The 64,118-nt window shown below is 39.8% G+C and overlaps 3 protein-coding genes across 5 annotated transcripts in view; 1 reads left to right on the forward strand and 2 right to left on the reverse strand.

Moving 5' to 3' along the window:
- vgf (VGF nerve growth factor inducible) overlaps window positions 1-6,728 on the forward strand; it is a 6,937-nt gene extending 209 nt beyond the window's left edge. The window contains exons 1-2 of the mRNA XM_017724911.2: window positions 1-22; window positions 2,552-6,728. The exon at window positions 1-22 is cut by the window's left edge and continues 209 nt beyond it. Of these exons, the coding sequence (XP_017580400.1) occupies window positions 2,592-4,550 (1,959 nt within the window). The 5' untranslated portion in view covers window positions 1-22; window positions 2,552-2,591 and the 3' untranslated portion in view covers window positions 4,551-6,728. The remainder of the gene's footprint in view (window positions 23-2,551) is intronic.
- Window positions 6,729-19,127: 12,399 nt separating this feature from the next.
- ap1s1 (adaptor related protein complex 1 subunit sigma 1) lies at window positions 19,128-36,157 on the reverse strand. Of its 2 annotated transcripts, XM_017724910.2 has the most exons (6): window positions 35,831-36,157; window positions 33,691-33,722; window positions 30,333-30,511; window positions 24,537-24,645; window positions 22,022-22,159; window positions 19,128-21,463 (listed from the first exon to the last, which is right to left on the reverse strand). In XM_017724910.2, exons 3-6 carry the CDS (start codon window positions 30,509-30,511, stop codon window positions 21,416-21,418), a joined length of 474 nt encoding a protein of 157 aa, XP_017580399.1. In that variant the 5' UTR covers window positions 33,691-33,722; window positions 35,831-36,157; the 3' UTR covers window positions 19,128-21,415. The 2 variants fall into 2 exon arrangements, with proteins under 2 accessions (XP_017580399.1, XP_017580398.1); XM_017724909.2 differs by lacking the exon at window positions 33,691-33,722 and having other exon boundaries at window positions 35,831-36,139.
- Window positions 36,158-39,338: 3,181 nt separating this feature from the next.
- serpine1 (serpin peptidase inhibitor, clade E (nexin, plasminogen activator inhibitor type 1), member 1) lies at window positions 39,339-43,623 on the reverse strand. Of its 2 annotated transcripts, none has more exons than XM_017724907.2 (9): window positions 43,511-43,623; window positions 42,459-42,705; window positions 42,131-42,355; window positions 41,548-41,742; window positions 40,966-41,164; window positions 40,750-40,850; window positions 40,291-40,377; window positions 39,977-40,060; window positions 39,339-39,885 (listed from the first exon to the last, which is right to left on the reverse strand). In XM_017724907.2, exons 2-9 carry the CDS (start codon window positions 42,697-42,699, stop codon window positions 39,839-39,841), a joined length of 1,179 nt encoding a protein of 392 aa, XP_017580396.1. In that variant the 5' UTR covers window positions 42,700-42,705; window positions 43,511-43,623; the 3' UTR covers window positions 39,339-39,838. The 2 variants fall into 2 exon arrangements, with proteins under 2 accessions (XP_017580396.1, XP_017580397.1); XM_017724908.2 differs by having other exon boundaries at window positions 42,459-42,700; window positions 43,511-43,586.
- Window positions 43,624-64,118: the final 20,495 nt, after the last annotated feature.

Genomic DNA, 64,118 nt, shown 5'->3' on the forward strand with positions numbered 1-64,118 from the left:
CCGCGTCGCGCTTGGGATTCCGGTAAGCCCTCACTTTCACACAATAACACAGCAGCAAAGTGTCGAAAACTACTTTACAGATCTCTGTGGACAGTGTCAGCGATTAATAATGCACGGTAGTGTAACTTTATTAAGCTGATGAAGGTGTCAAAACAAGTTGAGTAACAGCCGCTGTGTTTACCAGCATCAACCACAGCATGTATTCAGCTTAAAGTAACCTGACTAAAGGCTCATCGCGTCCACCAAATAAAAGAAAAAGGAAAAACTGTTGAAGAGAAGCAGATTTAATGAGGAACATCACTGGGTGGAGTCGGAACTGATGCATCACCATCATCACCATCATCACCATCATCATCACCATTATCATCATCACCATCATCATCATCATCATCATGTTCGTTTGAGTGAAATGGAGCTCAGACGTGCCTGTAAATGACGGCAGTGCTTGTAATGGTTCCAGATCATGAAGGCACTTGTGGGAATGATGACGGTCGATAACTGTTTACAGTTTTCAGAAACAGTAATAGTGCCGCTCCCCCACCGCCTCTGTCGTCAGCTTTCCCATCACCATAGCATCATCAGCCCAAAATAATAACAGGGACTCCCTTTAGAGAGCACTGACAAAGACGGGCGGTGAGCGGGAAGTTTCAGGTGCCGTTTCGCTTCTTACTTGGCTTTGGTTCGGTGTGTTTCTTCTTACCAAAGTCTTTGTTTCCAACTCTATCTATGCGGAGCTGCATAAAAAGACACCGTGCTGTTGCGTTTGACGGCGCTTTTGCGCATTCCCAATGTGGGCTAGCTCGCTCTGGTGTCCAAACTTCTGCCGGTGCGCCGCGGCTTTCCCAGTTCTTTAAAAGAGCCCGGCTTAATGCAGAAGATTACGTGCAGACACGGCGTCTTAGAGGCGGATTACTAATGTGCTTTGGCGCTGTTACTTCCCAAGAGTGTCTTACTGGAAGTGATGGCTTAGAAAAGGACAAAAGAGGAGAGGCAGTCGCTCCTCGGTAGTGGGGATTTCCTCAGGTTCAAATACTTCACTTATCGAAAACGTCATTTTGCCTTATTCAGTGAGCCAGACAGTGAAATATAAAGCTATATATATCAGGACAGTCAGAGACTGCTACTTTTTTATCCATTGGTCGTCTTCAGATTAAGCGCACATCTGCAATATATTGATCACGCACACAAAATGCCTTTTATAGTGAAGTCCCAAATGCACTTGCGTGTTAATTCAACGCTGTAGGATTTCGACACTGGATTCTGCTTTGCGCAGTCAAGTTGAATGTATATGTAAAAATAGAAACGCGTTTCATGTTTCGTTGCATCGTCTCGAAGGACGATATTATGAAATATTCTATTGATTAAATACTTTATTTCTTTATTGAAGACATTATGGAAGGCTGAAGTCAAAGGTTTGGACGCACCTCCTTTTCCTGCTCCGCGTCTCCAGAGCGCTCGCACTTCGCCGTCTATTAGAAACCAAGACAAACAGCAGACATCAATTATGGCAGGACTAGAGCATGTGCTGCTCTACTGCTTCCTGATTAATGTCTTTCTGCGAGGTTTGCTGTTTCGTTTCCATTTGGATTTGGTGGTGACGCACCAAGTGATGATCAAGGTCCATCGTCTCTTCTATAAATAAGCTTAAGTAATAAATGATGCACACTCACAGTACATTTATTGTGAACATAAAGCCAGTTCATAAAAGCAAACAAAGTTTAGTGGCAAAGCAAATTTGTAGTGCTGAAACATCTGCTCTTTTTTATATCCTCATTGCTGGTCAATAAAACTAATTTTAATAAATACTGCTGATACATCATAAAAGCCTGGGTTCCAATCCCCTGCCGGGTGACCGGGGTCCTCTCTGTGTGGAGTTTGCATGTTCTCCCCGTGTCTGCGTGGGTTTCCTCCGGGTTCTCCGGTTTCCTCCCACAGTCCAAAGACATGCAGTCAGGCCAATTGGACATGCTAAATTGCCCCTAGGTGTGAGTGTGTGAGTGACTGTCTGTGTCTGTCTGTCTGCCCTGCGATGGGCTGGCGACCTGTCCAGGGTGTATCCTGCCTTCCACCCGATGACTGCTGGGATAGGCTCCAGCACCCCCCCCCCCCCCCACGACCCTGAGGAAGAAGTGGCTTAGAAAATGGATGGATGGATGGACATCATAAAAGCACTGTAACTGTTCTATGCACAGCATGCCTGTGCAGTCCGTTGTGTGCGCCATGTTATCAGAGAAAAGGCTCTTGAGCCTCTGAGCTTGTGAAACAGCACTGTTTCTGATCATGCTGCTTATGAGCATTTGTAACTTCATTTCTGGCAGCAATGTAAACTGTATACATATTTGTCTTCTTTGACCTTTTCTAAATCTTCATTTTCTTTCTTCCTCTCTCTCTGAAGGTGTTTCACCTTCCTCACCCTCTTATGAGCCTTTGAAATGTAATATCTGACAGAAGTAAGGCATTCATAAGGCGACCATTTTATAGTGGAGGTGTATTTGTTGTCTTCTCTGACATTTTCTGAATATATTCTATTCCTTTTTTCTTTTCTCTGAAGGCACATCACCTTCACACCTCAGCTCCTGATCTGCACGGTCATGCTCCGCAGCCAACAAGTTTCAAGTGCCCCGATAGTGCTTCTGTTCATCCTCTTTAGCTTTACATTTGAGCCCACAAACGCCAACCCTGTGACTGAAGACAAAGAAACCCTCAGCAGTCGATATGGACCACCCTCTTCTGAACTTCCACAGATTCAGTCCACCCAAGCAGGAGACGGTCAGCAAGTGGCACAAGGTGAAGAAGAAGAGGAGGATGAACTTTTCAAAGATGTTGATCCCAAAACCCTAGCAGCAGTGCTCCTAGAGGCACTCAACAAGCCTCAGGGGAAGACAACAAATGAGGAAAACAAGAATGAGGGAGAAGAAAAGGCAGAGGAGGTTAGGGAGATCCAGGGGGCTGAAAGAGACAGAGATGGACATCAGGAGCTGGAGCTGGTAATGGCAGCTGCTGCAGCACAAGGCAGAGAAGAGCGAGAGAGAGAGGAGGATGAAGAGAGGAAGAGAATAGAGGAAGAAGAAGAAAGACTTACAGAAAAGGTGACAAGTCACACTACTAGTCAAACAGTGCCTGTAAAAGAACCAGAGGCAGCAACAAAGGAGGTGGTGAGCAAGGAGGGGCAGCAGGAGTCAGAGCGAGGCACAGATGAGGAGAAGGATGAGCAGCTGAGCCCAGAGGAACTGAAGAATCTGGAGACCATGCTCAAGGAGTTTCAGAGCTACAGCACAGCTACAAAAAGGGAGCGTGATTCCTCAACTGGCCAGAGGGAGAGCCGCGGTGATTACCTTGACTATCTGGACCGAAATGGCCTCATGAATAATGAGATCAAGCCCAAAGCCAAGGGCTATGACTTGGCCTTGTCTAAGAAGAAGCTCAAGTGGCAGCAAGAACAGGAGAAAAACAAGAATAGGCCATTGTACAAGGGAGGGAACTTTATGGATGATTTTAATGACAATATGGAAGACCAAGTAGATGAAAACGGAGAGGATGAAGAAGATGAGGAATTGCTGAGTCCTGAAGAAGAAGAGGCTAGGGCTAAAGCTGAACAGGAGGAGGTACGTAGACAGGCAGCCGAGGCCCAGAGAGCTAAAGCAGAAGAAGAGAAACTTGCAGATATTGCATCCGACATGCTTCTGCAGTACATGGTCAAGCAAGATGGGAAGAAGTACCAAGACAACAATGCAGCAGAAGACAAACGCTCAGAAGAGGATACCAATGATGATGATGATGACATTGACCCACAAACTATTGACAAATTGATTGAGATCTCCAGTAAGTTGCACCTCCCTGCAGATGATGTGGTTGATATAATCAGTGATGTGGAGAAGAAAAAGAAAAAAGATGCCCCTGAAAATTTGCAATGGCAACGGCCTCTTGTACCTCTTCCAGCTCCTGTCGCCCCATCTACGGTCTTAAGAACAACACCCCCATCAAAACCACCTAAACCTAATTCAAATCCATTCAAAGCATGGTTCAAAGACAGGGCTTCCATTAAGCCCAGTAAGCAAGACTTTTGGATCAAGCAACAGTGGCCCTTTCGGACCTACCCCTCCTACCGGTTCTACCAAAAGCCCTACAGTAGCTACTATCCCATCTACATCCCTCCTCCCAAGCCCAAATCACGCTACTATGCCAAGCCCTCTTACTCCCTTAATGACATCCTGGGGAATTCATTGGACTATGACTTTGATTATTCCCTCAAACAAAGGTACCGTCCCTGGACGCAGCCTCGCCCATGGGCTCCTCCGGCGTTCCGGCGGAACCTCTACTTCCCAAACTACATTGTCCCTCATCCCCGGACTTTCCAAGCAGTACCCATGCCCAAACCTCGGTCGCCACTGCGTCGCCGGCCTGCCTTCTATTATCCATCCCCAGGTTCTGTAGTCACCAGACAAGATGACTATTATAGCCAGTTGGGACAGCCACAGCGGGACAGCGATGAGGAGCTAGAAAACTTCATCAAGAAGGTTTTCTTGAAAAGCCCCCAGATGTTTCAGTGAAGATACAGATAGAGTAATTAGAGGTGAGGAGTAAAAGTAGGACAGTAAGAAAGGGAATAACTGAAAGACTGTTTTTGCCATCCTACCATATTTTGGTTTCATTTGCAGAAATTTGTCTTTTGAGTCAAATTTTTATCTTTCCCTTTTGAGTTCATTTGAATAATTTGCTTGGAGACTGTTGACTGTTGCCGTTTTTCACTGCTGTTCTTCGCTCCAGTTGAATAGCGCAGTTTCTGTCTTGATCAGAATGTAACAAGAGATAATGTTGAGATCCCTCGTCACATTCATTTCACCTCATCTATGACCCTCCTCCCCTGATAAGACTGAGAATCACTGAGAACGATGTGAGGAAAGGTGCTTTTGTCTATTATGTTGGTTGCACACAGGGCTCAAAAACCCAATTTAAATTCTTATCTTTCCATACTCCGAGAAGGCCTTTCAAAAGTACAGAGATCAATGGGACATCCCTTTGTAAGCCTTACCTTTATGTTTTGATTGTTTGTAAAGTTCTGAAACTTTTTTTAAAAACATATTTTCATGTCATTATGAACTAGAACAACAGCAAAAAAATATTTAAATTGCACCTTTAAAGAATGCATGCACAAAGAGCATGTTTACTCAACTCCATGAAACTCAAGTCAGTCATGCTGAAGTCTTAGAATCAAAAATCAGTGCCATACTGTTTGGAAGTGTTCGGCTTTGGTTCATCCTACCGAACAAACGTACTGAGTCTTAACTGTATCTAGAAGTATTCTGCTTAAGCATTTAACATGTGTGTTCTCATGTGTAATAAGAACACACTCAGTCCTGTACATAGAATTAGTTACTGTCTGTTGTCTGACTTTTTTTGCCCTTTCAACGTGTTTTTTAAATAGTTTTTCTACGCAAAAGACTGAAAGATGGTGCAAAGAACGCTCATACATTCCAAGTATTTCTAAGAAAAAAAGAAGCTATTTCATAGGAGCTCTTGTGTACACAGTTATTTATTGCCTTATTAAGACACTCTCCCTTTTGTGACAGCATTTTTGCATTGTTGGGTTGGCAGGTTCAATCCTGGTCACCAGGATTTTCATATAAAAATGGAGCAACCAAACTTTGGTCAGACTTTAGCAGTTAAATTGTAAAACAGATGAATGAGGCATGAATATAAAGTACCTCGATACTTTCCCAATGACCTATCTCTGTTCCTAATTCCATTCAGCAACTAATGTCAATAGAATATACGAATGAAGTATTGTCTGTTGGACATTTTGTCTATGAAACAACTGAACAATGATCTGCACAAAAGAGATTTCTAAGTCAATGAAAGTTCTTTCAAAGCAGCACTGACAATCTTCTAATTGAAATTGATCCCAACTCACACATCCCTTGAAGCTTTTGATCGATATTTACCCTCACACAACAGTTTGGAGTCCAGCTGGGGCCGAAATCACAATGCTCATCTGGGGAGGTCAGATTTAATGCTACAGGACAAAGTGTATAAGAACACATGACCGCATGAGACCATTGATGATTCATTCTTCTCACTGAACTCCTGGAACTGGGCATACTCAGAGCAAACAGTCACTCAAAGAACCTGTCAGAAAGCTTCTTAGAGGTCACATTTTCAACTAGTTTTAATAACAGTTATTCGACAAACCATATCTTTTTTGAATTTCAAAAAAAGAGCTCAACAGAACAATGTTGAGCAGATTCAGCATCAAAATGCTGAGTCATGCATCCAAATTTTGTGATACCTTATCCAATAGGACAGTGAGGGGAGATGAAAAAGGTATAAGAAGAAACAGGGGGAGGTGCTTGGCATTCTAATTATTTTAAGCAATTTTTTAAATCTGGGAAGAGAAGAAAAGCTGAGGATAGAAAAACTGACAAAAGAAATCTGAAACAGTGGAGGAGAAAAGTGTCTGCACGTTTATGTGAACTTGCATCTAAAATGTGTTTCTTCTTTGAAGACATTATGAGCATTTTAAAAAAAGTATAAAAAAATGACAAAAGATAAATGACTAGCGTACCATAGGAAAAAATGTCTTGTATAAGGAAAATCAGCTGTTTGTCATTTCTAGATGTACCTTGTACGTACCGTAATAAACATGCGTTTGCTGGATGTAAATAACCGCATGTTGATGGCTAGTTTTGCTACACAGAGAGAATTAAATAAAATCAACTATTTTTTATTAACATTTGGTTTCTAATTGCGTCTTGGGGACGATATGACTCTGAGGTCTACTCTTTATTGTCTTCACCATCCACAATTTGCAGTCTATAACAGTGATCACCAACCGTGGTCGTGGAGATCTACCTTCCTGTAGAGTCTTGTTCCAACCATGATCTGCCACAGCTGCTCCAGCTAAGTAACGTCTTCAGAAGTTCTTGATTGCCTGGATCAGATACATTAGTGTTAGGTTATCAGGACATCATGTTAGGTGCAGGTTGCAACTGAACTCTGCTGGGAAGTAGATCTCAAGGAAAAGGGTTCATGACTACTGGTCTATACTATCCACATAATTCATTTCTACATGCACCACACTACTTACACACCAGGGTTCTTCAGTTCCAGGCCTGTAGGGCTTTTGTCCAGCACAGTTGATCATTTCTCTGTCCAAACGCACCTGGTTCAAACCCAGCAGTTAATTTCCAGGTGTAGTATATGTTTGAGTAGGGAAATGAACACCAGCCCTCCGGACTTAAAGAATCTTTTTTTACACTAATATAAAAAACATCAGGCTAATAACTATACGAATGTATGACTTGACCATTAGAATAAAATATACACCACCAATGCAGCACAGACCAAGCACTCTTACAATAAAACACAAATTCTAATAACAATTATTCCCTAAGGAGAGTTGAACGGGTGTGTTCTGAATCCCTTTTCTAGTCTTCAAAGTGAATGCTGCTAATGGGCTCTGGAACGATCATGTTATAGCGCTGCAGGGATTTTCTTATAATAAAGCAATTATCCCAGCAAACTGTTTGAGCCTCAGAGCACATCACTGCCATGTTTTGTCTTTGTAATTAGATGCAGGAGCAAGTTTAGGCTTAGCTTTGATATGCACTATGCATGCACCCATACTACATCACAAGAGCACTGGGAAAGACGGTTAGATGAGAGTGGGTAGTCTGATTTGCTGACAGGGGTCTCAAGGGAAGATGGGGAAAGGAGGAGGTCACGTGAAAGAGAAGACTTAATGAGACACAGTCTACGCTGTACAATACACTATTACCCACAGTAGGTCTGCTGGGCCAAATCAAAGACTCTCAATGGGAGATGCACTGAGTAGAAGCTACAGACTCCTGACACCTTGCATAAGACAGCGGGTACAGGAAACATACACATTAGCACTTTGTATACCAATGGCATACTGTCACTTTTAGAGCTAGGCCCTCTGTTTGAGCCATACATGTCAAAACTTCATCAAAATGAGGAAAAAAATTAAAACTAATGCTATTTCTCCAAGAACCCTTATGGGATTCTCACAGCATGTCAACACCATATTCTATGTTTTAACTGAAGCTTGTAACGAACATAGTCACATTTTTCCCTTGTATGCTATTCTTGCATTTTGCATGACATCACACTGTATAGTCGCCACCATTTTGAGGACTGAATCGGGGAGTGACTGCGCTAGCCCAATGCCTTCAATTTGCTGTGCTTTGTGAATGACTCACCTGCAAAACACAGCAGAAGCCGAAAATGAAGAAAGACTACACAGACCTTTAATTTAGTGTTTTCAAACTCCAGGCTTGGAGCACCCCTTGGACTGTAAAGTTTAGTGTTTTTTTCTGCTGTACATACCTCCTTCAGCTCAAGAAGAGATTAATTAGTTAATAATGTAAAGTATTTTAACCAAGCAAACCACAATTATGCAGTACAGGGGTTGCAGGACTGGAGCTGGGGAACTTCACACTAACTGCACTAGCAAACTTATAAAATGATGTTTGTTGAAACACAACGTTTGCTAGGTCCATTTGGGAGACAACTGTATATCTGTCAGCTTTTAACATGATCAAAAATTATCTAAAGACTAGCATTTTTCACATCTGTATTAATTAGCTGACGTCACCTTACCCTTCCTATAATGATCTTTTTCTCTTTATGCAACACCATGAGATCCTTCATCCTCCCTGATGTGAAAAGTCAGTAGTCTTCTGTGCTTTTTAAATGCTTTTAGAGACTCTCCAGAATAGGGAGAGAGGTTGGGTATGAGATTAATAAATATGTCAGGAAAACACAAATTTGGTAGCTTTCCACCAGGTTAAGTGGGACCAGAAAACTGTATAAGGATCACAGCCTATTGTATCAACTTTGCTTTTTTCTCTTCCACAGTAAGGTGATTAATTTTAGCCATCTTTCTCCTCTAGTTAGCAGAAAAATCACATGACTGAAACCTAGGATATGATAACTCCTTTAGTGAGGAGCCCTCATAGCTGCCAGTTTTCTATTTCTGACAGCTGAAGCAAAACCAATGGTCTGACTACCACTCCTACTGGAAGTCAGTGACATATTTAACACTTGCAGAAGGCCTAGAGCAACTCTTTTTGCTCAAATGTTTAGATCAATCCAGGAAATCTAACACAATTTGGTCATTTGGTTGATTACCTCGCCCATTCCTAATTACGTTTGTGTTTAATCTGATGCTTTAGGTATTCAGTTCAGCTCCTGAAGTCCTACCCAATGATAGAGGTTACTTGGCTGTATCTACCAAAGGAGACTTAACAAGAGTTAACTAGACATATTAATGACATGAGTAGTTCTCCAGTACTTGGAGTTTTAATACAACAAGCACAATGATCATCTTAATTAAAAATAAATTTCACATTACAGATTTTTTTGTTCACTGCTTTCTGCACAGTACTGCATCATGAAGATCTTTATATTCGATCTTTACATTATATTGGGGTGCACAACTGGTTATCACAATTGGTGATTTACCTGCTCAAAACACTTGATATGTTAACTGATAAGTTTAGTGGGTGTGTTTGAGTAAAGCAGAGGACTTCAAACTATTTCTCAGGGACCCCAAATAGTCTAATTCTTGCTACAACCAAACAGCATCCTGTGCATAGGGGTGAAGCAAAAACATGAACTGTCCGGGGCCCAAAGACTGGTTATAAAGCCAATGGAGTAGAGGAACAACCAAACTGTGGTAGACAAAACTGACCCTTCAAGACCAGAGTTGTGCTCCCTTTCTTTAGATCTTTTGGTTCTCTAAAGAACTTCTTTAAAAGCTTGATGGAACTAAAAGGTGATGTAGCTGGTGGTTCTTCAATAGCATCACTCCAAAGAACTTTTATGGAACCTTTGGTACCTTTATTGCTAATATACATGAAGAGCTAAGGTAAAGGTTTGCATTACATACCAAGGTGTAGTAATATAGATATTGACTTATCCATCCATCCATCCGTCCATTTTCTAAGCCGCTTCTCCGTCAGGGTCGCGGGGGGGTGCTGGAGCCTATCCCAGCAGTCATCGGGCGGAAGGCAGGATACACCCTGGACAGGTCGCCAGTCCATTGCAGGATATTGACTTATGTAAAACTTTATTAGCAGGGATTGTATACTAGCTTTCACACTCTATTGTACATTCTTTGGAGCAATGCCACAGAAGAATTATTTTTGGTTCCCTAAAGAGCTGTTTAAAGTATGCACCTTTAAGAACTTTTTTTTTAAGTTTAAAGAGTTCATATAGAATAAAGGGTCTTGAAAGCATTCGGTTATTCAGGTTGCTCCAAAAGTGGTTCTTTTTTGGTATCACTCAAACAACATTTTGTCACTCTTTAAAGAATGTAGTTCAAGTTCAAGTTCAAGTTCAAAGTGTTTACTTACTCAAACAAGTTTCCTTATATACAATGAAAAGCTTTGCTCCTCGCTTAAGAATGCCAGATATAACATTAAAAAAAAATACAAGAGAGTATATATACAACCATATATATTAATCAAGAAATAACGCAGTGTATAAATTACAGTGGTATGGATAGTGCTGTGCCTTGCCAGGAACATGATTGTCTGCAGCAGAAATGAGTAGTAAAGTGCAATAGTGCAATTGTAAACATGTAGTGTAGTGTAGTTATCTAGTGCATTACTCATTGCAAAGTATTTGCAAACACTGAAAACAAAAAAATGAAGATGTTAAATGCATATGCCTTTTGATGATGTATAGAGTTACTACTACTTTTACAGATGTAAATCTGTATTTTAAAAATGTAATGTAAAATCTGTAAATGTCGAAATGGCAATAAATGTATAGCAAATGTCCTCTTTCAGTAAGAAATAAAGCAAGTCCAAGACCAATAGGAGTGAAAGATAGAGTTTATTTGACAAAAGTGTGGTGATGGCTAGTGACCGAGAGAAGGAATGCAGAGAACAGATGTATAAAAAAAGCAGAAAGAAGAGAAGAAGGCAGGGGAAATGAAGGAGAAATGACAGAGCTGAGAGACAGAGAAATTACAATCAACGCAAACACAAAAGGTTGCAGAAAGGATACTAAATGAAGAAGCGAAAGGTAGATAATAATAATGATAATGAAGAAAGAAGGCGAGTAAGAGACAGAGAGAGAGAAAGGGGGGTGGCGAGGTTGATGAGAAGAGCACAGCCCACACGGAGGTGCAGTGATTCATGAGTCACATGGTTGAGGTGTGAGTCATACTCCCTCTACTGCAGAACCCCCGTCCTCCAACACACACACTTTTCTTATATCCACTAACACAGGCACAGCCTCTGGCTAGAGTCCTCATGAAATTCAGTAAAAAGAATATATGATCCTTCCTGTTTCAATAAATATTCACAAACAGAAACATCTCTCGATGGCTGCTACATCTGAACGTGCATTCCATTAAAAACTGATGCTCATCAATGCCTGAAGGCATTCTTCTTGTTTGAAACACACCTCATAAACACTCCTCATATTCAGACAACTTTCCCCAAGAACATGTTCTTAATTTTGATTACTGTACATTAAAGCTCCACAATGTAAGTTTTATTTGGTTAAAATTGAAAGCACCAACATTACTGAATCAGGAAGAAAATAAACTTGCTGAAATATTCTGCATGCATGCTCTCTTTACACTTTCAACTCACTTACAGTCATCAGATTCATCCACTCAAGGCACTCAGGGAAGGGTTCTGGTACATTGCATGCGATTACACATTTCCACCAGAGAGGACTACAAATCCCCAAATCTTACATTGTGCGGCTTTAATATAACAGTTTATTTTCAATAAAATTTGGTCTAACTCTATTGATTAATTCATCATGAAATGTTCACACGTGAAGCAGTTTAAAGGAAGAGAGATCCATTTTGAAGGGCTGTTCAGTTTCAAAAATGTAATTTATGATTAATGAATGAATGAATAATGAGATACCTTGACATATTGACTTGTGCGACCACCTCAGTTGCTTTTCAGGGACATAAAATGTCAGTTTATTGATATGATCAATGTGAATTTAGCAAGGAAGTCTGGAAGGCTTGGGCACCCCTGGTTTATTAGATAATATGTATAAATATTCTGAGGCTCCAAGTTCAGTATAACCCTTATTACAACCACAATGCCAAGGTTAGTTGAACTACTGACCAGCTGTTTGTTGTCCTCTAGACCTTGCAGTAATAGATTACATCACAAGGAAGGAGGATTATTATCTAGAAATATGAAACATCTCAAGACATTAGGCAGAAAGTTAAACTTGGTAGCAACTGGATCTTCCAGCAGGAAAATGATCCCCTTTTAAATTAAAGGTGACAAAATGGCTTAAAGACAACAAAGTGAAAGTATTGGAGTGGCCATCACAAACCTCTAAATCCCATAGAAAATCTGAGGACTGAACTGTGTATAGTAGTCTGATAAATAAATACAATATGGAAAATTTAAAAATAGATGTTTCTCAGCTATTATTTTAAATAACCACAGTGTTAAAAAAACCTGCGATGATGCTAGCTAAACCAAAAAACACAGAAGCACTGGTGTGTTAAATTCAAAAGGAGTTAAGATATTTTGATATGCTGGCAACAAAATACAATGCTATTACAGAATCTGAAAGAAACAAGCAACAAAAATCAAAGCCCACTTTGTTGTTCTATCAAATATTGATCTCTTCCCACATTCCGCATGACTCAAAACCCATTGATCCTGAACTGAAAAAAAAGTGAAAATAACATAATGGATAAACCCACAGAAAGCCCATGTGTGCAGCTTCCAATAAGCTTTCACCAAGCCCATCAACTCTTGGCCTGAGGCAGGTTGTTCATTCTTTGTGATGGTTGTGAGCAGTTACAGCTTTGCCACTGAATTGATAACTGGCTATTCCATGTCTGGTTTTTACTAGATATCTTACATGTCCTGCATGGGAAGCATTTTGAGAAAGTCCTGAGAGAAAATGGCAGAACCATAGCTTGTATTGATAACCTTTTAAAGGGTAAGCTAAGGTTGATGATGTAGTGTGTGAGAGTGTGTGTGTATGTGCGAAAGTGTTGGGATGACATTCAACAGCAGATGCTGTAGCCAAGCGACGGTTCATACAGATAATATGGTAGGCTGTAAAAACAAGGCATTAAAAATTCATAGTGATGACTGTGAAGTAGCTAGTCCACGTGAGGTAAGGAAGCAGCAGCAGAGGGCACGAGCACTTGGCAGAGTCTCGGCTACCAGCGGAGCTGAAACCATGCCAGATCAGTGCAGATGTGCCTCATACAGTGAAGAATCAAAGGCAGGTTGCAAGAAAATGCCCTTTCTGGAAGGACATTTGCTTTGCCTGACACTAAAGTGAACTTCTTAATAATGTCTACATGATGTTTTCTTATGGAAACATAAGATGTTTAAGTGAAAACACAAACTCCTAAAAATAAAGGTGCCAAGAGGGTTTTTTTTGGGGTGACGCCATAGAAGAACCTTCTAATAGATCTTTCAAAAATTCAATTAAGTCACTCACTTGAAAAGTTTCTTTGGGAACCAAAAGTGTCTCTTCTATGGCATCACTCTAAAGAACCCTTCAGAGAGTAAAGATGGGTTCAGAATTACTGGTAGCCTTGAAGAAGATAAAAAAAAAAAAACAACAAACGCCACATAACTAAAGCATACCGTAATCTGGTAAATGTGAAGACTTAATGCAGTCTTTGTCTTGACAGAACTTTGTGTCTTACCATGGCAACAGCTGAAAAGGGCTTTTTAAATGTCTTTGAAATCCTGTTTCATACCTAGTAAAACAGGAAGGTCATGAGACTGAGATGGACTCACACTACTCTCCAAGAGCAGGTTCGTCTCTGATGTAGGACTTAAACTGTCAGCCGGTATATATATTGAATGAAGGCTCATTAAATCACAGAGAAATCAAACTTTAGCTTTTATACTTCTTGGATTAGTCAAAGTAAATGGCTAGTATTTCTTTGCACTATATATATATATATATATACACACACACACACACACACACATGCACACAAACACACACACAGCATATTCAGCACTTTCAATTTGGTAGGTGAAATTAGATGAAATTGTATGATACCACATTTACTTCTCTGATATCAGTGCTAAAACCTTGAGTTTCTGACAATACTGACAGTGTTTTTAATTAAGCATTAAAATTTATATTTTTCAAAATTAAGCTATTTTTATTGAAGCACTTCACTTAAGACAACCATCTAAAATCATGCTGAAATTATTCACAACACTCCACTATACCACAGGAAGAAATATACATCAAATATATTTCATTAACAGTATGTTGAATATGTCATTAATAGTGAATATAATCATTCATTAACAGTCATTTACAATAATTTGTGCTGTACCCTTGGTACGAACATTTTCACTCAAAAAGATCAGTAACTTCTTACTTGAATTTCAATATTGTAAGACAACATTGATTTGCCTCAGAGCACACATAAGCAAAAATCTCCTCTCTTAGAAAGGTTATATGGTTATATGGTGTTTATGTATTTTTAATACTACCAAAAGCATCTTTAACCTATATGTTGGCTCAGTCAGTGGCAGGCTGGCCAACCGTTCTACCTGCATATGAGCCTTACTATCTGTCAAACAAGCCTCATCAGGATGCCATCATTATTTCAGTTCTACTCAGTACAGGTTCTATAGACAGGATCCTTGTAAACAGGGGTTAAATTTGGATTCAGCAGTAACAAGTTCAAACATTATAAGACAATGGGATTGAATATCAGATATTGATATCAGATCTAGCATGTGGTGCTGATATGAGTCTGTTTGCAATGACTGTCAAGACTCATGTGGCATGTCTAAAACAAACATTTTATATGCATGCTTAAAGATAAATGAAAAGACTTATTTACATTGGGCTTATATAAACCATGATTAATAGTGATCAACTTTACACTTGCATCACTAATTTAAATTTAATTAAAAATGTACAGTATTACCAGTATTACAAATATCATATGGTAGTATTGTTATTGTTTTTAAGGATATTTGCACAATGCAAAACATTTACGGTGATTTTGACGCAGCAAAAAAAATCTAATTTACCCAGTTTCCCCCCAACCTAAATGTAATCAATCATCCAAGAGATATTTGGTGTCTGATCTTCACTCATTTAGTTTTGCACTAGAGCTACAAGACTAATGTAACAAGTAATAAAAGTTTATAGCCACTAAATAGGATCATGCAAACTGCATCACTTAATCCTCCTGCCTCAAACCACATCAACTCGCTAAGTTATCTCATATAAACTTGTTGAAGTTGTTTTTGACACTGTATGATTTTCTATTATCTATGAAACAAAACCATCAGTTAATTTGTATATGCATTTTGTATATAAAACAATCTTTTGTTTTCTGCACATTTATCCCATGGTCCACATTTCTACACTATCTCTAAGCATTGTGAGTTAGGCTAGAGCCAAAATGAAGACTGTCTGAGGGGCCCTGGGGACTGTTTTGAGAGCCACTGGGCTAGAGAGGTATAAGGGCTATGGAACAATGGGACTGCATTCTCAAGAGTAATGGAGCACCACAATTGGGAGGAACTGATCATCCAACACCAGTATCTGACATCGCTAATGTTCTTGTGGCTGAATGTAATCAAATCTTCACAGCAAAGTTCCAACATCTATTGTTTTCAAAAAGAGCAGAAAATGGTTCTATACAGAACCATGAACACTCAAAGAACTCTTTGTATGATTTAAGGGTTCTTCACATTATTATTTGGAACAAGAATATGTTATATATGGTTCTATACTGAACATTTTGAAAAGGGTCTTCTATTGTAACAACAGCAGAACCCCCTGAAGTACCATCTTTTTTTTAAGAGTGTATACAGCACAAAAGGTTCTTCTATTATTGTGATGTCTAGCCTGTAACAAAGGAAGAACTCCATCCATCCATCCATCCATCCATCCATCCATTTTCTAAGCCGCTTCTCCCTGAGGGTCGCTGGGGGGCTGGAGCCTATCCCAGCAGTCATCCGGCGGAAGGCAGGATACACTCTGGACTGGTTGCCAATCCATTGCAGGGCAGACAGACAGACATACACAGTCACTCACACCTAGGGGCAATTCCAATGTCCAATTGACCTGACTGCATGTCTTTGGACTGTGGGAGGAAACCGGAGAACCTGGAGGAAACCCACGCAGACACGGGTAGAACATGCAAACTCCACACAGAGAGGACCCCGGTCACCCGGCCCTCCTCGCTGTGAGGCAACAGCGCTACCCACCGCGCCGTCCAAGGAAGAACTCTTTATGGTGTTATATAGAACTATATAGAACCACCTACAGCACATCCTCCATCAGTCTGAAGAACCCCTTCATGATGCAGAGGGTTCTTTCAGTGTTCATGGTTCTATATAAAATTTTTTTACTACAGAACCATTGAAGAACCATATTTTTTAAGCATGTAGTCTTCCACCACACAGCATCTCTGAATGGAGATTCTCCATTAAAAGGAAAACATGGTTCAGGACTAGGACTATTCCCTGACCAAGAAATCAACCCTTAGTGTGTAGTACAGATGTTGAAGATACAAAACATTGTGTTAAAATATATAAAATATAAAAAAAATATATAAAATGATGATGGTTCTAGATCTAAACAAAACTAAAGATCTTCTATGCCTAACCTGGACAATAAAAAAGCAAAAACGAGTGACTTACACACATTTGTAGTGACCTACAAGCGTTGCACTAAGTGCCCACTGACTAAAAGTCAATGCCACTCTCCTCTTAGTGGATGTCATCTTCAAAATGAATACTGCGCTCTATCTGATATCCTTGGAAGAGGGGATTGCAAAAATGTATGTGACTCAGCTGTGCCAAATAAGATGGCATCTATCTGTACGCCCACAGATTATTAACGAGAACCCTCTGTGAGTGCATTACCACCAAGGGTTTAGTACATTTTGTGGAGCAGTGACAGGAGAGAGCATTTACATTACTATTTAGAGGTTACATGTAACTTTTTCTTTCAGATGAATGTCAACAAGGCACCTTTCTTTAATTGGTGACATTACTACTGACCAGCCAAAAAGGCAATCGACTAAAAGAACAAAGATGCCTTTGTATGATGAATCACCAAATGCATTATCACCCATATGAAGGAGCTCCTCAGAAAGCACAGAAATGCAGGACAACATAAAAGAGCTACTGATGTGGCAGCCCCCAGGTTTACTGAGTGTAGCCTTATTCTTCTGAGATTAGCTATACTGGTTGAAGTATTATGATGAAATTGCACACACTGCGTTTTTATTAACTTTTTATTTACATAAAAGAGCCAAGAACAACTTTCTTACTCCAAAAAATAATGCATTGAAGCTTTCTAATTCTAAATTACAAAGGCTGAGATTATAAAAAAAAAGGCAATTAAAGCTTCAAAGGCAGGCAATTTTATTTATAGAGCACTTTTCAAAATATGCAACTTCAGATTACTGACTAATTTTGCATTTCAAGCCTTGTTAAAGAAGTGATGGAAACGGTCACACTTTACTGTCCTAAAACCTCAGGGTTTAACAAAAGTCGTACGAATCAGGATTTGCAGGTTAATGATCATACTTCAGGGGAGCGCTCTCGCAGCTACCTGATCAAACCCCATTACTTGATTCAAAAAATGTCATTACTATTTAGATGAATCTGCAGTAATTAGTTAGTTGTCATGATGATCATGCATATTTTACATTTTCTCAGAGGTATCTTACAGTGAGAAAAACAACCTGAAGAATCTTTTATCATGCCACAGATTTCTAAAGGTTTCCTTATTTATCCTTGCTTCCAGGTGAAGAAAGGACAGATGATGGATGGAAAGGACAAATAATGGAGTGCACTCAGACATCCAGCTGAGATTAATTTTAGATGGATGGAGGTCAGGATCATGCCACAGGTCAGTCCTTTCAGAATCTGAGCGTAGATAACAGGAAAGGATGAAGAAAGGTAAAGGACTTAACCCAAATATTAACTTGTGTGGGTGTGTATATTTTTTTTCTTTTCTTCCTAATTTGTCAAGATAATATTGGGACCAAGAATATGCTTGGGTTTAGACTTGGAAAAACTCTCATTACACACAGGTAGTTACATTGTACATACTAAGTTGTTGTGTGTTATTAAGCATGATTGTTTTACTGATGATTTTCTATTTCTCAGGTATTTCTCAGGGGACTAGATATAAAAAAAATGAGGGAAAAAAAACAAGTTACCAAAAAATGAAGATTAAAAGTTAGAGAACATGGGACCTGGTAGCTGACCAAAACGGTCACCATCAGATAAACAGTGTTTAAAGCTCTTATCTTTGAGAGATAGAAAGTCAAGGAGAAAATTCTTGCTTCAGATCTGAAAAAATCCACAGGTGTGTCTGTCCATCCTTCCAGTGTGGGAAGACAACACAGAGTCTGAAAGGAGGTGTAGCTGACAAGAAGCCTTTACTGAGAAAAGGAACCAAGCAAAAAAGAAGAAATGCAAATCACAGAAGCTGCTGGTGTGTTCTTAACAATGAACTGACCACCCCAGAGTCCAGACCTCAACATCGCTGAATGTGTCAAAGTGTGGACAGACTTAATAATACATGAGACACACTTAAATAACTGACACACCTAAGAGTATGTGTGACAGAGAGACACAGACATAAAGATAAAAGAAATGGCATAGGAAAAAAAAGCAAAAGAACAGCAGAGGTTAATGGACACAATAAAACAATAACGTACCTACAGTTTACACTTATCAAAAGATATACAACACAGTGTGTTGAGGATCATGTAAATTTGCCTTTCCCTTCCACTCTCCTTCACTCCCTCATTCTTTGTCTTTCTTGTCGTGGTGATGCAGTCAGTTTCACTGCACCACTGTGACAAAAGACCGGTGACTCATCCACTTACATGCTCCATCTCTCTCTCTCTCTCTCTCCATCCCATTTTCTCCAACGCTAGCTCTCGCTCTGTGTGTGCGCGTCCATCTCTGCTCCACACATGCAAACAACAAAAGCATTTTCCTATCTGTCACCATTCTCTATGAAGATGCAAATAATATTTTAACAGCCCAAACTGTTATAAGAAGTGTCAGTTAATTCAACAATGACAATAATAATAAAAAAAACGCAGAGGAAAAAAATGCTCCATACAGATCCAAATGTACAATGAAACTGGGTTTTTATTTCATTATAAAATTACATTCACACACAATCTGATTCAATTACCTGACAGCTATTTGACAGGTAGACATGCCCTCATGCTGAGTTACTTAATTGAGCCATTCCACGTCAAATCACCTGAACAAACATGGAATGAAGTGTGTCATTCCAAAATGCTGTAGGCCTATTTGTAACAATTGTGGATATAATGAGTTGTTGAAAAGACAGTATATTAAAGCAATATAATGTAATTCATGTAAAAACAAAAATAATAATAAAAAAATAATGTGAAAGTGGTCTACCATGCGTTTTGCAATGAAACCTTTCCAAAAGACAACAGTATACCATTTTCAAACTTCTTGAAATATTAAAAGGAAAACATCTAAAATAGATTATGGTGCATTTATAATCTTTTAATTCACAACATATAATATTAAACGTACAAAATAAAAATTTGTTAAGGGATTCCAAGCTTCTAAATGGTAAGAAGCTATGCTTGCTCCAGAGTTTTGCTTAATACACTACAAGACACTTCACTGAAATTAACAGGAAGGCAAAATAATTACTATCTGACTCTGTTTTGCTTTCCTCAACACTAGCATAAGTAAGATATGTTCCCATCATCTGCAAGCACGACATAAAAAGTTGAATGAAACTTCTGAATGTCTGTGCATTTTGTTTAACACCAAATTAACCTTTTTGGTATCAGGGTTCAAAGAGCACCTTCAACATCATGTACAAAACGTGGGACAGGTGGTGCAGAGTGATTTGACATGGAAAGACTCAACATTTTAGTATTACAGGGAAAAAAATATACACAACTCTTCTCAAAACATTCATTTATTTCACACGACACGTTAAAAAGCATTTTTAAAACTTTTTTTAATCCAAACTACGTCACACTTGATGCCAAAGCCCTCTTTCTTTGTTTTTCAAGGAGTTATTCAAATATTATTCCCTTTATATTCCTCAACTACACATTTACAGTCGGAAACATCTCTTTGGAAAGCAGGAAGTAGACAGACAAAACAGGAAAAGGGTTCAGCGCCATTTTGTGGGTTGGATTTTTTTTTTGCCTTATTTTTATATTAAGATAAACATTCAGAGACTACGCAGATGTGGTCCATAGAACTGAAATAGAATGAATAGACCATATGCAACAGCCGATCCAATATGTTATTGACTCATAAAAGCCTATTCAATATTCCGCGTCTATTTCCCCATCTCAGGAACGCACATCATGATTTATTTTTAAATCTGGCTCATCTGGAAAACTGCTTTAATGGTAAACTGCGCAAGCAAACAGCTGAGAGCACAGGTAGTCCTCCCACTCAACATAAACAAACACACACGCACACAGAAATGAACAGATTTAGTGTGTGGTCCCATCTAGGGCTGCACAATACATCACTGATTAACTGTTAGCGCAATGTTGGCCTTTGTAATACAGATGTTAGAGCAGGCCACAATAATTAAATGAGTCATTTTACTGGATGGTGTGAGGGTCCTGAACAATCGCATATCTTCCAAGACAACAGTTCGCATTTTGAACAATCAAGGCATTCACGTGATCCAACAAATATAAATACTTTGATTTAAAGTAATGTAGGCCAACTAACTGTATCACATGAAAGGCTCACGGATACGTTTTGTGTGGTATATCACAACTGCAATATGTATTGATATAATTTCAATTCAGGATTCTGTCCCAAATATATTGTGCAGCCCAAGTCTCTACACTGCAAAAGCAAGTAGTTAAAGCCCAACATTTCATCCATTTAAAGGTTTGCATCACATCTAAAAACAGACATGCATGAATGGTCATCGTCATTCTTTCCTGAGCAGCAAAAAAGATAGTCCACGTTTTTATGAATATATTAATTTAATGATTGCAGGAATAGAGAACTTCCTCACAGATAACAAGCTGAGATTGTGCAAACATCTCATTTTGTTAACCTGGTAAGGCTTGATGGGACTTGTTAAAATGGCTCTGTGCCAAGGTCAAGTGTCTAACCTGCAAAATTATTTGAATAGAAAGAAGGATTTCGGGCTAGACACATCTATCTGAAAAGTATGAAGACGCTCCGGGGACTCAAAAGAAGTACAATCACATGCTGAACTCAGTAGTATCAAAGTTGTCTACACACTTTCAATTCGTTCCTCTGTTTCCATGTATCTTTCCATCTCCCATTTTATACCCCCCCTCCCCAAACTCCCTTTAGTAAAGCTCGTCCTTTCACCATGTGTAGCAGTAGTACCTAAAGATGTCCTCTCTAAGGTGGAATGGGTTCTATGCCAGGCCCATCTCCTCCAATACACTCCTTGGAGATTCATCCTCCTGAGGTGGGCAAAAAGGAAGGCTTTAGAACATAATTATGACTGTACCTATGGCTACATCTAGTCTCAGTGTAAGGCCCAATGTCTTGCATGCTGTTATTTTATTTCACTTCTTTTTTTCCCTTATAAATAAAAAAACTGTTTTTGTTACTCTTACAAAAGGTGTGCAAGATATGTAAATGACCTCTGTTCTGATTGGCTGCCCTGTACTGCACCTCATTCAAACAAACAAACAAAACTTAGTATAACCATCCCAAATGAACAGGCTAAATTCCTGTAGGACTAATAGAGGATGTCAATATGCTGGGTTTTGTGACATCACAAAAAACATTTCCTTCAAAATTGTCTGTTTTTGCAGCTTAATTTATATGTATGAGCTGTACATGTAGGAGGGGGAGTGAATGTCACATACAACACCAAACACATTATTTACTAAACAAAAAACAATTCTGCTTTCTATGCTTGAGACATTTAAACAAAGCATTTAGGATTCTGAATAAAGATGTGATCATTTTTAAGAACTGAGGCAAAACAACACAACGTTCACAAAAACGCCCACCTCTTGCAGCAGATCAGCCTGTTCAATAGCCTTGAGTACGCCCTTTTTGGAAGTGTCCTGGATTTCTCCCCCCATCAGAAATTCATCCAAAATAAAGTAAGCCTTCTCAAAATTAAAAATGATGTCAAGCTCACACACCTAGAAAGATCACACAATGGGACAGGCAAAAGAAACATTAGAAATCTATCACAGGAAAATATATTCTCAGAACTATGTTATATATCTCAAAATAGCTTTACATCTAATACCAGACTCTTCATGCCTGGGTCATTGGCAAATACAGAGCAAATGCCATTTTAAATAGGAACACAAAGAAGAAGAAAAAAAATTCACAGGCTGCATGACAAGAATGTCAGAAATCAAATATGAAGGAGGTAAAAGGTATGAATTATCTCCTGTAAACAAACTGACATCATTTAATATAGCACATATTTCTACACCTAGTTTTTCTGTCTCTACGAGGACTGTTGAATGCTTGTGTGGCCTTTTTCTCTAAATAGACATCATGGCATCAGGCCAGATAAAGACTTGCTAATACAAATATCCAAACCGTCCAACCAAACATGGCAACGCAGCCCCTGGTAACAGAACCTTCATCAGTGGAACTGGGTGAAAGGTGATTTTAAAAGAGATTATTTAAGAACCTTTAATGCTTTGAGCCTGACTGTGAGTGACGGCAATGGACCAACATGGGCATCATCTTTGTTGACTGTTATACAATGACAGTCTTTTGTTACATTTGTGTACAAAATCCAAGGCTCCATTAAAAAACTTTTACTATGTAATCACGAGTCTGTCTAATCTATGTATCATAAAACGATAACGATAATTATCATGATAACTTTCCTCGAAGGAGCGATAAGACATGTTTGATAAATTTTCGATATAGGCACGAGTAAGATGAGTCTTTAGCAACAGCTGAAATGCGGAGTTATACACCCCCTGTTTGAGTGGAGCAACTGGTGATCTGTTCTCTGTGACCAAGTGTGAGTGATGAGATCACCTCTTTCTGTACATCCTAATAAGCTTTAGCAGCGTTAAATCACAATCCTCACAACTACAGCGCTTTTACAGTGCTAAAAAAGTTATATTTTAGTATAAGTGCGTTCCCAAGCAACGAAAGTGAAAGAAAGAAGCGGGTTCATGTCAGTTACAGCCCTGATATAAATGAAAGTAAACTGAGGACTCTGTGAGGCATTGGAGAGCGAGAAAATGCTATCTATCCAGGCTAGCTGGCTAACTTGAAGCAGTGCTCCATTTCTCGCATAACATGGGCAAATTGATGATTCTGTAGATCAAACATGACAAAAGCACTTCTTTCTGTTTAAACATACCTAAATGGAGGACTCTGTCTGGTGTTAGATACATTGCGGTTCACCCGTCAAACTACTATGACAGCATAGAGAAATCCAGTCATCTGGTAGCTGGTGTTTGAACACAGTGATATGCTCTGACGTGGATATGCTCTGACTGATGGCACTAAGATGGTGTGATCCATCACTGACGTACCAAGACAGCTAATGTTTGCTGTTTGTAATAAGTTGACGTTGTTGAGAAGCTCAACAGTTTAGCACTGTTTTTGGCCACTTGTTTAGCTTTTGTAATGGGATAGCCAAGCATTCAACACCAGACAGCTAAAATTAATCTGTTTTCTTTCTTAAATTATGACTGCTACAAAAACTGCAGCCGTGCTTCTCCAGCTGATAAAAACAGCTCACCAGACACTTTCTCCCACTGTCCCATGGCAGATTTGTAAAATGTTCCACTGTTTGGTGGGTGATTGTCATGTGTCCACCATAAAGGATAGTTGAAAACAGCGATTAACCAGCCAGGAGCAAAAATCAGCTTTCAAACTCGAAAGAAATAAGGATGACATTTATCACAATATGTATTGATATCCAACGATATGATAACATTTTGCCATATCGCCCAGCTCTACCTGAGGGTGCTCAGGTGAAGTTTTAGTCTACTGATTTTTTTTCGTTCTATTTTTAGTTGTTTCGTCTTAGTTAAGCCTTTACATGTGATGTTATGAGTATTTTTGCAAACATACTGACATAAGATTATTTTTTTAACCTTTCATCTAGACCTTTTCTCAATTTTCTTGATATTTCCTGCTCATGTCCTGTAATTCTGAAAAGCACTTTGGTGTACATCACATCTCAGAAGTTGTAAAAAAAAAATTTACATTTTTCTTCAATACATTCTTAAATGTTTTAATCTAAGTCTTGCTGAGGTAAATTTCTGAACAGAGATCATAAAGTATCTGTGGCATATACTCATAGTGTAAGGGAAAAAAATAAGGAATGGACATATAACAGCGCAGAAGAAATGGTGGATAGAGCACGAGAACAAGAAATGTCAAGAACATGAGTATGAAGGACCGAGAGAGTAAGTGGAGGTGAGAAAAATGAATACAGTAAAAAAAAAAAAAAAGCGAGCGAGCAAGCAAGTGCAAGATAGAGCGTGAGAGGGGAAAAACAGACGAAAGAGGTAAAATTGAGGAATGACTCACACTGCCGAAGTACTTATCCAGCAGCTCCACAAAGCGATGGATGACCTCTAGGGTAATCAGCTCATTGTCTTGCTCTTCAACTGCGCAGCAGAAATACAGACTGGCATACCTGCGCACGCACACATATATGTGGGAACAAACAACAGACAACCAATATGTTAGTGTGTAGTAAGTGCACAATTATTTTTTACTGCACAAACACACTCTTGTACATACTGTACATGTATAAATATAGAAGCAAATGCAGTAACGCTAAGGTGTTATGTAAGTAAATAGCAACCACAGAGAACGACGACAAGGGTACGTATGAAGAGACTGAATCAATGTGTTCAAACTAAAACTGCCCATAATCTCTCTGCATTAGTCTAAGCACTAGCCTGTAATATATAATAAAACCTAAGTTTGCATTACTTTAGAAGTTCATGTTAGAAACAGCTGTTATTGTGTTCAATTTAATTGAGTACAATTAGTTTGAATCACCGTACATAAAGCCGTGTGACTGTCTATGTACAATGGGAAGCCTTTTCTGTGAGAGCCCCCTGTTGGTCAGAACATAAATATACACAAATGAACAAACCCTACACATTATTACCATCAAGCAGAACATGATGCGTCCTCTGAGCAGTGAAAAATGCCAGAGCTAAAATATGAGAGCAGGAGAGAGAGAATGTGCTTAAACATTCTAAAATTGATTTCAGAGCAGTCATAATAAATACCTAACTCTTAGAAGCCACAGTATTTAATATTGATATAAGGGATGCACAAACCAAACCAGCCAAGATCATTGGAACAGATTTATTCTTGCTCCAAACAAATGATCAGCAACTGGCCAATTTATTATTAGAATTATTTTTATTCTTTGGAGCTCTACGTTGCAATCTTATGATGTAAACAAGATGATACAGTTAAATGCACTTGAGCTGTATCTGAATGCTGCTGCTACACCTAAACTAAAATGTCCTAATGGAATCACACAACTCATGCAAAAACTGCCAGTTGTCTCTTACTTTCAATGTAGCGTATCAGTTATGTTATTGAAATATGCAAATAATTTGGCAGTTCATCCTCTAAAATGGCAACATTATTTATTTTGTTAATTCACAAAAAACAGTATAAGCATCAGGTTTAAAAGAAAAAAGCTAAAGAAAATCTGCCAAAATAAAAATATGCGGGGGGGGTTGATATCAGCACATTCCTTTTAATTTCTTACTAGTAGCTCTTAAAAACAAGCAAAGTCTAACAAATTCTGTCTAAACTTCATCAATACCACATCTGCAATTTTATATAGAATATATATTTTATATATTTTAATATATATTTGAATTTGACAAATCCCTCTCCATGGATCACCACCTTATCGTGGTGGAGGGGTTTGCGTGCTTGAATGATCCTAGGAGCTATGTTGTCTGGAGCAAAAGCTCCTGGTAGGGTCTCCCATGGCAAACTGGTCCTAGGTGACAGGTCAGACAAAGTGTGATCCATAATAACCCCTATGAAGACACAAAAACGGGACTTGTGTACCCTGCCCGGAACAGGGTTACCGGGGCCCCACCCTGGAGCCAGGCCTGGGGGAGGGGCTCTCCAGCGAGCGTCTGGTGGCCGGGCATTTACTCATGGTGCCCGGCCGGGCCCAGCCCAAAGGAGTTACATGAGTCCCCCCTCCCATTGACCCAACACCATTGGGAGGGGCAGTAGTAGGGGTTCGGTGCTTTGTGGATCGGGCAGTGTCCGAAGGCGTGGGCCTTGGCGTTCTGATCCTCGGTTGCTGAAACTGGCTTTTGGAACTTGGAACGTTACCTCACTGGCGGGGAAGGAGCCCGAGTTGGTGCGCGAGGTTGAGAGATACTGGCTAGATATAGTCGGGCTCACCTCAACACATAGCTTGGGCTCTGGGTCCAATCTCCTTGAGAGGGGCTGGACTTTATTCTTTTCTGGAGTTGCCCATGGTGAGAGGCGACTCGGTGCCTGTATGTTGGGGTTTTCTCCGGTGGACGAGAGGGTAGCTTCGCTACGCCTTCGGGTTGGGGAACGGGTCCTGACTGCTGTCTGTGCTTATGCACCAAACAGCAGTTCAGAGTACCCAGCCTTCTTAGAGTCCTTGGGAAGGGTGCTTGAAAGTGCTCCTCCTGGAGACTCTATTGTCCTACTGGGGGACTTCAACGCTCACGTGGGCAATGACAGTGAGACCTGGAGGGGTGTGATTGGGAGGAATGGCCTCTCTGATCTGAACCCGAGTGGTGTTCAGTTTTTGGACTTCTGTGCAAACCACAGTTTGTCCATCACGAACACCACGTTTGAACACAAGGATGTCCATAAGTGCACATAGCATCAGGACACCCTAGGCCGCAGTTCAACGATTGACTTTGTAGTCGTGTCATCGGACTTGCGGCCATGTGTTTTGGACACTCAGGTAAAGAGAGGAGCTGAGCTGTCAACTGATCACCACCTGGTGGTGAGTTGGATCAGGTGGTGGGGGAAGATGCCGGTCAGACCATCCAAGCCCAAACATATAGTGAGGGTTTGCTGGGAACGTCTAGCAGAAGAACCTGTCAGATTGATCTTCAACTCACACCTCCGTCAGAACTTTGACCAGATATCGGGGGAGATGGGGAACATTGACTCAGAATGGGCCATGTTCCGTTCCTCCATTGCTGAAGCGCCTGACTGTAGCTGTGGCCGTAAGGTAGTTGGTGCCTGTCGGGGCGGTAATCCTTGACCCGGTGGTGGACACCCCAGGTGAGAGATGCCGTCAAGCTGAAGAAGGAGTCCTACCGGGTATGGTTGGCCTGTGGGACAGCAGAGGCAGCTGGCAGGTATCGACAGGCCAAGCGATCTGCGGCTTCAGTTGTCACCAAGGCAAAAACCCGTGTATGGGAGGAGTTTGGTGAGGCCTTGGAAAGTGACTTTAAGTCGGCTCCGAAAAGATTCTGGCAAACCATCAGGCGACTCAGAAGGGGAAAGCAGTGTGCCACTAGCAGTGTATATAGTGGAGATGGTGTGCTGCTGACTTCAACTGAAGACGTCATTGGGCGGTGGAAAGAATACTTTGAGGACCTTCTCAATCCCACCGACACGTTCTCCAGTGAGGAGGCTAAGTCTGGGGACATGGGAATAGGCTTGTCCATTACTGAGTCGCTAAGGTAGTTAAGAAGCTCCTTGGTGGCAAGGCTCCAGGGGTGGATGAGATCCGCCCCGAGTTCCTCAAGGCTCTGGATGTTGTGGGGCTGTCTTGGCTGACACGCCTTTTCAACATTGCGTGGACATCGGGGGCGGTGCCACTGGATTGGCAGACTGGGGTGGTGGTGCCTCTTTTTAAAAAAAGGGGACCGGAGGGTGTGTTCCAACTACAGGGGAATCACACTCCTCAGCCTCCCTGGCAAGGTCTATGCAGGGGTACTGGAGAAGAGAGTCCGGTTTATAGTCGAACCTCGGATCCAGGAGGAGCAGTGCGGGTTCCGCCCTGGTCATGGAACACTGGACCAACTCTTCACCCTCTCCAGTAGGTTCATGGGAGTTTGCCCAACCAGTCCACATGTGCTTTGTGGATCTGGAGAAGGCATTCGACTGTGTTACCCGGGGTATTCTGTGGGAGGTGCTTCGGGAGTACGGGGTACATGGCACTTTGCTACGAGCCATTCAGGCCATGTACAAACAAAGCTGGAGTTTGGTTCGCATAGCCGGCAGTAAGTCAGACTCGTTCCCAGTGAGAGTTGGACTCCGTCAGGGCTGCCCTTTGTCACCGATTCTATTCATAATTTTTATGGATAGAATTTCTAGGCGCAGTCAAGGGATGGAGGGTGTCCGGTTTGGTGACCTCAGGGTCACATCGCTGCTGTTTGCAGATGATGTGGTCCTATTGGGGACATCAGGCCGCGAACTTCGGTTTGCAGCCGAGTGTGAAGCGGCTGGGATGACAATAAGTACCTCTAAATCCGAGACCATGGTTCTCAGGTGGAAAAGGGTGGAGAGCCCTCTCTGGGTCAGGGATAGGCTCTTGCCTCAAGTGGAGGAGTTCAAGTATCTCGGGGTCTTGTTCACGAGTGATGGTACAAGGGAGCGGGAGATTGACAGGCGGATTGGTGCTGGGTCAGCAGTGATGCGGGCTCTTTACCGGTCTGTTGTGGTAAAGAAAGAGCTGGGCCATAAGGCAAGGCTCTCAATTTACCGGTCGATCTACGTTCCCACCCTCACCTATGGTCATGAGCTTTGGGTAATGACCGAAAGAATAAGATCACGAATACAAGCGGCCGAAATGAGTTTCCTCCGCAGGGTGTCTGGACTCTCCCTTAGAGATAGGGTGAGAAGTTCAGTCATCCAGGAGGGACTCGGAGTAGAGTCTTCTTCACGTCGAGAGGAGCCAGCTGAGGTGGTTCGGGCATCTGGTTAGGATGCCTCCTGGACGCCTCCCTTGGGAGGTGTCACAGGCAAGTCCACCTGGGAGGAGACCCCGGGGAAGACCCAGGACACGCTAGCGTGACTATATCGCCCAGCTGGCCTAGGAGCGCCTCGGAATCCCCCTTGGAGAGCTGGTGGAAGTGGCTGGGGAAAGGGAGGTCTGGGCTTCATTGCTTAGGATGCTGCCCCCGCGACCCGAACCCCGGAGAAGCGGAAGATAATGGATGGATGGATGGATGGATGGATGGATGGATGGATGGATGGATGGATGGAATTTGACAAATTCTTTTTTAGAGAAAAAAAAATCCTTTATATTTTGCATTACTTGATACAAGAAGAAAAGCAGACTCAAACCTGTTGATACTAAATGCAAATTAAATGAAACTGTAATTAAATTAAATATGTATTTATATTTGAATATAATAGCTAAACAAAAGTAATTCCGACGTCTAAGGGCTGAAGAGTACTTCAAGTCAGGAATTTTGTGAATGTGCATACATTCTGAAGTGATGAGCAATTCCACACTGTCGCACTGAGGCAGAGAATAAGTCATCACTGATAACAATCTGATGTGACAACTTTGGACACCAAAGGTCAATTCCTGTCACAGAGCTTTGCAGCAGTTTACACAGTGCAAACAGTTACACACTGAAAGATTAAAAGAGGGCATTAAAGTGAGTGGGAGAGTACACTTGTACCTAACTGCTTACGCACAAACTACATTTTACCAGTTTTCACAACCTGCAATTAGTTAACGTCATAGAAAAGGTTGCCTGGAATTTGTGCAGACTGTGTTAATATGAGAAGATAAACCACTGCAACCAGTGATTACCATTATTAATAACAATTGTTTGTGTGCATGATACCCATAAACAGAAAGTTTATGAAGGGTACATGCTTATGATGGAACTATTTAAATGTCTCCAATTAATTCCTTGAAAGAAATTGTAACACAGAAATTAATGAGCAGCGTTGAACTTCCACAAAGCAATAATTAGGGTCAGTTATCAATGGCACATCAGCTACTGACAGCCTTCTATCTTTTGCATTATGTACAGACAGACAACAGAATTTCATGCCAAAAGCTTGGTCGGTGCCAGAAACAACATTTCCCAGTGTTAGGCTGTGCAAATGCCCATGGAAATTATCATGGAAAAAGAGCAATGCTTTATGTCAGTGACACTATGTGCCACTGTTTATTTATAAAAAGTATAAAATATTTGAAGTGCACTTCAAATTTAAGTGGTGTGTATAAAGACACCTCAGCTTTAGTTGTATTGATGTATCCATTTAAACATGCTGTACATGATGTTGCAAAAAAGGAACGACTGCAGTTGTGCTGTACTGCTTTGCATGAATCAATGTGTTATGGGCTACTACATGTTTGTGATGTCACCTCACCTCTTATATACTATCTTTAAATCTCTCCACTCCAGGAAGCTGCACATTTTGGGTTTTCTGGCCAGCACCACTTGCATAAGCTCTCGCACCATCTTCTTTTTGTCACGCTCCGCTGTGGCTGTGTACCATTTCTGTAGCCGCAGCTTCCCCTGCCGGCTAAACAGCAGCATAAAACGCATCTACACACAGACACACAGAGATAGAGAGAGAGAAAAAAAGAGAGAAATACAGAGAGACAACAGAGAGATTGTTCATTGACATCTTTTAAAAGGCTGTACAAAACTGCTCCCTGAACAGACCCCATTACAAATCTTAAAGCCACATGAAGCCTCAGTTATATTAAAGAAGATCTTTAAACGTTTTTGTACAGGTAACTATTAACTGGATTAATTAGATGACATCTGTAACTGTCTAACAGCCAAAATTTGCCAATCTGAATTCCCTTTGAGTGTTATTTAGCCAGTAATTCCCTTAATGTTTCAGAGTTGTACCACAGATATTTATGTAGTGTAAACACTAGGGATGCACAATGATATCAGAATCTTATCAGTATCAACAGATACTTTGTTCAAAGAAAAAATATTGACATCGGACATGTTGTTCAAGCTTTAAACTTATTTCAAACTGATATCTAATGTATTTATTGTGCTCTGGAAGAAACTGGACTACTGCACTACACTAAATATAAATAAATAAAATGAAGATTATGTATTTTAAAACATCAACTTTAGATCACTTTGTAAAGCTAATTCAGGTGAACCTAGCTCCAACCTTGATGTTCTATTATCCTTCTATTATCCTGCGGGTATTGGCATCGGCCAACAATTCCCATATTGGTGCAGCCTTTTCCAATACGGCAGGATTCCAAGGCATTAAATAATTGGGCGGAACTACGCCTTTATAAGAAACTTCATAAGAAACATAAAAAAGTCAGCTTTGGCTGATAGAAATTACACAAACCTTGTCTTTTCTATATCACAACATCCTTATCATTCATTATGTATAATTTCAAAATTAGAGCATGAGCTGGGCTATACATTTCACGTCTGTAAAATATTTAAGAGTAGAGCTGAAGAGCACTGCAACCCTCCCTGTGGCCTTGGCCTACATACACCATTCTTCATTAATGCTCACTCTATCCCTTAGTTTGATAAAACTGGTATGTTAGCCTGCACAGGATTAGTGAACTCATCTGCTGCACACATTAAAGGAGCAATGACTGGAAACTATTAAGATGAACAATATAACAGACACTAATACTATGCACAGAGCACACAGCACATTTCGAGCTTACCCCAAATTAATTTTACCAAAGTGTGTTTCAAAACAAATATTTTAGAGTGTATACTGAGATATGCAAGTAGGACAGTACACTAAACATCTATTGTAAATTTATAAAAAGTGAATTTTTAATTGATTTTAGTCAATATCTGGCCATCATTGCAGATCATCAACATGAATAAAAGATGTTGTTTTTACTAAGAAGTTAACCTGGGGTACAATTAACTCAATTTTGAAATAAATCTAAATCCAAACTATGTTTATTTAATTTCTACTTAAAACAGCCTTTAAGTTATCGATTTTTCAGTATCAGGAAAAAAAACAGAAAGCTAAATTTTAGAGGAAATAACATAGAATTCTTAACAACCAAATCTAATAACTTTTTCAGTATTTAGTGTGTCTCTTTCCCTTTATGACAGTGTACGTGCCTTTTGGGACATTCACTGTCAAGCAGGCTAGAAGGGATATTTTTCATGTTTCTTGTAAACACCTCCAATATTTAGTATTAGAAGTTGCAAGTACTGTTTATCTGATGGTGACAGTTTTGGAGGTCTGCCAGGTCTTGCATGGTTGTTGGAGTCCCATTTTCTCTACATTAAAAAAAAATTATCTGTTTTTCTGCTGTGGCTTCCCCCTTCCTTATGCACTGGAATTAACCTCCTCAGAAATATCTTCTTTAGCCATTTTAGATGCACATGTGAAATACATTTGCAAGGCAGCCAATGTGTGTTAGGTCAGATGACTGTGTGAATGTTCATTCCTGTTTGAGGGGGAAACAAAGTGTCAGTGACTCTTTGGGGGCAGCTTTTGCTGGGAGGACATAGCTGTAGCTGTTGGTATTAAGACTGGAAGGATGGAAGAGTTAACATGGCAGGGAAATACACAAAAGACATGTATTTAAGGCTTTTCCTGCTTTTTACTGAAAAATAACTAGTCCCAAAAGGGTGCTTTCACAGGAAATTTAATAAGGCCGTTCTATGACTTTTGCACAGTACTGTAAATCTAGACAATAACAGCTATACATTCCTCCTGGATTTTCAGCGCTAATGAAATGAAAAACAAAATACCTGTACTTGTGCTAGTAGCACAATAAAATACTAAAGTACTAGGTCATAACACTGAACACTATGGCTTAAAACCTGTTTATTTGTTTCCATGAATACAGTGTATTATAGTCAGTTGCATATTTAATAAATAAATACATTTAATAATAATAAATTATATATCAAATTACCATCAGTGGAAGAAACAATGTCACACCAAAATCAAAATGTACTATTAAAACAAATTATATATACCAGTATAACTAGGATGTCCAGAATGGTTTAAGATTAACCAATGCTCTTTGAACTTAAGAGATTAAGGCACTTTTTGGTAGATAAAACAGTCCTTTGGTGACCCAAGGGTCAATGACTTACAAGTAATGGCCTTCAAGTCATAAGTCATAGGCTGGTCTGTTGCCACTAAACTTGAGTACTGGATTTCCATCACTAAAAACTAAACATGGGTGTCTACTCATATATGTTAATTAACATACTGTACATTGGCATTACATACACCCATTCTCATACTGATGCCAATAACCAAAGCTGAATCTAATCTAATATTACCATGCTTTCACAGCCTAGTGTGATGAGGCGTGCAAGAGAAAGATTAATTGAGGTCATGGACAAAAATAGCACCCTCCTAAGAGGGAAAGGCTACCTTCTGCTCATCTATGTCAGATCAGACAAAAAATTGTACTTGCTCTTTTTTTTTTTAGCAGCCTTTATATTTTAAGCAGCCTTTAATAAGCAGCATGTCAGCTATAAAAAGACACACACACAAACACACACACACACACACACACGCACACACAAATCAGAACTAGGAAAGCCTAGTAAAACAGATATATGGTATATAATTGGGTTGAGAATTGAACATGATCTGTGTACACTCTTTCCTAACAGAAGTTAGTCTCAAAACAACATGCAAAAGCGAAAACATCAGCTACTGGGCAGCTACTGTTAATACGTCAAACACAAAATCTACAGTACAAACATAGGCAGACCACAGCTAATCTAGTCATTTTACTTACAGAGGTGAATGTTCTCTGCTGTTTTTGTATGTCTATTTTCACAGAAAAGAAGAAAACAGAACTTATATTGCAGCAAAAGACAAGATTCTACAATATTCCAGTACATCACAGCATACACTGTTATTGTCACAACAATGATGCTGTTCTGGAGCCTGAATAATATTTTTCATAATGTAAATATAGATTTGTAAGGTAAATGCTGTTAGAACATGACTCAAAGCAAGTGCCTCACAGCTTCTGAAAGGCATCAAGTCCTTCATGGGTACAGAACTTACTTTAACAGACACAACTTAACTCTTATCTTCTTAAACAACACTTCCTTGCCGGTGAAATTCATGAAATACAGGAAGTCCACATATAAATTTAATCTGCCCTGTAAACCGCTAACGCCCTAAAGCAGGGGTTCTAAACTGGATCACAGTCTAGATGCAAGCTGCAAACAAGATGTTACTCTTTCTTCTCTTATTTTGATTCCCTTCTGAGACTTCTAATGAGAGAATTCACAAAATCATTTGGTGGCCTACATTTCCATACATGTGTCCCAGAACATCTGGAACACCTTTATCTCCTTGCAAGTTTCAAAGTTTCTTAGTTTTATAACCACAAAATATATTTACCCATCATTAACTACTCAAAGGGAAATTACAAGGTATTGATTCTGATGCAAAAAATGGGTAGCAAGCCAAACACAGGTCTTGTTACTAAACTTTATTGTCCTTCTCAGAGCTCTTCACAAGCTCTTCCACCAAACAGCTGTGAAACAGCAATATAAACTCATACATAAATCAATTAATTTTACTTCTACAAATAATACTACTGACCATTTAATTTGGGTATCTACCATTGTTTAGTAACAAACAGCACTGCACAATTCATGTGTGGGCTTACATTTTATTATCAGCTGTGTGTGCAGTTACCCTCATATTTCAAATGGCCTGTGAAATCCTGGAAAGTCACAGGTGTACACAGGAGACAGGTGAGATAGTGATAGGTAGAATGTACATTCCCGTGCAAAAAATAAAAATAAAAAAAAATGAAAATAAAAAAGGCCAAGGTCAATATATAATGGTTCTACTGATGGTTTTGGGCTATTGAGAGGCCAGATTTAAACCCTATAGAGAATATTTGGTTTCACATTAAACACAAACTAGCTCTGCATTGTTTTTTAACTGTTTGAGCTCCTTAATAATGAACGGACAAATACGGACTCTTCTTTCTGTAAAAGACCAATTTACCCTCAAGATTTCGATGTTTACAGAAATCAAAGGAGAAAGCTCTCCTATATTAAGTTACTTTAACTTTTTGCTTACTGATGTGTTGTTCAAACTATTCAAAGTTTAATGTTTGGCTATTTTGGGCCTTTGTTTGCACAGGAATGTACTGATAATGAACCAATTAATATCTATTCTTGTTATGCACTGATGGTGCTCTTAATAATCTCAAATTGCTAAACACTAGGTTATATGTCACACACTGCTTGGAAAAACAGCACTAGCCTATATTACTGTGGTCCTGTAGCAAGCCATAAAACACACACATATATATTTAAAAAAAAACTTCAAAAGAGCTGCTGGCCTAAGAAAGAAAGTAAAAAACTTCTTGTATGTAACGTTAAGGGTAGACACGTCTCTGCTCTTTTTTGTGGGCTACACAGGGGAAAGGTGAGACGAACATTTCCGGTATTCTGCTCATGAATACCTAAAGACCCATTTTAAAGTGTTTCACTTTGAAAGTGATTACAAAAAAATAATGTTGATAGTTTAAAGCTGCAATGGAAAATGACTAAAACTGGTTAACTAAAAGTTAGGTAACCGGACGGCTTCACTAGCTGGCTTGCTAAACCGCTTGGTTGATACATAAGGACGTTACAACATCGACACATTCGACACACATCAGGCAACCTGGCCTCTCGCCTGTATCTGGCTGCGAGACTCAATATTTAACCAGAAAAATTATTTACACAACTAGAAAGCTGGCTAACCTCAGCCTGTCTACCACAGATATGTGTATAGGCTTTGCCAGGGTTTAAGTGCCCCACATAATCTGAACTAGCTAACGAGCTAGCTGGCTTGCTTTAGCTCATTCGCTAATGTTAGCAAGTAAAGTCTAGACTGGCAACGGCTCTCGGATTTAAACTTACCATTTTGTCGGCTGCCCGGAGCGTCCTAGCGATCACAATGTATTACGGAACCCTTTTTCATCCGAAACGCAAAGCACTAATGACTCATGTCTGTTTCAGACTCCGTAGTTCGGTGGGTTTGATGGACCCACAGAGGCAGGCAGACAGGAGAGAAATCAGGTAGTTTCGCGTCATCGCCTACAGCGAACATGCGCATTGCGCATAACAGGCTCGAGGTGTCAAACGGCCACAAAGACTCTTTTCAAGCAGAGAATTCCAGCCATGTTTCGGTAACTTGGAAACGAATATCGCTGCTCATGTGTTTATGAATAGTTTAACTCCCATTCAGCGCCCTGGGCACAGTCTATTTCTTATGTTTTTGTGATAACCGGTGGTTACAGTGCTTTCTACGAGGTGTTCGAATTTCGTTACCATGACAAACCCGAAGGCGGATTCCGGTTTCCATGGCAATGGTAGATTTTACGTCATCTGTGTAAGACCGAGGAAGGACCTCGCAAGTATAAAAACTGAACATGTGATCGCTGTAGTTATGATGAATGTAGTAAAATTGTTAAAATGTCTATGACAAACACGTGTTGATATTTAAAACTGTGCAATATAAAACAATTAGTGAAGTGCATTCTAGAGAAATTTTCCAGCTCTGGTGACAGGAAGCAGGGGCCATGATGTCTGTAACGCAAATTTTGTTATCCAACCAGGTGTTTGAGTTTTGTATGTAATGTTGACTGTGGTAAAATTATTTATTTAATAGTGCAGCATCAGCCACGCTACAGTGAGGAGCTTAGGGAATGTAGTCAGACAAAGTGGGTCTTAGTAGGGGGTGGGGAGGTTGTAGGGAGAGTATTTGCCCATATGCACAATGTTTTCTGCATCTTCTCCTGCACTGAAACTACATTAGTGTCAGAAGTGAGGTATGGCCGACAAGCTGGAAGAAGTCGGGCAGCACATCAACATACTTAAAGGCAGGCAGTGAAGAGGACATAGCCTGGAGGAAGGGGATACAGAGTGCTACACCTGCCCCTTCCCTGACAGGTAAAGCCAAGAGTGTGGCGGCTGGCTGACAAAAATAGCAAAGGAAACAGCGAGGCTCAGCAGCCAAGAGGGAGACATCGGCTTCAGCAGCAAGGACGCCTAAGAGCCATACTCTGCACAGCTGCAACTGCCAGCTGAGTCAAAGTGAGAGGGAGGAGGTGGCTCTTGGTTGTGGTGGGGGGCCTCAGCTGAGTGCGGAGTTCTGGGTCACAACTATACAGCATGCGTGCCTTCTTGGTTCTCGACCTTGGGAGTTAAATGTTGGGCTTGGAGTTGGGACAAGTGAAGCTGGTTGTGGTGGCTAGTGGTGGGGTTGAGGTAGAGAGACAGGGCTCCCTGACAATGTTGACTTCATTGAGGATAACGCAACAGCACACCGATGGAGAGGACACTCATGCAACTGGTGTTCAGCTGCTCAGCTTTTTTTTTCCAATTTAAACCCACAAACTTAAATGTATTTTATTGGGATTTTATGTGATAGACCAACACAAAGTAGCAAGTAATTGTGAAGTAAAAAGAAAATTATACATCGTTTTCAAAGTTTTTCACAAATAAAAATCTGGAAAGTGTGGCATATTCAGCCCCCCTGAGTCAATACTTTGTAGGACCACATTTTGCTGCGATTACAGCTGCAAGTTTTTTGTGGTAGGTCTCTACGAGTTTTGCACATCTAGAGGCTGAAATTTAATTAGCTCACGCTCAGTCAGTTTTGGTGGAGAGCATGTGGAAACAGCAATTTTCAAGTCTTGCCACAGATTCTCAATGGGATTTAGGTCTGGATTTGATCCAGACTATGACTGGACCGTTCTCACACATGAATATGCTTTGATCTAAACCATTCCATTGTAGCTCTGGCTGTGTGTTTAGGGTTGTTGTCCTGCTGGAAGGTGAATCTCCATCCTAGTCTCAAGTCTTTTGCAGCTTGTAACAGGTTTTCCTCCAGGATTGCCCTGTATTTAGCTCCATCCATATTCCCATCAACTCTGACCAGCTTCCCTGTCCCAGCTAAAGAGAAGCACCCCCATAGTATGCTGCCACCACCATGTTTCACAGTGGAGCTGGTGTGTTCAGGGTGATGTGTGGTGTTTGCAGGCTTTCTTCTGCCACTCTTCCATAAAGGCCAGATTTGGGGAGTACACAACTAATAGTTGTCCTGTGGACAGATTCTCCCACCTGAGCTGTGGATCTCTGCAGCTCTTCCAGAGTGACCATGGTCCTCTTGGTTGCTTCTCTAATTGGTGGTCTTTACACTTCTCCACACCTTATCCCTGACCTGTCTGGTGTGTTCCTTGGTTTTCATGATGCTGTTTGATCACTAATGTTCTCTAAGAAACCTCAGAGGCCTTCACAGAACACCTCTAGTTATACTGAGAATAAATTACACACAGGTGGACTCTATTTACTAATTAAGTGACTTCTGAAGGCAATTGGTCACACTGGATTTTATTTAGGGATATCAGAGTACAGGAGGCTGAATACAAATGCATGCCACACTTTTCAGATTTTTATTTGTGAAAAACTCTGAAAACTATGTATAATTTTCTTTTCACGTCCAAATTACTTGCTACTTTGTGTTGGTCTACCAAATAAAATCCAAATAAAATGCATTTAAATTTGTGGGTGTATCATGAAAAAATGTGAAAAAGCTCAAGGGGTATGAATACTTTTTCAAGGCGCTGTACCTTCTCACTCTAGAGAATTTGTTTAGTCTGTGTGGTTTACCAGGATGGCCTGGTGGGGGGAGAGCTCTGTTGCTGTGAGGAGCTTATGGGGTGTGGCCATGCAAAGTGGCTCTAGGAAGGTGCTATGCCTCCAGTTAAAAGTTTCTTTAAATACTATTTTGCCTTACAGTGTCCAACAGATGAAAAATTAGGCACTGACCCTGTTGAAAAACAGTTTAAAGTAATGTTATGTTGGATACATTGCATAATGTCCCAGGCATCATGCAATATATTTGTAACTATTTTGTTTAATAGCCTTCTGTGAGGTATTAAACCACTGTAGTGGTTCCAATCACCACAGTTATGAACAATTGACAGATGTGCTAGAATGGCACATTTCACATCAAACCACTCTGAATGTCTTTGTTTACACATTAAAGATACAGCAATTGCAGAAGCTTTGAAAATGTGTGAAATTCTCCTTAAATCAGGGGTGTTCAATCTTATCCATGAAGGGCCAGTGTGGTGATATGAATCTATGGACACCAGGTGTCGCCAGTTACAAATAAACCTATCGATAAGCGCACTAGTCACAAAGGGCTCTTTATTCATAAAGATGTTTATTATATACATATAATGTGCAAATGCATCAACTTCATGTAAATAAAACATATATAAATATAAAAATATATAAAATACAGCTTCTAACAAAAAACACAATGTAATATGCAATATGAACATCAAAATTTCCAAACATTCTCCATCAAAATTCATACATCTTGTTCTTGCAGGAAAGAAAATATTCAGTTGTTTTAAATGGTTCAGAAATTATTTTCATTTAAGCTTCAAGTTCTTTTAGAATGAACTGCAGGGATTATGGCTTTTTAAAAGCATTTTAAATCTGCTTGCATTAAAATGTATCCTTAATCCCAAATTACAGTGACATTTGCAGGCTTTTGACCTACAGTGATGTATTCCTTCATCTTAATCAGTCTTTTAAAATCATTTATGGTTTCTTCAGCACACACACTGGTTTTTACATTCCTTATTGATATATGATTTCCAGTAATCAATCCATTTCATATGACATAAGACGTTCCACCTGAACAGATATCTTAAATGTAGGCAAGCTTCTGCATATTGATATGTTTGAGGTTTAGATTCCAAAGTATACTTTCTGGTTCTCTCTTCTCTATCTTGTCCCCAAACCTGCATATTTCAGTAGTAAATTGTCTGACAGTGGACATTATCAGTGCATTGATAAAGTTCTTAGTCTTTGTGCTTCTTGTCTGAATTCAGACAAAGAACTGGTTTGCTAGTGACTCTGAGGCTGGTTGATTTGACCCATGAATAGCACCGAATCTGTGGAATTAAACAGAGAAATGAGTATAGCTGCGAAGGCATTACTTACAAACAGTGCATGCTCAAAAAACTTGCTGACTATGAAACTAACCTGTTGGCTTGTGTTGGATGAGGAAGAGGAATGGACGGTCCAGAATGTGCTCCTCTACAGCCATACGAGAGTAGATGATAGCAGCTGTAGGAACACAAATATGTCCTTCATTATCAGTTCTTACATTTAAAAAAGCAATTAAGTGTTTCACTCAATTTCTTTTTTATATCCTTAAAAATACATTACATACTAAGACATATTATTCAGTATTACATGGTAAACTGACTGAGATAGTCTTCAGTTATAGGAGTGAGGAATGGAAGCCCAAACCTGCTGGGTTTTAAGTGGCATTTTCAATTAGGAGTTGTCATTACCTGTGGCAGAGGAGCCTTGGGTTCCCTCTTCATTCACTTCGATCTTAACTCTTTGTAGAATATCAGATACGCATAATGGTTCTTCAGCTAAGAGAGAAAATGTGTGCATAAACAATACATTAGATATTTTTATGTCACATCACACTCTTTAACCAGTTAGGTATATCCCTAAAAACATAGGTGCTTAAAAGAATTCTTTGGAGAGAGACCATCGAAGAACTGCTTTTGCTTGCATCAATAACCTTTCTCTGGTTGGTTCTTTAAAAAGTCAATTAAAACCACTCAATTACAAAATTTTAATTTTTCACAATAGCCATAAAATGCAATTTTGCCTGTTTTGATCACTAGAAGAACATTACAGAAACAAAAGTACTTCTATAGTCTTCTATAGTGTCACATAGTGTCAAAGGATTTATTTGGCACCTTTCTTTTTGAAGGCATAAAATGCATTATACTTACTAGTGATGCGGGAGAAATCAGCTTTGGCCTGATTAAAGATGTCTCCGAGACCCAGTGTGCTCAGTGTGGACTTCAGATCTACCTCTGAATCAATGGAAAACCTGGAGATAAAATTGATACAAATACCTGCATTAGACTCACATAATCTGAATCTCTGATGGATTTAAGAGCTCTGTAAATGCATCTATGTCATCATCTGTCTCATCATCTGTTTACCTGGGAAGCACCAGTTGACGGTTAACCTTCTTTAGTTGCTTTGTCCACTCCTGGACTTTGCTGCTACTAAGCTCTTTGATCAGATTGGACACTGGCACGTCTCTGTCAAATGATGATACCAGGAGCATACTTAGTGAGTCCCCTTCATACGGCACCTCAATTACATCGTAATCAACACCTTCCTCTGTAACAAACTCTCCTGGACAGAGAAAAAATATTGGTTCAGTTTTAGAACAGTTTAGAACTACACCTATTCACTCATACATTCCTCTGCTTAACATTAATTCATCTATTCATTGTTACTAAGGCACAACCAATGTGAAATTTTCCAATAACCAATCATTTTGGGCAGTTAAAAATGATACACACTGGAAGAGTTTTAAATAAACTAGCTCATTTCTTAATTGCCAAATATAACACATTGTAAATGTGATCAGTTGTTGTATAAAATAGCATCACATTCCTGAATTAATGATCTATTATTTAAAGAGACATTATCTGCCAATGCTTAATATTTGGCTAATTATATCAGTCAAACAACATATCGTTCTGATATTTACATCTGCTATCTGCCATACTCACCATAGTTGAATTTCTGGGTTGTTCTCATCATTGGCACTGGCACTACGCTGCCGTTAGCACCATAGAAGAGCATCTCCATGGTCAGCTTGGGGTCGAAGGGTGTCTTCCAGAGCCCATGAAAGTGCAGAGCATTTAACAGCACCAAACGCGTCTGCTTGCTCAGCACTCCAGACTGCAGGAAGTTTGGGATCATGGCTGAGCAATGAGGAGAAAGAGAACCAAGTTCAGAACTTGTGTGGCAATGTCCAGTACCTGTTGTACGTGAGTGCTGCATGTGTACACAGTACACTCTTACACAATCATTTATATTTGAACTCTTAGAATCATAAAAGCTTCAAAACATCCTGAGAGTTAGTCAGAGGAACAGCTTGTCTTCACACATTGACATAAACATCAACATAATAAACATCTCTAAGTTGTTCTTGGCTTCAATGAGCAGTACAAGAAGAAAAATTAATTGGCATAGCACCTTTATTATGGAATTATAATTATGGAAACTTTGAAAAAGATTTGAAAAAGATCTCACACATTCTTTAAAGAACTATTTTCTCTCACTCTCTCTCACTCTCTCTGTCTCACACACCTCCAGTTCTGTCCGACACCCAGGAGTTGATGACCTGCTGGGTAATCTCTGGCTGGCTAAAGTCCACCTGGTGAGGGACGCTCTGAAATGCTTTAGAAAGGCTCCGTCTGAAGTGTTTTTCCAGGATCACCTTTCTGTCCACCATTACTCCACTAGCCACCTCCACTCCGTGTTCACTGTCCAGGTCCCTCTGGAGAATCCTCTGCTGTCGCGGCATTCCACGTTCTGTGAGTACAGACATGAAGAGTTAGAGAAAGGTATGAAATAGTTCCCTATTACATCTTACAGCCAGACTGTCCAAGTTTTAAAGTGCTGTCTCTATTCTTACCTTGCAGAGAGTAGCCCATGTGGGCTTGGAGTGTCTTCAGTGTGCTGCCGTAAGCTCCCAGCTGGACCATACCCATCACTGAGGAGATGCCATAAGGTGACATGGCAAGGTTTTTGCCTGGTTGGGAACGGGAAGCTTCTGAGAATACCCGCAGTCCAAAATCTGTCTGCTGCTTCTGCAGGAAGCTACCCAGTGCTGAGCCGCAAATGGCCAGGATCAAGAATACACAGAGTGTCTGCATTCTGCACTGGGAGATAAAGAATATGGGATATGAAATGTTAGCTAACCGTTCATTTTCTATGTAATTTACCCATAAATAATGAACAAATAATGAATAAATGGCCCCTACGGAAAGCATAGCCCTAAGCTATATTTAAATCAATAGTGTAACCCACAGAGCTAATGCGGAGCTTTTACCTTAACTATGGCATAAACAGTCCAGACTTGTCTGAAACCAAGGGCCCTCGGCCAAACCTCAAGGAACACTCAAATGTCAGAACGTGCTTTAGAGGCACAAATTCCCTTCTATGCCTCAACACCCACAGTGTAAATACAGTGCTATGCTGCCCTTGTTTGCTTACCTTGACTCACCTTTCCATGTCTTTTAAAGTCTATTAATAAATGTTCTAAAATTAATGGACCAGATAGACTGTTCTTACTTTTACAAACACCATCATCCACAAAGAAGTGTGCTGGAGTGCATTAAACCTGTGACTTGCATCAGGAGATACAAATCACATTTCAGTTCTCTTTTATGACAGATTTAGTGCATGTTCTGCTAAAGCCAGCACATTCATATATTTCAGAATCAAACAGCTGTAATACATATTAACGCTTTAACATGACTATAAGCTCAGACACACTGTAAGGGTTACCATATATTTAAATTCATTTCAGAATACTATGTGTACTACTTGTGCACAAACCATTTATTTCACAAGGCTGTTTATTACAGTAACAAGCACAAATGTAGGTATAGTTCTAGTAAAGTATATTTAAAAAGATAATTCACAAATTATCTCTAAAAAGTGCAAGCAAAACACAACCCATACCTGAAAGTAGTAGGCTCTGGCGATTTAAGCTTGTAGAAGTGTCTTCTCCTTGTGCTTGTCAAGCACGGAATGAAAGCGTGAGTGCATTTCTCCGCTTTTTAAACATCTCAGAACCCCTCCCCCCCTCCAGCTAACGGAAGTGGTGAAGTCATCTCTGTCTGCTTTTCCAGCCTGAGCCATCTCTACTCCCTCCCTCGCTCTCTTTCACACAGACTCACACACACGTTTTTCCTTTTTCTTTTACGGGCCTCGAAAAAATCAAGTCATGCCGTTCACCCCAGGGAACTCCTCCTGCTGACTTTGACAGGATTTGGCAACAACTCAAAGTCAGTGAACTTTCTGAGAGTGTTCCTTAATTACATTACAAACCCACTCACTCATACACCCACTCACTGTGTTACACTGCATGCTCATAGCACCCACTTGCCTGTGCCAGACTGAAAGTAGATAGGTCCAATCTTAATAAATACAATACACAGTTTAGTCTGTTTAAACAAAATGTGGCATATTGATGATCTAGGCCTACTCAGTCTTTGGGGTGGCAGTCGATTCAGACATTTTTCTCTTACATAGTCACAAGCTACTTTGAGATTGCACACACCACTCACACTTTTCAGGTGGCCTCAAGAACGCTGGGCTTATTGTTCACTTATGAACCCTTTAATGTATAAATAATAATAAAAAAAACATACTCAGATAGTACATCATGATCTGTTGTATATATCAAATCAAATCAAATTTATTTGTATAGCGCTTTTTACAACGAATGTGTGTGTGTATCTTCTGTTTCAGTACAATGAAAAAGTACACTTTATGTATTATGTAACTATGAAAGAGAAACTGCCATCTAGGCCCACATACAGGGTTTAAATACAGTCCCTTAGAGTTAACACAAAGCCTCTCTGAGGTAACATACAGGCAGTTACAATTAACATACAAGCTCTTAATGTTATCATAAAGGCTGTTAGAGTTAACTCACAGGGCCTTGGTATTTAAAATACAGGCAACCTTCTTGTTATTATATAGACTATATGGGGTTAACCTACAGGCCCTTAGAGTTTCATCAGGGGTTACAACATAGTGAATGACATATATGCCTTTTGACATACATTTTGAGACTACATGAGCCTTTTCTTATGCTTCCTCATGACCAGAAAGGAGTCACATTGAGAAGAAAACGGAATGAAAATTAGTTTTTACCTATGTGGCCCAATTAAGAACATTAGCAAACCTCACATCTTGCTAGCGAGCCCCTTGGGTAAAGATGATACATCACACTGCCATATTTGGTACTACAGAGCCAGCATTCCATGGCAGATGCTCACAAAGTGAGCCTGCATGCTTTGAGTTCTACAGATGACTGCGTGTCTGGTGACAGAGAGACTAGTGGAAGAGGAAGAATATAAAAGCAGGGAGAAAGATTGTGTTTCACATTTTCACCAAGTGTCTATGAGGTGATGATATGGCACTGACTCAGTGTTCATGTCTGTACCTGGAGATGCAGAGAGAAAATGAAAATGGAGTGATGCCATAGAAAATGGAGTGATGCCATGGAAGAACAGTGTTATTTCGCCAAAGAACCTATCAGTACATAATTCTTAAAAGACGAATATTTGTAAATGATAACCTTTTACAACTTAATGTGAAGGCTCTACACCGATTAAGGTTTTTTTTCCCCTGCTCTCTTCAAATGGTCCCAGTGAATTCCTAGAACCTTTACATTATATGGAGGTTCTTTAATGTTTAAAAAGGTGCAAAAAGGTGCTTCATACTCCCACAATTTATTTACAAATGCTTTTTTTGAAAGAATAATTAATTGAAGGGAAGCAAAAGTGTTTTTTCAATGCTATGTATGTAAAGAAACCTTTTTGGCACCTTTATTTTAAGACTAAATATTTTTCTAAGCTAAGAACCACTTAGGAACTTTTTTTAAGTAAGTAAAAGGCAATAAAGAACCATAGTATTGGAACTAAACTGTTTTAAACGGTTTGAACAGAGAGATTTAGCAATTTAGTTGAATGTTTCACTCATTTACTGTAATGTCTAGTTGCAAAATCTTGCCAACATGATGATAGTGACGTGAGATTTTACTGAGACCAAACACTCAAAACAAAACAAACAGGCAATAAAACTACAAACGGTTTGAAAGGATTATGTCATGGTCAATTAAATGGTGGTGGTCAAACCTCTAATTGTTTGGCTCTGTTTTTATGTTTTCATGTTATGTGTAGCCTGATACCACAAAACTGCTCTGGATGTTTTTTTTTGTTGGGGGGGCCTAGTTTTCATACACAACATGCATGGACTGTATATCAGTCCATTATATTCACTTTCCATTTATAGAATCATTGAGCCCCTTTTAGCTTTTGTACACATCAGTGCTTCCCACCTCCTCTACAAAGCTTTGTACATTCCATAGTAAGGGGGCAATGGAACATTTGGAAACACTCATTCAGACCCCAGTGGGAACACCCACCTAATTCACATCTTAGATGAACATGGGAACTCACTTTGGCTGGATGAAGACTCATTGTAACTGTGACAACCAACCAAGAGGGTTTTGGAAAATCCATTAAACCAAACCACAGTTTGGGTTGAACACAGAGCCTTTATGCAACACACAACCATGACATTTGTTTGTCTCCAGCTTTACCACTTCACATAACTATGTAATACATGATCCGATGTGGGCAGGGAGGCTACAATTAGTTTACAGCGTTTGAGACCTACAGCATACAGAACATCTGTTAACCATGCACTCTTTTACTTTTTCTCTCGAGGAAATAAAGAATAAAAGAATAAAGGTATTTTGGGAACACTTAAAATGCTACAAACGTTTACAAATGCTCATATATTTTTATTAAGGTTTAAGTTTAGGTGTGATTATAATGAGTGTTAAATTTAAAAGATGTTTAGCTAACCCCTTAAATGACCAGGGCCTACCGGAAGGCCCAAAGTTTTATTATGCATGTCCTGCTGACTTTGACAGGATTTGGCAACAACTCAAAGTCAGTGAACTTTCTGAGAGTGTTCCTTAATTTAATTACAAACCCACTCACTCATACACCCGCCTTACTGTGTTACACTGCATGCTCATAGCTCTCACTTGCGCGTACCACACTAAAAGTAGGTAGGTCCAATCTTAATAAAGACAATATACACAATGAAATAGTCTGTTTAAACAAAATGTGGCATATTGATGATCTAGGCCTACTCAGTCTTTGGGGTGGCAGTCGATTCAGACATTTTTCTCTTACATAGTCACAAGCTACTTTGAGATTGCACACACCACTCACACTTTTCAGCTGGCCCCAAGAACGCTGGGCATATTGTTCACTTATGAACATCTGTTAACCATGCACTCTTTTACTTTTTCTCTCGAGGAAATAAAGAATAAAAGAATAAAGGTATTTTGGTAGCACTTAAAATGCTACAAACCTTTACAAATGCTCATATATTTTTATTTAGGTTTAAGTTTAGGTGTGATTATCATGAATGTTAAATTTAAAAGATGTTTAGTTAACCCCTTAAATGACCAGGGCCTACCGGAAGGCCCAAAGTTTTATTACGCATGTCTATAGCTTAAGAATAGCTCAGCTAATTTGAATTGAAGTCCTTGTAGTTAATGAACAATATGCCTTAGAATGTTATATGCTTGGGATTTAAAGGGTTGAATAAAAGCAGGGTTGGAAAAACTTGAGTAAGTTGTACTTAAGAACAACCCCAATTCCAATGAAGTTGGGACATTGTGTAAAACATAATTAAGAACAGAATACGATCATTTGCAAATCCTTTTCAACCTATGTTCAATTGAATACACTACAAAGACAAGATATTTAATGTTCAAATGGATAAACTTTATTGTTTTTTGCAGTTTAAAAAGATGTGGTGGATGGTTTCACAGGTTTCAATGCAAGCTCAGGTTAACCCAGCTTGGTAGCATTGTGTAGTTGGGAGACACTTAGCTGGCAGATATAATTAGACATGGGGGGGACTTCTATTCTTACTTACAGTTCTAAAAGAAAAAAAGAAACACTGAAAAACTGGATTATGATGTAGATGTGTCAAGTGATTGCACACGAATACACAAATAAAATATATTACATCAACAAATGCTTTAACTAATTTTAGATGTTGTGGTCATAATTACACATTATACATTTATACAATACATACAAATATTCAAGGTCAGGAGATACTGTACTTCTCACCAATCAGATGTATTGTAGCCAAATTCCTATCAGTGTAAAATGAAACTGCCCACAGCTATGGCATTTTATTACTGTGTTAGGTCCAGTAATTTGTCAACACTTGCTTTTAACAAATATAGCCTAGGGCACAACTAGACTTTTACTACTGAACATTTTGCATGTGAAGTTAATCTTTTCTATGATACATCCTATAAACTCCTGACTCACCTAGGCCCAAATATGCCTTGAGCAACCCACCTGGCTCAGACTTGGCCAGACAGAGAGATTATTTCTACACAGCCTGGCAGAAAATTATGAAATCTTGTCATCTGTAAGGTATTAAAACTTGAAGAAAAGGTATTGAACAAAAGACACCCCGCAGGGTGAATGTTACAACACAACCTGTTTAACAAAAGGCAGATTTCTTATTATGATTTTCACATTCTTCAACATCTGTTTCTAATGGCTCACTCACAGTAGTAGCAGAATCAGAGAAGACAAATTATGTTATCAAATTCAAACACAGTATTTTATGGGCCAGACTTAAGGAAACAAATACTGGTAACACTTTATTTAAAACCCGCTACATAATATTGATATTATTATTACAGTGCCATAAACGCATCATAGCAGATGTCACATGCTGTCATGAGGTGTAATTAGTGGTGCAGGAAAAACTCGATTCTTAGATGCATCACAATGTGGACGTGAACGATTCTGCATCGATTCACAAATGTCAAAAATTGATTTTCTAAGTATTTAATTTATAATGTAATGTTGACGGAACGTAAAAGGTGGAACTTGGAAGTGGGTAAGTGCAGCACCCGGACACTCTGTGACGGCACATAACAAAAACACAACTGGATGAGCTCTGCATTAAAGCCAGGTTAGATCAGGAGTCACAACACAAATGTTAAGAAGAGCCATTTTGTCCTTTCAACAAAGTCAAACCACCTTGGGAGACATGATGTCCTAGTATAGGCTAAAAAATATAATCAAGAGTGCAGATTTACTTAGCTCTGCTTTAAGCTTTAGCCCAGCTCTAGCCGCTTTCCTCCCATCACCGCTAGAAAACTTTTCCTTAAAACTAGAACAGTTTCTTGTAAAATGTCTCTCAACGTTCGGCTGATTTACGAGGTTGAAGTCAAATTTCGTTAGGATATTCCTGATCCTATATAGCAGTGAATGAAAGCCTTCTAGTTGACTTGCCACATCACTTCCATTTGTTTTATTAATAAAAGATATTTGAAGTACATTTATTATAGATCATTACAAATACTTTGCTTTAAAACTACCAAGTCATCACACAGTGAGAATCCTGATCCAGATCCTGTATAGAAAAAAGATGCATCAAGATGCTTTGATAATCATTTTATAATCGCATCACAGCCCTCTGAATCGTAATCAAACAAAATCATGAGGTGCCTAAAGATTCCAACCCCTAGCTGTAATGATATGTAAACAGGTTTCCTTATATACAATGAAAAGCTTACTTTGCTCCTCGCTAAGAATGCCAGATATAACATTAAGAATATAAAGAGTATATATACAACCATATATATTAATCAAGAAATAGTGCAATGTATAAATTACAGTGGTATGGATAAATAGTGCTGTGCCTTGCCGGGAACATGATTATCTGCAGCAGAAATGAGTAGTAAAGTGCGATAGTGCAATTGTAAACATGTGCTACAGTTAAAGTGACAGTAGTTGCAGGTTATTCCTGAGGAAAGAGTTCTTTACCAGTGGGGTACACATCACACGTCTGTACCCAAGTCTGGCAGACCGAAGTATGAATAGTTATTTCTGGTTCAGAACTCTGATTGCGGTGGGGAAGAAGGAGTTCTTTAGCCTGGAGGTCTTGCACATCATACTCCTATACCTCCGTCCTGAGGGCAGAGGTTTGAACAGACCGTGCTGGGGGTGGGTGGGGTCTTTGATGATGGAGGCAGCTTTCCTTTGGACTCTGTGGTTGTAAATGTTCTGCAGAGAGTGCAGTGGAGAATTGGTGATCTTCTCTGCAGTCTTCACCACTCTCTGTAGGCATTTACGATCCATCATGGTCAAGCTGCCGTACCACACGGTGATGCAGCTGGTCAGGAGGCTCTCAATGACGCAGTTGTAGAAGTTGCTGAGGATCACCGGAGACATCCCAAACCTCCTTAGCCTCCTCAGGAAGTACAGCCGCTGTTGAGCCTTTCTGACTAGCTGCTTGGTGTTCAGTGACCATGTGAGGTCTTCACTGATGTGGACACCCAGGTATTTAAAGCTGCTCACCCTCTCCACCTCGAGCTCCCGGATGAAAAGTGGCCGATGAGGTCTCCTCTCCTTCCTCATGTCCACTATCAGCTCCTTTGTCTTGTCCGTGTTGAGGATGAGGTTGTTATCATCACACCATGACACCAGTCTGGTCACCTCCCTCCTGTAGGCTGCTTCATCTCCACCAGTGATACGTCCTATCACTGCTGTGTCGTCAGCAAACTTCAGGATGATGTTGTCCTTGTGGGAGGCGACACAGTCATGGGTGAACAGGGTGTAGAGAATAGGGCTGAGGACGCAGCCCTGTGGAGTGCCGATGTAGGTGGTGATGCTGGCTGAAGTCCTGTTGCTGATCCTGACAGACTGGGGCCTGCCAGTCAGGAAGTCCAAAAGCCAGTCACAGAGGGTGGGGTGCAGGCCGAGTGTGGAGAGTTTGTGGGTGAGTTTGTGTGGGATGACCGTATTGAAGGCTGAGCTGTAGTCAACAAAGAGCATCCTGATGTAGGAGTCTTTGTTTTCCAGGTGGGAGAGGGAGTAGTGAAGGGCAGCAGCGACTGCGTCCAAGGTGGATCTGTTGTGACGGTAGGCGTACTGCAGGGGGTCCAGCGTGTCTGGTATACTGTCTTGTATGTGGGCCAGCACCACTCTCTCAAAGCACTTCATAATGATTGGAGTGAGTGCTACTGGTCTGTAGTCATTCAGGCTGGTGGGGGGGCTCTTCTTAGGAATGGGGACAATGACTGTCCTTTTATAGCAGGTAGGAACAATGCTCTGGCTGAGAGAGAGATTGAAAATGGAGGTCAGTACATTAGCCAGCTCGTTCGCACATGCTCTGAGGGCCCGCCCAGGAATCTTGTCTGGTCCTGGTGCCTTGCGGGGGTTGATCTTTCTCAGAGCTCTGCAGACCTGGCCTGTTGATACTGACAGAGGGGGGGACAGGGGTTGTGTGGGCTGTGTGTGTGTGAGCCTCCCGGTGCTAGTGCTGGAGGTTTCGAAGCGGGTGTAGAAGGTGATGAGCTCGTCCGGTAGGCTGTCTGTGGAGCTGATGTTGCTGGTGATGGTCCTGTATTCTGTAATGTGTTGTAGGCCTTGCCACATCTGCCTGGAGTCAGCAGTGGAGTAGAAGCCATCCAGTTTCTCCCTGTACTGCCTCTTGGCTGCTGTGATGACTTTCCTCAGTCTGTACTTCGCAGCTTTGTACTCTGTCTCATATAACATATAACATCTGTCAAGATATGTTTATGGCATAGTTATGTTAACGTTATGTAGCAAGTTCAAGTAAAGTGATACACATTTTTTTATCCATTATTGATACAATATAAGAGATCTAATCTAACAGGGTTAGATACCACATGAATCATACAAGCACACAAACGTAAGGTTTAGTTTGATAATTGGTGATCACTTTATTGATTTGCTTGTTTATAACTTGACGGAATGTTTTCTATAGCATAAATAATTCAGCTTTGTAACCATGAAAGGCAAGAAAACATTTGCATGACCCTAAATTTAGTAATGCCTTATTTTGTTGCCAAGGAAAAGACACAAACAGCCTAAACAAAGAACATGTGTTACTGTTATTGGTCATCATGACTAATAAATGATAAGCTTTAAATAGCTGAGTGGTGGGCGAAGGACACCAGATGTTGGAGCAGTGGGACGAGTGGTGCTGAAAGAGGAAGCAGAGATGGGAAAAAATGTAGAGAACAGGAAAATGCAGAAGAAGAGTGAAGTGATGAGACAGAATTGGGTTTCAGGCAAGGGGGACATCAGTCCATGATGTATTCATGTCATTCAGTTCATACATGCATACATACTAATTTGTATTGAATGTAGATAAAATGTGGATTTGTATATATACTGCATATATTCAAGGTGAAGGTAGGGTTACATCAGGGATCAGCTTTGAGCCCCTTCTTGTTTGCAATGGTGATGGAAAGGTTGACAGATGAGGTCAGGCAGGAGGCTCCATGGACCATGATGTTTGCAGATGACATTGTAATCTGTGGTGAGAGTAGAGAGCAGGTGGAAGAGAATCTGGAGAGGTGGAGGTTTGCACTGGAGAGGAGAGGAATGAAGGTCAGTAGAGACAAGATGGAATACATGTGTGTGAATGAGAGGGAGGCAGGTGGAAAGGTGAAGATGCAAGCAGTAGAGGTCGTAAAGGTGTATGACTTCAAATATCTTGGGCCAACCATACAGAGCAATGGACAGTGTAGAAAAGAGGTGAAGAAGAGGGTACAGGCAGGATGGAGTGGGTGGAGATGGATGTCAGGGCTGATGTGTGACAGAAGGATAGCAGCAAGAGTGAAAGGGAAGGTTTACAAGACAGTAGTGCGTCCTGCTATGATGTATGGTTTGGAGACTGTGGCTCTGTCTAAAAGACAGGAGGCTGAGCTGGAGGTGGCAGAGATGAAGATGCTGAGATTTTCGTTGGGAGTGACAAGGCTGGACAAGATTAGAAATGAGCAGATCAGAGCGACAGTGAAGGTGGAGCAGTTTGGAGATAAAGCCAGAGAGGCCAGGTTGAGATGGTTTGGACATGTGTTGAGGAGGAATAGAGGATATATTGGGCAAAGAATGTTGGAGATGGAGCTGCCGGGTAGAAGGAGAAGAGGTAGACCTCAGAGAAGGTTTATGGATGTAGTGAAGGTGGACATGGAGATGGTTGGTGTGAAAGTAGAGGAGGCAATTGATAGGGCAAGATGGAGGCAGATGATCCGCTGTGGCGACCCCTAAAGGAAGCAGCCGAAAGAAGAAGAAGAAGTATATATACTGCATATATATATCCTCCAACCAATATATCTGTTGGCTGGTATCAACCATAATTGATAAGCAGATTTTGTGATATAAACAAAGACCAATAATTTCAGTCACTTTTGTGCTATGGCATCGGCATCTACTGAGAGCCCAGTTAGCATCCACTAAGCCTAAAGTCAGTGCCTGTTTACTGTTACCAAAAACATGTTCAATGCATCCAGTCCTACATTTTAGCAAGGACATAAAATTTGGTAACATAAAAAATTACTCTGAAGAGAACTTGCAAAAAAGAAGAAAAAAAGAATTAGTAAATTAGGAGAAACTCAAACCTTACCCTCTGGGTAACCATATTATCAATGTCTGGGTAACCACCAAACTTCTGTTTGGTGAAGGTGAAATTACACAAAAGAATAACCTGTTAAAAACATTTTTACAGTGCAATTCCTGCTACCATCTTTGTGGGATACTAATATTATCCATGCTAGCAACATTTTTGACAAAATAACCCCAGACATTTTAAGCTTGTAGAGATATTCCATGTTTTACCTTGTAACAGACAAATCAACAGGTCTTCACTGTGCAAAACAAATATAATTTTTTTGCAATTGGTAGTTGTCTGTGTAAATCAAGCTCAGTAACTGCCCTTTACATTGTGTGAAACTTTTGTGATGAATGGACCATTAGAAATGCACTATAATTGTTTAAAATTTAATTTATTTAAATTACCTTACATTAAAAGTAATGAAGGTTGTTGTGTTCTCCTGTAAAGTTACTATTTGAAGATACTTGTTTTTCTCTTACAGCAACAATATATTTTACTTATTTTATTTTACCTCTGATGTTTTGGTTAAGCTGCGGCTCCTATTTGCAGACAGTGATGTATCTAGGACTTCCAGAAGGCCGGGAACATTGTTTTACCTTTATAAAATTGGTGCTGCCTATTGACAATCAAACCATGATTGGTTGATTCCAATGTCAGCTCCTAATTATGTTAGTGGTTAATCTGACACAGTAGGCCCTCAGCCCATCTCCAATCAGCCAATACAAGAGTTAGATTGGCTGTATCTATCTAGATACTTTTACTTTCTTTCTTTCTTTCTTTCTTTCTTTCTTTCTTTCTTTCTATATAGAATAATACATGTGCTTATTAAAGATACAGTAGAGTCAAATTTTTCCTCTCAGTGCAGATGTTTTACTGAATTGTAGCACATCGTAAAAAAATGTTACAGAAAAACTTCACATAGGTCAAGAGAGATTATGTGAAACGATGACTGCAAGAGAACTGAAAGGGAAAAGGATGATGACAAGAAAGCAGAAGAAGTTTGAGTGAGCGAGAGGCCTAGAGGTCAGGGATTCCCTCTGTTGCGTGAAGGACGTCCTGCACTCCATCTAACCCGAGCAGTGAACGTGAAAGAAGATGAGTAATCACATCGAATGATGATAGCACTGCAAATCCACATTTGGTGCCATACCACAGAGGTCAAAACTGAAATTTAAGGTCTATTTTTTCTATTTTTGTTGTAAAAAAAATATGTACAGTATTACTAGTAATTAACTAGCAAAACTTTTGATAATCATTTAATTTACAGTAATTATACTGTATTATAAAATTCTAAACCTATTTGTCAATACAGTTCATGAGTATATTTGTACAGCTTTTTTTTGCACTCCTGTACTTCTAATGTACAACTCATATGTGCTCTAATGTGGACCCACAGCTGTCTGAGGATTTGTTTATCAATCACACCATGAACTGAACATCACAGTAGAGCAGTTATATTCACTTACACCAGTCATTAAGGCTGTAAAGGCAGCAGTACCTAATTCCCTGTTAATTCTAAGAATTTGAGAAGAACTAGATAGAAGAACTGAAACACACACACACACACAAAATAGAATACTAAAACATGTATATATATCTTTGTGGTTGGAATAAGGGCTTTTTACATAATTCCACTAAATACAAATGGCTTTTATTCCAATTTTTTCTTGTATTTTCTTATAAGGTCCATTTATGATGTTTGACTCATTTTATGTACCAAGAATGATCATAATTCATTAAACTAAAATGCAGTCTGGACTAAAGGCTGTAGGATGAGTAGGTGGATATATGCAAATGTGTTTGCTTTTGTAATGTTACAGAAACTATGAATTGAAAAGCTTATTTTCTATATACGGACTTGGGCACAAACAGTACGTTTTAAAATGTCTACACACATACAACTACTTTCAAATTCTTTAATTGAACAAAAATAATTGAGGCAAATTCAGTCTTCCGTGATATGAGACTGAAGAGATACAATGGATTACTGCAAGGCTGGTTTCTTCGCAGTGCACTCTAACCAGAATATTGTCTTGGTTTTGAGAGTAAACCTTCATAGATGCTAAACAAATCATCCAAAGAGTCCAAAAAACAGGTGCCAGCATAAAATGACAAACAGCAAAAATGAACTCAATGGCAATAGAGACATGATGGGCCTAAAATAACCAGTTAACAGAGAAACACCAACAAATATAGATAAAAATGTCCTTTATATCAAGTAGTTGCTTTGATGGTTGGCGAGCTCTGAGGAAGGTGTAGCTGAAAAGTATGTTAGGGTGGTGCAGGACATGTATGAGGATAGTGAGACAGTGGTGAGGTGTGCAGTTGGTGACAAATGGTTTCAAGGTGAAGGTAGGGTTACATCAGGGATCAGCTTTGAGCCCCTTCTTGTTTGCAATGGTGATGGAAAGGTTGACAGATGAGGTCAGGCAGGAGGCTCCATGGACCATGATGTTTGTAGATGACATTGTAATCTGTGGTGAGAGTAGAGAGCAGGTGGAAGAGAATCTGGAGAGGTGGAGGTTTGCACTGGAGACGAGAGGAATGAAGGTCAGTAGAGATAAGATGGAATACATGTGTGTGAATGAGAGGGAGGCAGGTGGAAAGGTGAAGATGCAAGGAGTAGAGGTCGTAAAGGTGGATGACTTCAAATATCTTGGGCCAACCATCCAGAGCAATGGACAGTGTAGAAAAGAGGTGAAGAAGAGGGTACAGGCAGGATGGAGTGGGTGGAGATGGATGTCAGGCCTGATGTGTGACAGAAGGATAGCAGCAAGAGTGAAAGGGAAGGTTTACAAGACAGTAGTGCGTTCTGCTATGATGTATGGTTTGGAGACTGTGGCTCTGTCTAAAAGACAGGAGGCTGAGCTGGAGGTGGCGGAGATGAAGATGCTGAGATTTTTGTTGGGAGTGACAAGGATGGACAAGATTAGAAATGAGCAGATCAGAGGGACAGTGAAGGTGGAGCAGTTTGGAGATAAAGCCAGAGAGGCCAGGTTGAGATGGTTTGGACATGTGTTGAGGAGGAATAGAGGATATATTGGTCAAAGAATGTTGGAGATGGAGCTGAGATGGTAGAAGGAGAAGAGGTAGACCTCAGAGAAGGTTTATGGATGTAGTGAAGGTGGACATGGAGATGGTTGGTGTAATAGTAGAGGAGGCAGTGGATAGGGCAAAATGGAGGCAGATGATCCGCTGTGGCGACCCCTAAAGGGAGCAGCCGAAAGAAGAAGAGCTCTGAAACTAAAATGATGTTTTTCATTCACTCTTTTGCTCATTAGAACTAAATATGGCTTGTTCAATAACTTGTTTCATTAATTTAACCACAATAAACAATTCTCTCGTTAACTGTAGTTTGGCAACAGTGGGTTATTGTTGCCAAGTAACATAACAGCACAATAGTCATTATTCCATGACCATCACATTGTGTCTTTCCATTATTTGTCACCTGACTGCAAAATTCAGTTGACGTGTGAGGTCATATCTGTGAACTGTAATTTTACAGTGATTTCAAAAGAGGAGAAAACAATAAAAAAATAAGTTATAGGACCAGAATTGTACAAAAAAACATTTCATAAGATTATTACTGCATCTCCAGAGGCTGTTTGCTGCTTCTAGTGTGGTACTGTGGGCTGAACACACTCATGTTCCGCTTCATTTGAAGCTGCAAAGGAAGCTTCACAGAATTTTCAATCAAGCACATCAGGTGACCACGTTCAGAGCCCCAAATTCCAGGCTGCTCTTACTAATCTAACTGCTATTGAAAAGAAATGATTCTACAGTTCTTCAATGCCTAATCATGTTTGACACACAACATTATTGCCAAACAAGCTTAAGAACAGGATGTGATGAATGCGGTGACAATGGGTCAACAGGGGAACAAACATTTCCTGTGTGCTGCGAAGAATAACAACAAATTCGAGAATTCACCTTACTATGGTAGTGAGACTGAACTAAGAAAGCAGAGTGGAAAAGTATCAGAAAAACAGATGACCCATACCATGACACAGACCACTGAACGTTGTGCATGTTACTTGAAGCTACGTGTTCAGCTAGACACGAGTGTAAGGGAAGTGTGGAATAGCTTTCCAGACTAGACAGCGCCTGGTGTCTGTTTGAGACTGAAATGTTTTGACTTGAATATTGCTTGAGGAATTCCAGCTATTAGGCAAAGATATCACGGGAACTTTGTTCTTTTTCAATGGAAATAAATACAATAGGTTGAAGGGGTTGATGGGGTCTTACCCATAGTAAATCATTTTCTTAAAAACACTAAAATATGTTTTTCAGGCCTACCACAAAGAAAGATGTAAAACACATTTGAACATATCTGCAGTGGGCCAATCTTCATGCTTGTCTCCCTTTTTACGTGTTTATTCATAATTTAGTGAATGAGGTAGCTTGATGTTTCAATGGAAGTACACTGCTGCTTGACACTTCCATAGTTTAGATTACTTGTGGAGAGTGTTGTTTAAAATCATGACATCAGCTTGTGAACTCATCTTGGCAGTTTAATAGACACTAGGTTGCGAGATGCCTTTAACATGGCCTAGCGAAGCTTTATTAGTACTATGAAAAAAAAACCCTGAATAAATGCGAAAATAAATAAAAACAAGACCTGAACAGTAGCATTAGAACTGTTGCATTTTATTATTGCAGTCCACTTTGAGCAATGCTGGAAGTTGTTTATTTTCTGTTTGTAACAGTTTGTACTTCTGTGTAAGATATGAAGATCATGATTTCTTCTATTTTTCCTTCATGCCAAACTGAGTCATGGAAGAATAAATTTTAGCACCACTATCATACATTGACTAAAATACTAATAATGTAATACTTGAGGATCCTGAGAACAGAGAGTATTTCTTCATTTATTTTATTCATTTAGTCAGTTGTACACATTCAAGGGCTATTATTTTATCTAATCCTCAGTGGATTGTCACAAGTATTTGGGCGATTTCAAACCCTGTGGTCTAAGCGCCCCTTGCACTTCAGAGACTTGTGGTAGTCAGAGGTTCCTGATAATCAGAGGCTCCTGGTAGTCAGAGGCCCCTGACAGTCAGAAAGCCCTGGCAGTCAGAGGTTCCTGGCAGTCAGGAGCACCCAGCAGTCAGACGTTCCTGGTAATCAGAGACCCCTGGCAGTCAATGGCTTCTGTTAGTTAGAGGCTCCTGGTAGTCAGAGGCTTCTGGCAGTCAGAGGTTCCTGGCAGTCAGGAGCCCCCGGCAGTCAGAGGTTCCTGGCAGTCAGAGGCCCCTGGCAACCAAAGGTTCCTGGTAATCAGAGGTTCCTGGTAGTAACCCCTGGTAGTTAAAGGCTTCTGGTAGTCAGAAGCCCCTGGCAGTCAAAGGCCTCTGGCATTCAGATGTTCCTTGCAGAGAGAGACCTCTGGCACTCAGAGGTTCCTGGCAATCAGAGCTGCCTGGCAGTCAGAGGCCCCTGGCACTCAGAGGCTTCTGGAAGTCAGGGGCTTCTGGTAGTCAGAGGTGTCCAGCAGTCAGAGTACTGGTACTGACAGTCAGAAGCCCCTGGTAGTCAAAGGCACCTTTCAATCAGAGGTCCCTATCGATCACTGACCCCAATGGCCTGGTCACTAATTTATCACTGAATGAACACTAGACTTTAGTTCATAGAAACACCTGTTTGCCTTATTTGTATGTAGCTATTATCTTGTGATTATTAAATTCACTGCAGGGGAAAAAGTTGATCTTTGTGTCATTGTGTTATTTGCACTCTAAAGAACTATAGAAACATCATGGGGGATTTTTATCTGACTGTCCCCCAAATTTTGTCATGGCCAGTTGTCTCCCCATCACACAATACTGCCAAGCTGGAAAGGTGAAAGGCAGTGCATCACACTAAGTGATCTGTGAGAAGGACAGCAACCCCCCCACCCCCCCCACCACAAAGAAAAAAGAGAAGCCAGTTACACTTTCTTGCATTCCCGGTTATGGATGATTGTGGCATTACCAGGAATTGGTAACTCGCAGTCTCCAGATATAAAAGTGGGTATTTTGAGAAAATCTGCTAGATTTCATCTTTGGAAAGATGTGAAATGCTACCCAGACACAACACTGTATGTTGCAGCCTTAGGAAGCAAATGATTTGAAAACATGGACATAGCAGCCTTGGCAGTTTTCAAGGTTGCATAATAGACTACAGTACAGAGTAAAGTCATAACAAGGCAAAAGTATCTGTTTCATCTGGTACTTTAAACAACACAGCAAGACAAATGTCTGGCCTTGACAGCATCTTACAAAGCAGGAAAAAATAATAAGTCTGGCAAACCAACACAGTGTATGCCAGTTTTTACTGGCGGGCAAGATTTCCTGCTAAGCACTACAGCTTGTGTGAACCTGTTTTGTGGCTGTAACTAAGGGCTGTGATTATGGTTGCTGTCTGTACACACTGAGGTCTGTATCTACCTTTCATCTGCACGCACATGCACACGCCACAGCTTACTCAAAAACAATCACAGACTTGCTGTAGTGAATAATGCTGTTGTTTATATGAGCTGTTCTGTTTGCTTCCACAGACTTCCACTGGAGATAAAGCTTCCACTTCTCTAACATATTTACTCTATCACATGAAGTTTTGAGAAGCACTGGGAAAACTGCACTTACACCCATGGTCTCTGTCAACTTTAACATCAAGAGTTTGTTGACAACAGATTTTCTTTGTCCAGTTACTTCTGGGTGCTGAAATAGGTTAAATTAATCACTTCTGCTACAAATTAAAACCTTTTTAGCCAACTATTTAAAACCTAAATGACATTAAATCAAAGTTCTGCTATGTCAGATGTTTTTTTAATTGGAAGAACTAGTATTACTGAGTCAGGAGGGAAAAACAGGGTAAAAAAGCTTTGTGTGAGCTACTGCTGCTGTAAAGCCTAAAATAATTATGTAAAATAGACATCAGGTCAGATTTTTTAGACCACATTACACATCTCGACTTGATTCTTGGTTCACTTACATCATCAGAAGATGTTTAAGTTTTGACTGAGCTCTCTTTGAATACAATTACACATTTCCACCAGGGAGGTCTTCAAATCCTTAAAATGTACATAGTGTAGCTTTAAGATTAATCTAAAGAGGATCTCTCTTTATTGCGATTACTGGTCAAATAAAATGTCATAACGGTTTAAGGCCATAAATTCTACTCATAAATTTCAATAAAATGATACAAATGTACAATAGATAAGGCAAACGAAGTCTGCAAACACTTATGTTGGCTTATTTGAGAACATATATTGGAGGATTAAGCTGAAGCAGCCAAAATAAAAAGATACTGGACAGATATGGACTAACTGTATGCACAGGCACATGCAAAAAACATCTAGACAGTTACATAACAAACCCAGATCTGCAGTGGCCAGACACACACCTTGGTGAGACATTCAGCCAGGATACACACCCTGTTCATAAACACAACACCAATAAAGACATTTTTTTCCTTACAAAGAAGTTCTTGTGCTAGAAATTTCTAACTGAAGACCAAACATTTTAGCTTAGATTTTATTATACTTGCTTTATTTGAATTTAACCTTTGGGACTGTGTGTGTGTGTGTGTGTATGTGTGTGTGTGTGTGTGTGTGTGTGTGTGTGTGTGTGTGTGTGTGTGTTTGTGTGTGTGTGTGTGTGTGTGTGTGTGTGTGTGTGTGTGTGTGTGTGTGTGTGTGTGTGTGTGTGTGTGTGAGCAAGTGAGTGTGATTCTCTGACTCACTATCTTCCTGGCTTTACTGAGTCATACAGTAAAAGGTGTTTGGTCTTATCTTTTTAAGTCTTTATACAGTGAGTGTCATGGTCTGAAAAACTTGTCTGTCTAAAAAGGAAAACCCTGCAGGAACCTAATATGACATCTGACCTATTTCCTGTCTGTGAAAATCATTACATTTCTTTTTTCAGCTTCGTTTGCAAAACCTTGCCCTGCCATGTCATCCACTTACCAAAAGCACCTTTTCATAAAAATACGATCCTCTGGTGAGTCAATTTCTCTCACTGTTGTGTATGTTAGTGTCCTTGCACACACATAGAAACAAATCAGGATTCCCAAGTGGTTCTTGGCACATTCGGTTCTAGGAAAAGTTCCTACATACAAAAGTCACAACATTTTGATGGAAGGAGGACAGGAAGACTGGACGACCCTGGAAATACAATGTGTTGAATAGTACTTGACACCTTAAATAGCCAGAGCTTGCCAGTGGGCCCAAAGTTTTATGATACACTTCTACGGGCTCTGGACTTTTAACTGACTTGAACATTCCATTTTGTCTTTAGCAATGCAGTAACACCTCTGGAACTTTACCAGATGTTTCCTTGGTGAGTGTTTCTTTAATAACTGTAGCTAATTTTAATCATAACTCAAAGACACTGGCCAGTACACGACTATATTTGAACAGTTGTACAAGCACAAAAATGTTTATTTAAATGCAGAAAATATATGTTTCAGTAGTGACTATTTTTGAGCTTACACACAGATTTTCAGACTTTCTGACACATTTACTTCAAAACAATGGGATCTATCTGTTCACTGTGTGGACATGAGGGACAGGGTTGCACTCTCACGTCCTGCTCTAAAATGCAGGGTAATGGCTAAAATAGGGTTCCACGTATGGATTTTAAATAAAGCTTTTTAAATTTTTAAATTTGTACTTAATGTTTAAACTCTTGATATATCCAAACTTTTAACTTCACTTTAAAAGAATTCAAAATTATGTTAAAAAAAGCAACATTGAAAAAAAAAACATTGCAAAACAAAGCATATTCTTCTCACAACATGAAATTTAGGGTTTATGGTTCAGGAAAGAAAACTATAAATTATTATTTTGTATAGCTTATTACTATCTCAATTACTGCTTGTTTAAGTAGATCATGACTTAATCCTTTTAAACATGTAGTGTGTGAATACTTTCTGTGTAATTTAGCGGAATTGTTCTTATATTGGAAACTTCCTTAAAATAATGAAAACCAGAATTGGCTATGTCCAAACATTTGTCTGATACTGTGCATTCTGACCGACCTTTCTTAAGGACCTCAGAGCAGGAATACTGATCTATAGTTGTGACGCTTTCTCTGTGCATGCATACATGTCTGCATACAAACCTGTTACATGAAACACATGAGAGCCACTACCTCAGGTTAGTGTCTCAACTAATTTGTGCTACTTTATTCTGGAGGGACACTCGAAGCATAAAAAACATGTCTGGACTTGAATTTAACACTTTTATCAAGTTTCTTTGTTGAAGCTTTCTTACCAACAAGTTGCAACAAGGCACAAAAAACATTCCAAAAACCTTGCAAAGTGAATTTTCCAAGTAAGTGATAGCTGTTGACACAGACCCACCCAAACAGTACTGAATGAGCATGCTAATAGTTCTACTGTGGAAATGCTTACTCAGATTTGCCATACTAAACCACACTATGTCATCTGTGTGTATGTGAGGAGTGTTTCACAGATGCTTTGCTGACAAAAAGAACACGGTGTTCCAGACCTGTATTGAAGGCCAGATCTACATAAGTGGGCAGACTATTCTGTCATACACACACAATGAGTGTAGACAAACACTCACTGGACATTTTATTATGTATATCAGCTCATATACAGTGGGGTCCAAAAGTCGGTGGACACTGATGAAAAAGCATTTTGAATTCCTTTCTTATTTACTGCAAAGTTGAATGATATTATCAGCATAATAAAGTGAGTGAACAGAAGAATCTTTGAATGTTTACATGAATTTCAGAATATCTGTCAGTATTTGTCCCTTCAGGACTGAACCTTGGAGCAACATTTTAGTGAGGTCCATTTTGCATTTCATTTATTCCTTTCCCGTCTCTCTATTCTTCCATAAACAGGTTTTACTGTTCTACAAATTCATTGAATTCATTACCGTTTCAATGCATTAACTCATTTAAATAATTATTAATTCATATCTATTTCTTTGCATGTTTATTTGCAGCTTAGAATACAAGTTCAACCCTATACTAAACCAGACGTTTGTTTCATATGGTTTTATTTCATTTTTATCTCTCCATCTTTCTCTCTCTCTCTCTCTTTCTCTCTCTCTATGTCTCCTTTGGCTTTTGTATCTCAATCCTGACTGATTACTGGGAAAGTATACGTTATATAAGCCTGTTTCTACCACAACCAAGCTAGCAGCTTGTTTTGAGTGAAAACCTGCAGACAGAAATGTTTCATTAAGATGATTTGTGTTAAGAAAATTGTTTAGTTGAATGGAACTACCTTTCCAATAACTTTGCCAAGAAAGGAGGGTTAAAATGTGTCTGTAGTTGTTCAGCAAAGGGGACTTCTGTTCTTGATCAGTGGCTTGACAACAGATGTTTTGAGACTTTGTGGAACGATTTACAGTTTCAGTGAGCGATTAACTATATTAAGAACATCAATAGATAATGAACTCAGTATCTGTTTAAACGAAGCTGGTAAAGGTCCAGAGAGCAGGTTGTGGATGTGTGACAGTGTAGCCAAGCCAACACAGTGAGTATTAACAATGTTGTCTCTAACAGTATTAATTTTGGTGCTAAAGAATATTGTAAACTCATTAATGGATATGCAGGTTGGGGTTAACCAAGAGAAGAAGTTTGTATTTTCTTTGTAAGCATCAATTTTAAGTGTGAGAAATGAAGTTTCCTGGCATTTTTTACTGTTAAATCTTTTCAACTGCATTATATTAATATCCTGATGAACTGTCAGCCTTGTGTGTCTCCACTGCCTCTCTGCTCTCCTGCAGTCTCTCTTTAGATTTTGAATGATAGGTGTATTTCTACAGAGGGTTTTGGTTCTGCCTGAAACAATCTTGGTTTTTAGTTTTTTTAGTGGGACAAGAGGATCAATACATTTGATAATCCTGTAATTAAATTCATTGACCAAAGTTTACAGGATGAGAGAGTAGAGGAGGAAGAGAATGCATGAGATCACTGAATGCTTCTGTACAGTCAGCACTTCATTATACTTCTCTTATCGTTTGATGTTTTGGTACATACTGACACATGGAAGAAGACACAGTAGTGAAATGAGATTGCAAGATCAACTACTTCTGGTGTCTTACTGTGAAGGAGATATGAAA

Source organism: Pygocentrus nattereri, chromosome 2 (genome assembly GCF_015220715.1).
Source record: "Pygocentrus nattereri isolate fPygNat1 chromosome 2, fPygNat1.pri, whole genome shotgun sequence".
In the NCBI taxonomy this organism is placed as follows: Eukaryota; Metazoa; Chordata; class Actinopteri; order Characiformes; family Serrasalmidae; genus Pygocentrus; species Pygocentrus nattereri.

Bases quoted from the DNA above. Each gene is read 5' to 3' on its own strand.
- serpine1 (XM_017724907.2), bottom strand. From the start codon at position 42,699: ATGCAGACACTCTGTGTATTCTTGATCCTGGCCATTTGCGGCTCAGCA. The intron at 40,378-40,749 runs GTAAGTATAATG...TTTCTCTCTTAG, and splicing joins TGATTTCTCCCGCATCACTA to CTGAAGAACCATTATGCGTA. The intron at 39,886-39,976 runs GTTAGTTTCATA...TTAATTCCACAG, and splicing joins CATCCAACACAAGCCAACAG to ATTCGGTGCTATTCATGGGT.
- ap1s1 (XM_017724909.2), bottom strand. The intron at 24,646-30,332 runs GTGAGGTGACAT...GTGCGTGCGCAG, and splicing joins TTAAAGATAGTATATAAGAG to GTATGCCAGTCTGTATTTCT. The intron at 22,160-24,536 runs GTGAGTCATTCC...TGATCTTTCTAG, and splicing joins TGGATAAGTACTTCGGCAGT to GTGTGTGAGCTTGACATCAT.